This window comes from Dromiciops gliroides, chromosome X (genome assembly GCF_019393635.1).
Source record: "Dromiciops gliroides isolate mDroGli1 chromosome X, mDroGli1.pri, whole genome shotgun sequence".
Taxonomy (NCBI): Eukaryota; Metazoa; Chordata; class Mammalia; order Microbiotheria; family Microbiotheriidae; genus Dromiciops; species Dromiciops gliroides.
In genome coordinates this window covers 79247290-79308237 of record NC_057867.1, presented here as the reverse complement: position 1 = coordinate 79308237, position 60948 = coordinate 79247290, and the positions used below count along the sequence as shown (strand labels likewise).

The window sequence follows — 60948 nt, the reverse complement described above, 5'->3', positions numbered from 1 at the left end:
TAACTAACATGGGACATAGCATGTGACAGGCACTATGCTAAGTGGTTTACAAGTTATCCCATTTGAGCCTCACAACAACCCTGTGGGGTAAGCTGTTGTTTTACAGTTGAGGAAACTGAGGCAAATGGGTTAGAGTGCTCAGGGTCACACAGCTAGTAAAAAGGTCACACAGCTAGTAAATGTCTGAGGCTGGATATGAACTCAGGTCTTCCCGACTTGAGGCTTGGTTCTCTATCCAATCGGGCCACCTGGCTGCCCCTAGGCCAATACCTAGTGGTCATGGGATAACTCTGCCCCAGAGTAGGCTTGAAAGACCAATGGGTGGCATTTGGGGGAAGTGGTTTGTTCTGAAACAAAGGGGAGGTGAAAGTGTCTATCCAGGCTCCTACAAAAGAAGTAGGGCATTTATTTAGAGGCTTCCATTTAGGAAAATCTTTGGAATTTCCCTCCCTTAACCCCCCACCCCCACCCCAGACATGGGATTCCCAAGGAGGGAAACATCCTGGCTATTGAACCAGGGACCACTAAGCAGTGGTAGTATCACTTCTCCCTGAGCCATGATGAGGACTAGTGACTCTGCAGAAATGTCCTCATCTTTTGTTTTTCACTCATTTCAGTCATGTCTGACTTTCTGTGACCCCATTTGGGGTTTTCTTGGCAAAGATACTGGAGTGGTTTGCCATTTCCTTCTCCCACCCATTTTGCAGATGAGGAAATTGAGGCAAACAGGGTTCAGTGACTTGCCCAGGGTCACACAGCTAGTTAAGTGTCTGAGGCCAGATTTGAACTCATGAAGATGAGTTTTCCTGACTCCAGGCAGCAGACTATCCATTGCATTGCCACCTAGCTGCCCCAATATGTACATAGTCTGGCAAAACAAATGCCCACATTAGCTATACGTATGTCTTTCTCCATCAGGAAGTGAGTGACATGTTTCATCTTCACCCTTTTGACTTTATCACTGCTTTGATCAGAGTTCCAAAATCTTTCAAAGTTGTCTTTCCAGTATTATTGCTATTGTATAAATTGTTCTTGTTCTGCAAACCACTCTGCATAAGCTCATAGAAGACTTCTCAGGTTTGTCTGAAACCATTCTGCTCATTTCTTATAGTGCAATAGTATTCCATCACAACTTGTTCAGCTAGTCCTCAATTGATGGACAGGCATCCCCTCAATTTCTCATTCTAGGCCACCATGAAAACTGCTATAAATATTTTTACATATGAATCCTTTTATTTCTTTGGATTATAGGCTTTGTGTTGTATAGTGGGATCAAAGGGTATATACACAGTTTGATAACTTTCTGGGGACAATTCCAAATTGCTTTCCAGAATGTGTGGAGCAGTTCAAAGCTCCATCAATACAATAGTGCACACAGTGCACCTGTTTTCCCATAGCTCAGTCAGCATTTGTAACCATCTTCTTTTGGCTTCTTGGCCAGTCTGATAGATATGAAATGGAATCTTAAAGTTTATTTGATCTGCATTTCTCTATTAATGATTTAGAGCAAAGCTTCTTAAACCCCATTTGGGGTCATGTAACTGAATGTGGAGGTCACAAAAATTTTGGCACCAGTAAAAGGTTATGTATACTTATTTTATATACCTTAATACCCACGTAAAAATTTCTTGGGCAAAAGGGGGTCACGAGTGGAAAAAGTTTTAAAAAGCCCTGCCCTAGTGTAGTCCCTCATCACCTTGTATCTGCATTATTGTAGTAGCTGCTGGTGGGTCTGTCCGCCTCAGATCTCTCCTCACTCCAATCCACCCTCCATCCAGCCACCAAAATGATCTTCTTGAAACAAAAGTCTGATCATGTCACTCCCCTACTCAACTTCAGTGGCTCCCTATGGCCTCCAGGAACAAATATAAAATACGTTGGCATTCAAGGCCTTTCATCACCTACCCCCTTGCCACCTCATCTACCTTCCCAATTTACTCCTCTCCATGCATTATTTGGTGCAGCCCCACTGGTCTCTCGACTCCTCTGTCTTCAGACTCTGTCCCCTTTCACTGGATCTCTTTCATGCCTGGACTTCTCTCCCTCCTCACTTCTTCTCTTTTGCTCTCCTGGATTCCTTCGAGACTCAGCTCTAATTCCTCTATGTGTAGAAGGCCCTGTTTGGTTCCCCTGACTGCCAGTGATCTAGGTTTTTGTGAGATATTTTCTCCTCTTACCTGGTATGTCACGTCTGCAGTGGTTTGCATGTTCTCTCTTCCATTAAGGATGCATGCTCCTTGAGCTCAGGAACTGGATTTTTGCCTTTATGTTTATCCCTAGAACTTAGCGCAGTGCCCAGCACACAGTAAATACTTTAAAATGTGTGAACTGACATTTCCTCTGGTAACTCCTGAGGAGTGCCTAGCTAGACTTTACCTTGCCTCTAGTCATGAGGGGAATAGGAATGGTAACCACAAACCAGGTTGTGTTATTGTTTGTACTTTGGTCTTGAAGAGGACCATGACAGATGTCATGACTTGCAGTGAATTGGATTTAAGTGAGGGAGGACTGTGCAAGGTCACCAACCTCACTCCCTCCTCCAGAGCCATCTGGGTCCAGTGGCAAGATGTACATTAGGATGACTGGAGATGGCCCCAGATATTTGAGGCAATTGGGGTTAAGTGACTTGACCAGGGTCAGACAGCTAGTAAGTGTCTGAGGTGAGATTTGAACTCATGTCCTCCCAACTTCAGGGCCAGTGCTCCAACCACTGCGCTACCTAGATGCCCTCCAGATTGTGATTGAGACATGAAATACTTTTCTTAAATTCTCTGATTAGAACAGCTGCCCCTTTATTGGAGAAAGTTAGGAAATACATCTTTTGTGTAAAGGAAGGAGCTATAACCTGCTGCCTCAATTAATGTAATCCCAGGAAGCCCAGAACCAATCTTAAAGCGATATTAAGTTTGATGGTCGTCACACATGAGGTTTTATTCTGTAAACAAGATGCTCCTAGATCCTTGAATCCTTTTGTGGAGTGTAAAACCTCTTTGATTGTGTCAAGAATTCATGACTGACTATGCAGGGAGCCTGGCCAAGCCTCTAAAACCTTGAAAGAGCCCATTTGAGACCTGGAGTCGCAAGTGGAGGAAGAACTAGGCTCCTGAGAGGGAATGATTCTTTGGGGTTTGGAGGGGCTCAGGGAGGAGTCTTAAGAGTAGCTGGATCCATAGGAAATAATGCATCCAGCCTGAAGCAGAGAGATGCGCTGAGGTCAGGCATGGATGGGGAAAGCCAGTCATGTGAGAGGATACTGCTTTTGAAAGTGTGACCCCTCATTGTGGAGATAAGTGCAAGCTATGGACTCAATCATGATACAGACCCTAGGAGTGTTTCCCTTGGCCACTCACCCAGCTGAGTGGCCAAGGGAAGCTATGTGAAAACACAGAGAACTTTCAGTATTAGGAGCTGTGACTTATCTTTTGCTACATCCTACATGTACATGCCTCACTACAACTATATTCAATTCTGAGCCTGCCCTTCCCAGGGACACCAGGTATATTTGTGGGAGAGAATGTTCCAGGCTTCCAAGGGAAATAGTTGGTACCAGTTCTTCTAAACCAATCAATTCAGTGCCTAAAGTAATAGTGCTCACTAAAGTAAAGTGCTCACTGAATGCTTAATTGATCAATCCAACTTCCTGTTGCTTTATTCCTCAACAGTGGGAGAAAGTTTGCCATCTATCCGGAATAGGAACTTTAGGAAAATAGCAACTTATGATGCTTGATAGATGTCAGTTGCCTATGGGGAATCTAAGAGATTCTGTGCTCGAATAAATCTAGCAGCTAGTTTGCCATGCTATGGAGCTACAGGGGGAGGAGGCATTTTGATCCTGAAACTGAGAAAGGGGAAGGTGAAGGGTTCTGGAGAACTCACCAGAAAGTACATTAGGAGTTAAGAGAATTTTGCTTGCCTGGGAGTAGAGGCCAAAAGTCAGAGCTGGAATCTATAACTCTGTTGAGTGTAGATTACTTACACACGGTGGTAAATGAGTCTACACTCTTGAAATGACCATGCCAAAGTTAGGGTCAGTGTTAAACCTAATTCCAAGGAAATCTGGTTGCGGGGTTCTTAACCATTTTTGTCTCCTGGACCTCTTTGGCAATCTGGTAAAGCCTGAATAATGCTTTTAATACCTAGAATAAAAAACATAGAATGATAAAAGGAAACATTACATTGAAATAAGAGTTATAAAAATATTTTTAAAAAACCAAGGTCCTTACCTCAGGTTAAGAACCTCTAGCCTAGACACTAAAGTTCTCTTCAAACTCTAGCTGATCCTACCAAGCTGGAAAGGCCCAATGAGAGTCCCAGCCTAAGTCCAGAAGTCATTAGCAGAAATTGAGATAAGTGATGATTTGAGGATGGGGTGAAGGCATAGGAACTTAGGAAGAGACTCTATTAAGGCATGGAGAGATTGGGATCCACATTGATGGAGGCCTCTCACTGACCAAATGACAGCTCTTTTCAAGTAATGGGGTATGCATTGGCGTGGGGAGGAGAATGGTGGTAAATATTGGTCCTGAGGTCTGGAATGACCAGAGGCAATTGAAGGAAACCTTATCGAGGGTGTCCCTGCCATTTTCTCTGTTCTTCCAAAGTAGTCTCAGGATGACTGGGCAAGTCCCCAGGGACCTCAGCACAGCTATGGGCTAAGTAACCCTACCTTAACCACACAACCGCCTATCTCAATAGGTGCTAGAAACAAGCTTCTGAGAGTAAAAAATACAAAATCGGTTTTTAATTCATGATGTTATAAAACAGGAAAAAGTGCCCAATAATAATGTAAGAAGGAGAATACATGTTTTAGTACAAAAAAAAAATCTCAGGACTCCAGAACTTCTGTTCATTGATCTACCTGTGAGTGTCACGTGCTGGTGGTTGATTTAAAGCATAGACCAGGTGATTTCACTGGCTTAGGAAACTCCAAGGAGAGGAAAACCCATCAATTTGGTACCTTCTCTGCAATTTATTGAGTTGCCACCATTACAAATTGAAGTAACTTTCCTAGAGTCATACAACAGGTATGTGTCACAGACTGGACTTGAACCCAAGTCTCTTGGCTCCAAGGCTAGCTCTCTGTCCACTAGGCCAATGCTGCCTCTCAGTGATATTTTATTCTGTAAAAAATGTATATAGCATTTTAAGATTTGTATTATCTGTTGATGTATGTGTACAGCATAGACAATTTATTTGGATGATCATTTAAATCCTATTGTCTCTAACTTTGCAGCATCTCTCCAATATGCCTCCTTCTCTCCTCTGATAGCCCCCCTCCCTCATGTGGGCTTTCATCACCTTACAGCTGAGCTATTGCAATAGCTGTTGGGGGGGGGTCTGCCTGCCTCAAGTCTCTCCCCACTTCAATCCATCTTTTATTCAGCCACCAAAGGAATCTTCCTAAATGGCAGGTCGGACCATGTCACCTCCCTATTTAATCAACTCCAGTGGCTCCCTATCACCTCCAGGATCAAATACAAAATGCTCTGTTTGACATTCAGAGCCCTTCATAACCTAGCCTCTCTCTCTCCCTTTCCAGTCTCCTCACACCTTACTCCATCCCTGCCCAAACATGCTCTTTGATCCATTGTGATACTAAAGCCACCTTGCTATCTTCAAAAAAGACACTCCATCTTCCATCTCTGAATGTTTTCATTGGCTGTCTCTCATGCCTGGAATGTTTTCCCTCATCTCCACTGCAAGACGTCTTTCCTGCTCCCCCTTGATTCTGTGCTAAGTCCTGGGCATACAAAGGAAGGCACAAATCCAGTTCCTGCTTTCAAGGAGTCCACCGTCTATGGAGATCAGCAGCAGAGGGAAGGGGCTAGAATTAAGGGGGAGCAGAAAGTGGGACTTCAGCCCAGACTGGAAGGAATCCAGGGGAGCCTGGCAGTTTAGCCCTGTGTCTACTGGTGCATCTTTTAAATGTGAGACTTTTGTCCCTCTTTAAGGGAAAGTCAAAGTCACATGGGGTCTAGAGATCTCCCCCTATTTTTCCCTTCTCGAGTATAGGTAGTTCTATAGGCAAAGGTAAATTGTGGGGGAGGGGAGTATGATGCTATTCTAGTAAAAGCAAGAAAAATAATTAGTAACTATTGTATTGGGAAGAGAATTCTTCCAGTTAGTAACTTTGATCAAGGAGTACATTTTATAATGGAATGTGTCTGAATCTCAGGTTTCTATAACTTTGTTTGGGGTTTATCTGTCATTGAAAGATGGCTGATAAATTCGTATTGGTCTGTGATCAGTTTGATGGAATGGCAGGGGTCATCTAGGGTCATGAGGAATGTTCCCAGGCATGAAGGGATATCCACTCCAGAGCACATTGGCCTTCATTATTTTACTGGTCATCTTGGGAAAATTTGTTTTTGTTTCTCAAAAGTGCTCACTCCCTCATTTAATTAGGAAAATGTATTTTCAGAGAATAATCTCGATGTATGCATGTATGCATGTGTACATATGTGTGTGTATATATATGTTGTTACTGTAGCATCTTGACATATATGTCATATATATATACACGTATGTATGTCAAGAGGCAGTAACAACAAAAGTAACATAATTGACTCCTTAATTAGCACTTTTCTTCAATCTATAGCCAGAGATCATGTCTTTTGTTCTAAAGGATTCATAAAATGGTGGTAGTTACCTTACACCCTTTCCTATGCCCTGGAATTTGTAAGCTATATAACTCTGCCCCCCAAACACTCTTGCCTGACTATACAACACTGATTCTTATTCCTAGACCAGACTGGGGCGATGCTCTGAGGAACTGATGTCAAGTTGCTTTCAGGTGGTGATAATTTGGGGCAATGTCCTTAGGGAATACGCCAATAGTGTTACTAACTATTGAGGTAGCTGACTAGTGTTGTTGACTATCAAGACAGCTAGGTGGTGCCACAGAACATAGAGCCCTGGGCCTGGAATCAGGAAGACCTAAATTCAAATCCAGCCTCAGAATTTTAACAGCTGGGTGACTGTGGGCAAGTCACTTCACCTCTGTGTGCCTCAGTTTCCTCAAGTGTAAAATGGGGATCATAACAGCACCCACCTCCCAGAGATAATAATTGTCACAGTGCCTGGCACACAGTAGGTGCCGTATAATTGCTTATTCCCTCCTGCTGATTCAAGTGGGATGAACTGTTAGATGGGGCCAGGAATAAAGGGTTTTTTTTTTTAGTTTCAGAACCTGGGCCTGCCAATCCCTTGCTTGTAGAAACCTGAACTCTTGACAAAGTGCCACTGAAATGATTTCATCCAGTGTCCTGGTCTGAAGCTATTAAAGGCTGGGGTACTCAGTTCAGTAGATCCTTTAGATCCCAATTCTGCTGAGATTGACATAAGGCATTTTAGGGATTCAGAAGCTTGTGAAAGCCCAGCCCAAGGGCCAGAGAGAATTTGCATGCAGGTGCACTCTGGGCATGGCTGGCTAGGTAGAAAGCACAGAGTTCTCTTTCAAACTAAATGTTTCACCGACATTTCTAGCAGAAGTAGGGATGTGATGCAAAAGGTAGCTTGTGTGGGCCTTGTTCATTTGGGAACATGCGCCTTTAGCTTTTCCTAATTCATTTTTTAGCCACAGATGCATAAGTGCTTTCAATCTCCTTATCTGCGGGGCACGTGTGGCTGAACTCCTCTCGGGCGTAGGCATTTCCCAGATAGCGCCAGACTCCCGAGAATTCAGCAGGGATGTCGAAGTCCCGGTATTTCTTGGCAACCACCTAGAGGATCAAATAAAAGAGAGGGAAAAGCTGTGAAACCATATACAGCGGTAGAAATAGTAATAAAGGTGAGCACTGTGGGCATTCTTCCGCAGAAATGGCCTCCCATACCATGGCGCTGGCATTATTGTTACTTCCTCACCTTGATGATGTGCAGTTTAGGGAGCAGGTTACAGTCAGCCAGGGTCAGCTGATCTCCATCCAGGAACAGCCTTCTGGACTCCGTGATTTCTTCCGCACTGTCCTGATCAATTTCATCCGGAAGCGGGGTGTTCAGATAGATGTCCAGACGCTTAAATTCCCTCAGCAAAGCTTTCTCCAGATCTGAATCATTCAATGAAGTCACAGGTTTCTTTTTAGACGTTTGACTGTCATTGTCAAATGTCTCTCGTATGCTTATTTTCCCATGTTTTTACCTGTGTTTCCCACACGTAAGACCTTACTGATGGCTCCACAGTTCACTCAGTCATTGGTCTTTGGAATGGATTGGGAGCCATGGGAGACACTGGCACAGGACTGCCCAGCATGGTATGCCTGTACCAAAGAAGGTGCCGTGCTCTCTGAGCTCAAAGGAAATGTGAGGTGAGCAAATTTAGAGAATCTACCCCAAATATTCATGTGGCCTATGTGTGCCTGACCTATAGCAGAGCATGCCAAGCTTGTACTGGTCTGATCAGCCATAGCTGGACACACTGTACCTTGACCCCAACATTGTGATGTCATTTTGGTCCTCTTCGAGAATGAAGGACAACAACCAAACAACTGATTTCTTTATTCATTCAACCAACAGACTGGGTGCCTGTCTACTACAGGTCAGGCCTTGTACCTGATGCTTGGTTACCTAGAAGGGCAGGTAGGGTTAGGGTGAATAGAACTCCAGGCTTGGAGTCAGTCAAGAAGATCTGAGTTTCAGTCCATCCTTGGACTCTTACTCACTGTGTGTCCCTGAGCAAATCACTTCATCTGTGCCTGCCTTGGTTTCCTTAACTTTAAAGTGGGAATAATAACAGCACCTATCCAGAAGGATTGTTGTGAGGAACAAATGAGATTGTAATCTTAAAGCACTTAGCACAGTGTAAATGCTAGATAAATGTTAGCTTTTATTATTGTTAGAGAGTGGAATACCATAGGCTGCCACATAGTTTGCCATCTCCCACTGGACTGGACTGGATTGGATTAATTGATGGGTTCATATTTTCTCCTTTCCTTGTTGTATAGGTAAGATGAAAATTTGGGGAGAACAGGAAGGATTAAAGGAGAAATGAAGTAAGAAATACACAGGTCACCACAAACCAAGTATGTTTTTCATCGCAGGGGTGCTCTTTGCCTTCTGAGGATTTTCTTTCCACTCCTTGGATTGACACATGGAGCAAGAAAATGAGGGCACTGCTTATTGAGGGTGTCAATAAATATAGGGGATGGGTAGTGGGCAAGAAGCTGAATATGTTTCACTTCCCATTCTAGATGGATGACCTACCGAACATTGCTCAAAACTGCTTCTTCCCTCCCCTTGCTCTTTGTCTGTCTGTCTCTTTCCTTCCCTCTTGCCCCAGAATGCTGAGTAGTCATTCCTTGTCATTTCCTTTTTTTTTCGTTTGTTCTTTGTTTTCCTTGTCATTCCTAACGTTTATCCTTAGTAACCTATAACCTTGCTCAGTTCTTTCTCACTTCTTTTAGGACACCGTCCTTGGACCTCTTTTCCTCTCTTTCTGTTCTGTTCTTTGGAAATCTCATATGTACTCATGGCTTCTACTATCACTCCTATGCCAATGATTTCCAAGTCAATATCTGCAGACTCCCATTTTTAATTGCCTGTAGGATTTCTCCACTTGGATTTCTTGCCAGCAAGTATCTTAAACTCATGTTTAAAAGAGAGCTTGTTACCAGCCTTAGACCTGCTTCTTTTAACTTCATGGCTTGTGGCGCCGCCATTCACTATTCTCTAAACCTTGGGCTTATCCATGGCTTTTCCCTTCCTCTCATCTCTCAAATACAATTAGTTACTCAGTCCTGTTGATTCCACCTCTTTTTTTGGTTTTGTTTTTGGTGAGGCAATTGGGGTTAAGTGACTTGCCCAAGGTCACACCTCAACAGTATCTCTCCTCTGCTTCCTTTTCCTCTTCCTCCTCCTCCCCCTCCTCCCACTGCTCCTGCTCCTATTTTTTCTCCTCTTCCTCTTCCTTCTTTCCTTCCTCCCACTGTTCCTCCTCTTTTTCTTCCTCCTCCCCTCCATTCTAGTATTAGTACAGTACAGGCCTTCATCACCACCTTGTTTGGATTATCACAATCACAATTCCCTCCTTAAAATCTTCATGTCTCCCCTGCCTACTTCCTCCAATCCATTTTTCATATACAGAGTGGGCCAAAAGTCCTGATGTTTTAACAACTTTTTGAAAGTTACTTTTTCTTTATTTTTCACCATTTATGAGATTTGATTTTTTACACGTAGTGCAAATTCATTTCCTGGATATACTGTATATGATGCTATGGTGTTGTAAATTAAAAACAAAAAAATAAGGAACTTATTAAATATTGAAACCCCTTTGTGACTTTTGGCCCAGCCTGTACCTGCCAACTAATCTTTTTTCTTTGTAGGTCTGGTTACATACCTCCTCTGTGAAACACCTTCAGTGGCTCCCTCTCACCTAAAGTTCTGATTCCTCTGCCTCATCTTCAAGGTGTTGTCTAATCTGCCATGCTTCTCTGCCTTGCAATCTTTACTGTATAGTAAGTACTCTTGTCCATAGACCCTGAGCATTCTTGCTTTGAATTCACTCTCTGCTTTCTTGATTCTATGCTTTTGCTCATAACATTTTTTCTCTGATAATCATTTTATTGAAAGTTTTGAGCTCCACATTGTGTCCCTCCCTGAGGCAGTAAGCACTCAGATATAGGTTATACATGTACAATTATTCATAACATTTTCTATGCCTGGAGTGTCCTCTCTTCCCCTGCCTCTGTCCTTGTAAATCCCTACTGATTCTGTAAAGCTCAATTGAAATGCTCATTCTTTGAGGAAGCCTTCTCTCATCTGCTCAACCCTATTACCTCTCATAGCATTTTATTTTAGTCTCTCTAATGCTGTCTGATTGTGTAGTACGGTTGTCTCTGTTAGGAGCGTATCTCCCCACTGGCTCCATGGGAGGAACTTATGGATGCTTGCTGTCTCCCTCCCAGTAAGGACTTGAGTGATCTCTGTCTGCTGCTGTTGGCACTGCAGGCCTGGTGTTACCGACTCAAGTGGGAGGAGCTGGCAGATGAGAGCAAGAAGAACAGTTTCCCTTCAGGTTCAGAAGTTTAAATGAACAATACCCAAGAGCGGGGAGAGGGAAGGCCAAGCTCCATTGGAAACCATATCCAAAGAAACGCGTCCACTGGGATTAGGACTACAGTAGGTAAGTGATAACTTCTCTGGGCCTTGGTTCCATCTCCTGTGAAATGAAGCTGGATCAGGTAACCTCCAATGTTCATTTGAGCTTGAAATATATTATTCTATTTTTGTTATTTGAACTGAGACATAGGGGAATAATTATCCCAGAAGAACGATTCCATTCTACATATATGCTACAGTGATTAGTACTCTAGAATCTAATGGACAACTAGATGGCCTACTGGATAGAGTGCTGGGCCTGGATTAGGAAGACCTGAGTTCAAATCCAGCTTAATAGCTGTGTGACCCTGAGCAAGTCATTTGCCTTGTTTACCTCAGTTCCTCAGAAGGAAATGGCAAACTGCTCTGGTATCTGCCCCCAAAAATCCCCATATGGGATCATGAAGAGTGGACATGACTGAAAAAAATGACTAAGCAACCACAAAAACCCTGGAACCTAAGAGAGCAGATAGGAAAAAAATGTGTCTTACGTTTATTGGTATCCTTTTGTGTGTTCTTAATGTATGCAGAAAACTTGGCAAAGATGTCACAGCCCACATCAAAGGACTCCATATACTTGGGACTCAGACGCGGATACCTTAGGAGAACAAAACGATATGCACCCAAATAGACTTTAGTCCAATCAGCAAGTTTATCCACCTGAGTTTTAGAGCAACGATGAACCCAAACAACATGTCTATTGGCTGTTCATCACAACTCCTACAGTCCACTGGGACAGGCCCCCAAATCATTCCTTCTGTTTTGGGGACTTTGTAAACAGAGCCCATTTATCTGTGTGTTCACTTAGGGCCTGCTCCACCTTATTGCTGAGTTCAGTCTGTTTCTCCAGCCCTGAAGAAGGCATTTTCCCCATAGAATTGATATCATACATGGGAATTCAGTCCCCAAACCAGCCCACCTCATTCTCAGAAACTAGAAAGATGGAAGACAGGCTAGGTCAAGATAGAGAGGTCTCAAGGTAGAAAGGCAGAGGAATGAGAGAGCACATACGGGATGGCCACAATCTAAACAAAGTAAGGGGGAACATTATCGAAAAGAGTCACAGAGAATTGGGGCTGAGTCTTGAGGACAGAGGGACTTGCTGTTGTTTGTCCTTCATTCTTTTTCCCCCATAATAGTATTTAATTATTTTCCAGTTACATGTAGAGAGTTTGCAACATTTGTTTTTATAAGATTTCTAGTTTCAATTTTTTCTCCCTCCCTCCCCTCCCTCGCCCCTCCCCAAGACAGCAGGTAATCTGACATAGGTTATATATGTACAATCACATTAAACGTATTTCTGCATTAGTCATGTTATAAGAGAAGAATCAGAGCAAAAAGGAAAAACCTCAAAAAAGAAAAACAACAACAAAAACAATAGAAATAGCATGGTTCAACCTGCATCTAGATTCCGCAGTTCTTTTTTTTCTGTATTTGGAGAGCATTTTCCATCATGAGTCCCTTGGAACTATCTTGGGTTTGTCCTTCATTCTTTTTTTTGGGAGGCAATTGGGGTTAAGTGACTTGCCCAGGGTCACACAGCTAGTAAGTGTTAAGTGTCTGGGGCTGGATTTGAAATCAGGTCCTCCTGAATCCAGGGCCAGTGCTCTATCCACTGTACCACCTAGCTGCCCCTGTCCTTCATTCTTGAAGAAGACTGTGACAAAGGGGGTTGGGGGTTACATCATAACTTGCAGTGAGTTGGATTGAAGTGAGGGAAGGCTGTGTAAGGTAACCAGCTGAGCCACTCTTTCCTCCAGAACCATCTGGATCCAGTGGCAAGCTATTCATCAGGACGACTGGAGATGGCCCCAGATGTTTGAGGTAATCGGGGTTAAGTGACTTGTCCAGGGTCACACAGCCAGTAAGGGTCTGAGGGGAGATGGATTAAGTTGGGAATACCCAGATGGGAAACAATATGATAGGGAATAAATCCAAGATGAATAAAAGGATCAGTCAGCAATCATGAGGTCTTAGCTGAGGTTCGATGGCACATAGATTTAGTGAACAACTTCCTGATTTTCTCCTGTGTGCTCAAAAACTCTGAAGGAGCACAGAAAGTGTTCAGTAACAAAGGCCTGGGGCAGCCAGGTAGTGCAGTGGATAGAGCACCGGCCCTGGAGTCAGGAATACCTGAGTTCAAATCCAGCCTCAGACACTTAACACTTACTAGCTGTGTGACCCTAGGCAAGTCACTTAACCCCAATTGCCTCACTAAAAAAAAAAAAAAAAAGAAAGACCCAGAGTTGTGGCTTTCCAGCGTGGGAACCCAAAGAGATAGGACATGTGGGAGGAGATGGCAGATTTACAAGGGCCAAACTGTGCTGGGAAGGCAATGATGCTAAAGAAAGACAACATACTGGGATGGGGGCACTTGGGACACCACAAAGATGAGGAGGGGCAGGCTCGTAAGGAGGGAGGAGGTGGGACAAGTAGGAGGTCGGAAAGCTTAGGATCAGAGATGGCCATCTGAGAGTTCAGGATCTTCAAAGTGAAGTAGTTTCAGGTGGTGACTCAGGTCTTGAGTGTGTTTTGCCCTGGAGGTAGTTGAGGTAGATTGCATCTAGGGCAGGGCTTCTTAACTTGGGATCTGTGTGGGAACTTGGTTTAGATAAACTAGATAGAGAGAGAGAGAGAGAGACAGAGAGAGAGAGAGAGACAGAGACAGAGACAGAGACAGAGACAGAGACAGAGACATAGACAGACATAGACATAGATATAGATATAGATGGATGGATAGATAGATTTATATACATAGATAGATATATAGATGGACAGATAGAGATGAAGAGAGAGATTTAGATATAGATATAGATATGGGGGGCAGCTAAATGGTACAGTAGATAAAACACTGGCCCTGGATTCAGGAGGACCTGAGTTCAAATCCAGCCTCAGATACTTGACACTTGCTAGCTGCATGACCCTGGGCAAGTCACTTAACCCTCACTGCCCTACCCCCCAAAATAAAAATAAATAATAAATCAATAGATATAGATATATATGGATGGATGGCTAGAGAGAGATGGTGATAGAGATAGAGGATAGATATAAATATATGGATGCATGGATAAATACATATATATGTACATGTATATATTGATAACTATATTTTGCTATAATTGGTTTCCCTTATAATTGCAATTATTTTATTTTAGGCATTTAAAAACATGTTTCTGGAAGGTGTCCAAAGGGTTCTCAGACTGCCTGCCAAAGGGGCCCATGACACAGAAAAAGTTTATAAAGGCTTGAACTAGAGGAACTAAACACATTCAGGAAATGGGAGGTGAGGCTGTTAGAAGGCTGGGGAAGAGAGGCAGGCCATACATAAGCCAGGTGCTAAGGTCAACCAGAAGGAAAGGAGAATGTCCCTGTGGTGAGGGAAACTAGAACAGTTTGGGCATTCACCTCTGAGGGAACTTCCATTTGGAAGGTAATGGTAACAGGAAGGCCATCCTTCTGGGAGACAGCCCACAGCTTTCATGTAGCTGTGGAAAGACAAACCAGTGGTAGAAGTGTACACTGTGCAAAGGACAGTTGCCTATGTAGTGTCTTCAGGGCAAAGCCAAGTTGGATAGAAGGGTCTGGCTATTTACAAAGGCCTATCACAGGAAGAGCATCCCTGCCTCAAGTTGTAAAAACCTAAAACTCTCAGATTAAAGTAGGTCTGCCCCACCTTACTGTGACCACTGGGCTGATTAGAAATACCCCAAATGGATCAGTCCAGCCCCTACTCTTCCTCAAGCTCTCTGGATAAGACAAATCAGCAGAGTCTTTGGGGAAATGAATGGTGATTGACAAGATTCTCCTCGAGAGAATGAAAGAGAGGTCTGGCCCCCACACTCCACAGTCCTGGAAATGAGTCAGAGGTTTTGAGGGTGAACAAATGGAAGAGCAAATTCAATTGATCCACTTTTGCCAGTGAAGGAGGAAAAAAGTTCTGTACCTTGGAGGAGCCAGGACCTGCTCTAGAAACTCCTCGATTTTAATGAAGTCTGTCTTCAGTTCCTTGTTAAACAACAAGAAAGGAGGACTGGATCCTGGGGCTAATTCTTTCAGCTCTATAGGTTTCCTAGAGGGATTGGAAAGAAAGGGTTATTGACCAAAGGGGTCAGACTCACCCAGGTGCATGCAGCAACAAAATTCCTCCTGCAGTGGCAACCAGAAAATGTAATTGGGAAATGTTTAACAAAATAAATAAAAACGCAATAAAACACAGTTGCCATTCTGTCATGTCCAACTCTCCATGACCTCATTTGGGGTTTTCTTGGCAAAGATACTAGAGTGGTTTGTCATTTCCTTGTCCAGATCATTTTACATATGAGGAAACTGAGGCAAACAGGGTGAAGTGACTTTTCCGTCAGTGTCTGAGGCCAGATTTGAATTCAGGTCTTCCTGACTCCAGACCCAGCGCCAATACATCATGTTAATTTGTGATTTTCTAAGTCAAAATAAGACCTGCAGGAAGCCATTTCTTTCTTTCTTTCTTTCTTTCTTTCTTTCTTTCTTTCTTTCTTTCTTTCTTTCTTTCTTTCTTTCTTTCTTTCTTTCTTTCTTTTTTTTTTTGGTGAGGCAAGTGGGGTTAAGTGACTTGCCCAGGGTCACACAGCTAGTAAGTATCAAGTATCTGATGCTGGATTTGAACTCAGGTATTCCTGACTCCAGGGCCGGTGCTTTATCCACTACACCGCCTAGCTGCCCCAGGAAGCCATTTCTATTTGAGTTTGGTACCAGTGGTTTAGACACCTACGAGAGAAGCCACTTTCATGTTACCTAAGGAGATTACAGATTATGACATGAGAGCAACAAATGATGAGGCCTACCTACTCAGGGATAAGAGAAGATCGGGGCATCTAGGTGGCACAGTGGATAAAGCACTGGCCTTGGATTCAGGAGAACCTGAGTTCAAATCCAGCCTCAGACCCTTGACACTAGCTGTGTGACCCTGAGCAAGTCACTTAACCTTCATTGCCCCGTCAAAACAAAAAGAAAAGAAAAGCAAAAAAAAGGGGATAAGAGAAGGTCAAGGATTTCATTCAAATAAAGAAAACTGATGGCCACTTGTTGAGAGCTGGTTATCCTGTTCATAAATTATCCTGTCCCTTTACCTCCCCTTTTGGCCAATTCTACTCTTTGTGGACATCTGTCAGAAGGCAGATAATCACCCAATGGGTCAACAAGCACCCATTAAGCACTTACTATGTGCCAGTGCTAGAGATACAAAGAAAGCCAGAACCAGTCCCTGCCCTCGAGGAGCTCACAGTCTAATGGGGGAGACAACATGCAAACATATAAACAAGCTAGGCTGGCTTCCCTGGAAATAATTAAGATGGAAGGCAGTAGGGGCAGCTAGGTGGCACAGTGGATAAAGCACCGGCCCTGGATTCAGGAGTATCTGAGTTCAAATCTGGATTTAGATACTTGATACTTACTAGCTGTGTGACCCTGGGCAAGTCACTTAACCCCCCATTGCCCCACAAAAAAAAAAAAAGATGGAAGGCAGTAGAATGAAGAGGAATTGGGAAAGGTTTCCATTGAAGGTGGGACCTGAAGGGAGCCGGGAGAACCAAGAGGCAGAGGTGAGGAGGGAGAATGTTCTCATTTGGGGGACAGTGACAGAAAATGCCCAGAGTCACGAGAGGGAGCGTTTATTTGAGGAACGAGGACAGTGTTGCTGGATCACAGAGTGCCTGCGAGGGAATTTAAGAAGACTGGCAAAGTAGGAAAAGGCCAAGGTGTCAAGGTTTTCAAAACTAAAGGGAAGATTTTATACTTGATCTTAAAAGTAAAGGCAGGAGGGCAGCTAGGTGGCCCTGGGCAAGTCACTTAACCCCAATTGCCTCAAAAAAAGTAATAGCAGGGGCAGCTAGGTGGCGCAGTGAATAGAGCACTGGCCCTAGATTCAGGAGGACCTGAGTTCAAATCCGACCTCAGACACTTGACACTTACTAGTTGTGTGACTCTGGGCAAGTCACTTAACCCCTATTGCCCTGCAAAAAAAAAAAAAAGTAATAGCAGGGAGGGGCAGCTAGGTGGCACAGTGGATAGAGCACTGGCCCTAGATTCAGGAGGACCTGAGTTCAAATCCGACCTCAGACATTTCACACTTACTAGCTGTGTGACCTTGGACAAGTCACTTAACCCTCATTGCCCCACAAAAAACCAACAACAAACAAACAAACAAATGAATATTGAAAACTATCTTTACATGTAATTGGAAATAAAATAAAAAACTATTTTGAAAAAAGGGTCAGAGACCAGAGACCAGAATAAAGGAGATAATGGAGGAAGACAAAAGAGTTATGGGAGATGATGAAGAAGAGAAAATGGGGAGCCCATTGACTGGTCTCCATTTGGTAGAGTATGATTCTAGGTCTTCAGGTAGGAGAATGGGGTGCAATGGGAAGCTTCAGGAGAGGCAAGGTTTGCAATAGCTCCTCTGGGTGTCCTTGTAACCACAGGCTCCCCAAACCTCCCTGTGAGGGCTGAAGTGCAGTCTTCCTGTTATTTGTGCCAGGATCATCATTGAACTAGTGAATTGATTTGAGAGAATTGCCTTGAAATCCCAGTTAAGAGTGCCTAGTTAAAATTAGATAACATAAAGTTGTAGTGGACCTTAGACAGTAATCAGAATTTGGTAGGTGATCCATCTTCTTTCCTGTGGGGTTTGATTGAATTCAAAAATTATTTCTTGAGTGCCTGTTATATACTAGGCATGGGAGATAGTAAGATGAAAAAGAATTATTTTAAAAGTCCTCAAGGAATGTATAATCTATTAGGGGAACATGATATGCACGTGAAAAACCAGAATACAAATGAGAACACACATGGGAGAAGTCAAACTAAGAGGGATTTTAAAAAAAGAAGGATGCAAGTAGTGGAAGCAGTCAGAGAGGTATAACTTAATATGCAGCCAAACAGCTCAATGTGGTGGCTATCAGGAAAAGCTGACTCCTATTCCTGAGTCATACACCTGGACCAGTTGTGTCACCCTCAGTTGTCTCATCTGCAAAATGAGGGTAATGAGAGTGCCTATACCTCAGGATGGCTGTGATGACCAGACAAGATAATAATACATATTTAATCTGTGCTATCTTTTAATTTTTTATTTTTTATTTTTTTATTTTTTTTATTTTTTAGTGAGGCATTTGGGGGTTAAGTGACTTGCCCAGGGTCACACAGCTAGTAAGTGTTAAGTGTCTGAGGCCGGATTTGAACTCAGGTACTCCTGACTCCAGGGCTGGTGCTCTATCCACTGCTCCACCTAGCTGCCCCCTTAATTTTTTATTTAATATTTTCTTTCCCCCTAATTACTGGGCCATCTTTTTTTTAGTGAGGCAGTGAGGGTTAAATGACTTGCCCAGGGTCACACAGCTAGTAAGTGTCAAGTGTCTGAGGTCAGATTTGAACTCAGGTCCTCCTGACTCCATGGCTCGTGCTTTATCCACTGCACCACCTAGCTGCCCCTGGGCTATCTTTTTAAATGACTTTTTTCTTCTTGGCTTGGGCCAAAGTAGATTTGAAGACATAATCTGCCAAAGTAGTATGCAATGATCCTGGCACAATTTGCTCCTCAAAGGGGGTCTTGGAGAGCCTTGGGGAAGCAGTGCATAAAAATGGATGAAATGGTAGGCCAGAAGACTATGAGGCCAGTACCCTGGTATAGGAGCTGAAAACCCCTAAGCCCCTATACTGGGTGCATGAGGTGAATTTGTCCTTTTTTTTTTTTTTTCAGGGCAATGAGGGTTAAGTGACACAGCTAGTAAGTGTCAAGTGTCTGAGGCCAGATTTGAACTCAGGTCCTCTTGAATCCATGGCTGGTGCTTTATCCACTGCACCACCTAGCTGCCCCTGAATTTGTCCTTAAAAGGTATTCCAACTGAACTTGGAGAGTGAAGATAGATATGGATAACTTACTGAACAGAGACCTTGGAGCAGGGGCGGAGCTGCTAGCCATTTGCTGTAGAGGGGATTCACGGGCAGAGATGGCCATTGGGTTTTTCCCAATTTATGCAAGATTTCATTTCAGCCTCATAACAACCTTGTAAAAGGCACACTAATAGGCATGTGCCATTGATCTCTATTCCCAGATCAATTAAGCAATATGTCAGCACCTACTATGAGCCAGGCACTGGGCTAAGTGCGTGCTAGGGATGGATAGAAGCACAATTCCTACTTGCAAGGAGCTTATGGTCCAAAGAGGTAACAAGGACATGTACAAATGGACATGGCATAAATAGAAAGGAAATCAATATGTTACATACAGACATTAAGTACAATGTAGTTTGGGAGGGAGGGCACTGACAGTTGGGGGAATCAAGAAAGGCTTGACATTGGCATGGGGTGGGATGGAAACTTCAATAACTGAACATGTTGGGGGCAGCTAGGTGTCAAAGTGGATAGAGCACCGGCCCTGGAGTCAGAAGGACCTGAGTTCAAATCCAGCCTCAGACACTTGACACTGTGTGACCCTGGGCAAGTCACTTAACCCCAATTGACTCATCAAAAAAAAATAATTGAACATGTTTCTTCATATGCTTCATGTTGCACACTGTCTAATTTTCTAGTGGCTACTATAGCGGGTGAGGGCAGACCTCTGATTTCAGTGCAAATTCACTTAACACATTCCTGGGCACAGCCTGAACACTTAATAGAGGAAGCTTGTTTTAGAGACTTCCCAGGACACTGAGGGCTTAAGTGATTAGCCCAGGGTCTTTGTGTCAGAGAAAGGATTTGAACCCAGATATTCCTGGCTCTATGTTGATGTGTGGTCAAGTGGCTAGAGTACTAGGCGTGGAGTCAAGAAGGCTCAGAAACTTCCTAGAGGTGTGACCTTGGACAAGTCACTTAACCTCTGTTTGCCACTGGAGAAGGAAACGGCAAACTGCTCCAGTATCTTTCCCAAGAAAACCCTAAGCACATAGGTCCACAGGGTTATGAAGAGTCAGAAATAACTGAAAAACTGTCTCTAAGTCAAGTCCCTTATCCTAGACTCCAGATCCCTTTTAACATCTATATATTATAGTAAAAGAGGCCTTTGCCTGTTTTAATGAGTGAATGTCAAGTGTCGCTCTAAGTCCCACCCAAAGCGAAGGTCGAGTCACGTGCTAGATCATCGCTGGCTGAGCCTGAGAGGTCGGGGTAGGACGACGTGATGGCGTTCTCCCAAGCCAGTTGTAACTGGGACAAGCACAGGTTGAGGTGCACCTTCCCAGCCGTCTCGTTCAAGCTTGGGCCCTGCTTTGTCTCACCTGGTCATGTCAACAGTTGTCACATTGAACTTGACTCCTTTCAACCAGAGGACCATGAAGAGGCGTTGGCAAAAGGGACAATTCCCAATGCTCTCCCCATCAAAACCAGCCTGTCAAGGGATGGAAAAGGAAACAGAAGATATCTTTAGCTGGAAGTGGAGAAAAAAGAAACTCCACAATCTTGTTTTCATGTTTAAAATAGAGAAGGTAGCCAAGGTAATCCCAAATGATGAGTTAAACCCATAAGCACCTGTTAAGTGGCTTACTACATGCCTGGCCTGTGCTAATCACAGGGGATACAAAGCAAGGCCAAGATGGCATCCAACTTGGAGGAGCTCAGGTTCCAACTGGGGAGACAACACACAAACAACTATGTGCAAATACGATGGAGACAGGGTAAATGAAAGGTATTCTGGGAGGCAAGGTCGTGGTACTAGGGTGGAGGGGAGAGGAAAGGATCTGAGCTGGGTGGGAGCCAGGGAAGTCGGGAGGTGGAGGTGAGGAGGAGAGCAAGGCAGGAATGGGGGCCAGTCAGCGAAGAGCTAGAGGGTCACATGTGAATGGAAGGTGAGGGAGGAGAGGGCCAGGTTATGAAAAGATTCCACAGCCAAGCAGAGGATTGTATATTTAGTGCTGGGGGTAAGAGGGAACCACTGGAGTTTATTGAGTAGGAGAGGGGCCTGCTCAGATCAACACTTTGGGCTGAAGCAGAACAAGACTCAAGGTAGGGAAACCCAGCAGCAGCAGCAGCAGCAGCAGTTCAGGCAGAGGGCAACAAGAGCATGAGCCATAGTGGTGGCAGTATTGGAGGAGAGCTAGCACAAAGGTATAAGACAAGTGGCTGGAAATGTGAGGAATGGAGAATGTTAGCAAGGTTGCCAGCCTGGGTGCCCGGGGGCTTGCTGGGAGTCTTGGTGCTAATAGAAGGCTTGTTCAGAAGAGAGGAGGGTCTGAGGGATGTTCTGTTGGAGAGGTGAGCCTGGAAGTAGGGAGAGATGGCAGAGCTTAAAAAGGAAGGAAGTCATTTTCATAGAGAGGATGGGAACTAAGGTCATCTAAAGGAAGAGGGCCAGGCCAGATTGGGGAGATACTCACCATTACTGGGCACGACCTAGCTGAAGATCCAGCAAAGGAGACAGAGGAGGAGCAGTCCGACAGGTAGGAGGAGAACCAGGAGAGAGAGAGAGCAGTGTCAGAGAGAAGCGGGAGAGTATCTAGGGGAAGAGGGTGATCGATAGTGTCAAAGGCTGTGGAGAAGCTGAGAAAAGGTCATTAGCTTTAGCCATTGACATGGTTGGGACCTCTGAAAAGAGCAGTTTCGCTTGCATGAGTTCGGATGCCAGATGCAGAGGGTTTAGGCCACTCTTCATCCTGCCTGGCTTCCAGGGCAGCCTTATTACCTAGTCATCTGTCAGCTTGACTTGATTGGGGGGTTGACAATACAAGTATTGGGTAGGCCCTACTGGGACGGTCCTTTGGGAAAAGAATTCATGCTTGCGTATATATCCTGCTGTGTTTCTACATGTTGTAGAGGAGCTGATTGATGGATGACATGGCCTCTGGTTCCACAAACCTATGTGCAGGCTCTCCCAGCCAGCCATTTGTATGTATATCTAGGGTATGCGTGTGTTACTCACGTAGGTTCTGTGTGTCCACAAGGGTCTGTCTAGGCTCAAAGGGAGTCATTGATATTTCTGGAGTCTCCCCTCTCCTCAGAGAGTGCGGGCCAGGCTAAAACGATATCTATTGCCTACTCCCATTAGTCTAGGGGAAATAATTGTTTAGGTTTGAAGTGTACTCCTGGTCATCATCCCCTAATGACCCAGAGGTGTCAAACACAAGGCTCAGTACAGGCTGAACCAGATTAAAATGAAATTGGGAAATATTTTTTAAAACTACAATAAAACATGGATAACATTACATTTTAAAACTAAGTCAATATGTGGCCCACAGGGGCCTTTTTTAACCAACTAGCGGCTTCCTTTTTTTGAGTTTGACACCACCACCCTAAGGTATATCTGAAGGCTTGACCCCCTTCCCACCCATGCTAGTCACACAAAAGACCATTACATAGAGCAAATAGCAAATAAACACAGTTCTCCGACCCAATAGCAAAAAGTCAGAGAAGTTATACTAATTAGAATATACCAGACAACACACCGAAAGAAAGAGTTCTCCCCCTGGGAACGAGATAGCTCATCCAGGGGAAAATTCCCTGGTCACCAATGTGCCCCATTAGTGCTCGGAACAGGGATGTGATGGAGGGCCAGCTCCACTATGTTCCTCCTCAGTCTTTCTCTCCCTCCAGGTACCTCTATCTGAAGAGATTTTGGAAGTGCATGTAACCTATCTTGAAGCTGGAAGCCAGAAAGACAAGGATTTCTCCTTTCCCAAGCTCACTTTTGACAACCCTGAAATAGGCTTGAGCCCTGGGTTCCACTCATGTTGGCTTCCTGGACAGAATGTAAGCTGTTTGAGAAAAGGCACTTTTCCAGTCCCTGGAAAAGTGCTTGCTATATGATAGGTCTTTAATAAATGCTTATTGATTGACTGCTTGATACCTGACAGGTGGTCGTCCACCTTTTCCTTGCATAGCGTAGCATGATAGATCTAGGGCTAAAGAGACCTAAGAAGTCATCTAGTCCTAGCCCCATATTCTGTAGGTGAGGAAACTGAGGCCAAGAGAGAGGCCAGGTGACTTGCCAGACAGCATGCAGGTAGGTAGGAAGTAGCAGAGCTAGGATTGGAATCCAGGTCCTCTGTCTACAAAGGCTGGGGTTTGGTTTTTTTTTTTTCTATTGGGATGGTTCTCTTTTCATTTCCCTCATGTACCATTCACTTAGAGATCTTTTGCTCTGAGATAGTGGGGAGCAAATAGGCTAGACCAATTACCCCCTCCCACCTCTGAAAATGAGCACACTGAATCCAGTCCATTCTTCTCCTAAGATGATTCTCTACACTTCCATGCATGTATCCCTGGCCCACCCCTCCATATACCCAAACGTCTGCGTTCCTCCTCCCTCCAAATGCATAGCACAGAGACGGCTTCCTCCTTAAAGCCTTCCCAGTCTGCTGGCCAACTTTGCCATTGTTGGCTGGTCCTTTGGAAATCTCTCATTGACTGCCTGGCACAGCATCCAATCGAGGCTACTGGTCCTGGTCCGTCGCCAAACTTCTCTGTTGAATCACCTAATGGCTCCCCCATCTCCATCGATGTCAGCTGGACTCGAGTTTGACTGACAGATTCTCAGGAACCTTGAGCTCTCACACTCCCCAGGCCTATTGTGTCTTTGTTCTCTCCCTCTTTTGTCACACCTTATTCCCTTCTACCTACACTCAGAGGAACCTTTTCTTAAAAACAACAACAACGACCACGACGACGACAACAACAGCGACACAGCCACAACAGCGACAACAACAGCAGCAGCAGCAACAAAACACCAAACCCTGCACTTAATGCTGCTTTCCCCTCTTGCTTATGAAAAATGACACCCCCCCTTTCTTGGTCTGTAAGGAGAGAAAATGGACTCAAACCTCATTTCCCAGAGCTTAGAGAATGGCAGATGTGGGGCTATGTAAGGAAGGACTAAGTAGACAGGAAGTGATCAGATAGAAAGGAAATGAAAGCAGTTGGTGCCACCAAAGGCGTACATATAGATAGCCATGCATACACTACAGGCAGATTCTGGGTACTTGGGCCAAGGTAGGCCTCCCCAGCTGCTATGGAAGTGATTCTACTCTAGCCTAAGATGGCAGCAAATAAATAAATGAAAGATGTGTGCGATGTATTTGGTGCATTCAAAGGAAAACACCTGCCCCATATTGCTTTTCTGGAGAGTAGAGGTATCGGTAAGCCTCTGGAGCTTGGAGGTATGAGACAGAAAGAACTCAAGCCACATATTTGTGGTGTCTGACCATCTTACCAGGTATTCAGAGGCAGACCTAAACAGCAACCAGAACATTTCTATGGTGCCCAAAGAGTGGGAGAAAAATTTTGCCATTTGTCACTTCCCAACCAGGATGCATTCTAACGAAGGTCAAGATTTTGGAGGCTGCCCAGGGAAGTAGAGTCTCCACAGATACCTCACCATCCACAAGGAGCGCCCCCCCCCCACCATTGAGTTTGAATAAGCTGGCACCCTCCTAACCATGTTGGGTGCCCTGAGGCCTAAGCAGAAAGCTCAGCCTGGGGCACTGCTAATGCAGGCATTAATGTCTATGCTCTAGAACTGCGATCAAAAGAAATTTACTCCATGTTATTAAAAGGAAACAATTTAATAAAAACACACGCTGTTATTTGCCAGGGCAGCAATGCTTGGTCAGAAGGAAATCCTGCAGAGCAGTGGGAACAATGCCAAATCTCAGGAACAACAACCCCATACACGCTGCTGCACTTTTTCGGCCTCAGGAGACGAAGAAGCCTCAGGACCAACCTCATCTGGGAGATGACCCGGTCCTTTTACTGAGAAAGCGGCCCAGGCCCCAGAAGCATCAGGTATATCTCCCATACCTGTCAATGTCCAGGCTAAACCCACATTTGTCTATTGCCTGGTGTTGTGGAATCTCATAGTAGAGATCCTTGCTATTCTGTTCCGTGAAATATCTTTGTCTTGAGTTTATGTCTCCCCAGAGCAGCATCCCCCTCTCCCCCCACCCCCAGTTTGTTACAGTGGAAAAGAAGCATTGGTTGGGGCCTCCCAAACCACACTTTTCAACAGACACAGAGTTGAGATACACCTCAAACCTCAGGCTCACTCTCAGGGGCCTATACTTGCTTTAGGCCTGTTTCATTAGCCACTTTCTCCAGGACTCCTTTCCAAACCCTGGTCCCTTGTCACTACTTCCCAATTCTTCTTTTAATCTCTCATTGATTGCCTGGCACACTAGCCTATAGTGGTTACTGGACGACTGCCAACCTTCTCTTCTCCAAGTCCCTAATCTCTCCACCCTCTCATCCCTGCTCTGCCATCTAGACTGGGGCTTTACTGAGAGGTTCTCAGGAACCTTGACCTCACACAGTCTACTCCTCCTGTCCTATCTTCAGCTTGCCTCTTTCTTCTCTACCTTATTCCCTTCCACCTACAAACACTCAGATCTCTCCTTGCCTGGAAAAACAGGACAAAACAAAACAAAAAAAACAAACAAACCAAAAAAAGCACCAACCCACAACAAACCCTGCACTTGATGCTCTATCCCCCTTCTTGCTATGGAATTATAATTGGGGTGGGGTGAGTGGGGGCACTAATTGGCACTTGTTCTTTCACTGTTTAAGGAATTTTTATTACAGCAAGAAGTTTATAGTTCAAGTTACGGTTCCTTGCTCAGCTACCAATTCTGTTATCTAAAACAGTGGTGATATTCTGAGCTTTTCTACAATAAAGAATTACAAAGTTAAAGACAGGAATGCTTCGGTTTGCTCATCTGTCAAATGAGCTGGAGAAGGAAATGACAAACCCCTCCAGTACCTTTGCCCAGAAAACCCCCAATGGGGTCACAAAGAGTCGGACACGACTGAAACGACGGAACAACAACAACAACTGTGCTGAAAATCCCCATTCCCCACCCCCACCCTCACCCCCACCCCCACCCCGTCTATTCAACATTAATTTGTTTTTATATTTTACTATTTTTTTGGGTTTTTCCCTCCCTCCCATTTTCCTTTTTTTTTTTTAAATCAATAAGTAAGCTAGGACTAGCATTAAGTTTGCTAGACCTGGCATTTGCTTGGTACATCAAGTTTAAAGTTTTCTTTACATTTTTTCTTTAGTTTGCAATGTTCTTTTTTTTCCCCCACAATAGACATTTTTCTTCGGTGATGCTGAGGTGCCACGGCTGGTCCCTCATCTTTTAAACAGCAGGCACGTTGGGGGCACTATTCACAGCTTTCTGGGCGGCCTCTTTCGCCTGGTGAGCTTGCAGCACTGCCACAGCCTCATCCACCTTAGAACGCAGAGACTCGGGAGACTCCAGCATGTGGAGGAGCTCCGAGTTGTCGATTTCTAGCAACATGCCGGTGATTTTACCAGCCAGGGTAGGGTGCATGGCCTGAATGAGCGGGAACAGCCGTTCGCCCAGCATCTGCTTCTGCTCCTGCGGAGGGGCGGACGCCAACATGGAAGCCGTCAGAGGCTCCTGACCTTGCACGTGAACCGCAGGCTGCTGCAGGGTAACCTGTGGCTGGGCGTTGAGATGCTGCTGGGGATTGCGAACCCCGGCAGCGTACTTGTACTGTGGCACAGAACGGACAGCAGGGCCACCCCCGCCACCGGCGGCCGGACGGGCACCCATGTTCTGAGCGGATGCGTTTGCCGCTCGACCGGACAGCACTCGGGGCACCTGGGAAGAAGGCGGCCTCATGGTACCGAATGGTGGCCTAGGAGCCGCCGGGCGGATAGCACCGGGCATGTTCTGGAACGGGTGAGGTCTGGCGCCCTGCGCAGTCCAGCGAGGACTGGGTCTGAGAGGGGCGATCTGGCCAGCAGGGTAGTAGGCAGCCCGGTTCTGAGTCTGAGGAAGAGCTGTCATGAAGTAGCCCGAAGGAGGAGGCTGGTAAGGGTTGATCACTGGGTTGGGCACGGCTCTGACACTGGCCATCCTCTGCATGTACTGGTTGGTGAGGTGAGCCTGCCGCTCCTCTTTGCGCTGGGCTAGAGCGATGTACAAAGGCTTGGTGGCCACGATCCTGCCATTCATCTCGGTGACGGCTTTGGTGGCTTCCTCCGGGGAGGAGAAACACACGAAGCCAAAGCCTTTGCTGCGGCCCCCTTCCATCATCACCTTGGCGCTGGTGATGGTCCCGAATGGGGAGAACTCTTTGCGCAGGCGCTCGTCGTCGATGCCATCATCGAGGTTTTTGACATACAGGTTCACCCCCTGGTACCTGGTGATCCTGTCCTGCTTCATCTGCTCAAATTTGCGCTTGAGTTCCGTCTGGCGCTCCCCCTTTTTCTGAGCCCGGCCCACATAGATCTTTCTGCCATTCAGTTCTTTGCCATTCATCTCTTCCACAGCCTTTTGGGCATCCTCGTGCCTCTCAAAGTTCACAAAGCCAAACCCTCTGGACGTGCCGCTTTCATCAGTCATCACCCTGACACTTAAAGCCGGCCCAAACTTACCGAAGAGCCTCTTGAGCCTCAGATCGTCCATGTCCTCGCCAAAGTTCTTGATGTACACGTTGGTGTACTCCTTGGCCCTGGCCCCCATCTCTGCCTCTCTCTCCTTGCGGGATTTAAAGCGCCCCACGAAGACCTTGCGGTCATTCAGAAGCATCCCGTTCATCTTGTCAATGGCCCTCTCGGCGGCCTCTCGGGTCTCAAAGTGGACAAATCCATAGCCCTTGGACCCATTCTCATCACATACCACCTTACAGGAGAGGATGTTCCCAAAGGCAGAGAAGGTATCAAACAGAGCCTTATTATCAATGGATTTGTCCAGGTTTTTGATGAAGATGTTGCCCACGCCGCTTCTGCGGAGGGAGGGGTCCCTCTGGGACCACATGATGCGCACCGGCTTGCCCTTGATGACATCGAAATTCATGGTCTCCAGGGCTCGCTCGGCGTCAGCCGGCTGCTGGAAGTTGACATAGGCGTAGCCCAGGGAGCGCCGGGTGATCATGTCCCTGCAGACGCGGATGGAGAGGATGGGCCCGGCCGGGCTGAATTTCTCGTACAGCATCGCCTCGCTCACCTCGGGGTGCAGGTCCCCCACGTACAGCGAGGCCGTGGGGTAGCTGGGGGCGCTGGGGTGCATCTTGCCGCCGCCGCCGCCGCCGCCGCCGCCTCCAGATGAGGATGGAGAAGGGGGGGGTGGAGGAGGAGGAGGAGGAGGAGGAGAAGGAGGAGGTGGAGGAAGAGCAGAAGGAGGGGGTGGAGGTGGCAGAGGAGGAGGATGAGGATGAGAAGGAGGAAGAGGAGGAGGAGGAAGAGGAGGAGGAAGAAGAAGGGCCACAGGCTGCTGCCACCACCGCCGCCGCTGCCGCCGCCGCCGCCGCTGCTGCAGCCGCCTCCGCGAGCTTTCCGGCAAGAGGAAAGGAACGGGTGGGGGGCCCGCAGTCTGGAGCCGGGGTGGGGGCTGGGCGGGGGGAGGGGAGAGAGGGCGAGCGCGGAGGGACAAAAATCTACCGCAATCGGAATAGAAAACGGCTCCACGGCGGCGCAGCAGAGGGGGCGGCGGCAGAGGGGGCGGCGGCAGGGGCGGCGACAGGGCCAGGGGCGGCTTGCGCGCGCGCTCGCTCCCTCCCTCGCTGGGGGCTGCGGCAGCGGAGGCCGCCTCCTCGGAGCTGGGAGGTGGCCATGGTGCTGGCCTGCCCGGGAGCCGGCCGCTGGGCTGGCCCTACCCCCCCCCCCCCGTGGCCCATTCCTAAAATGGGGAGGAGGAGGGGGAGGGGGGGTCCGTACCAAGTGTGGCTGTCAGTTGGGGTCTCTAATAAATGTGGGCTCGGACCCGAGCACACACCCTGCACTCCCAGCACGCACCGCCAGGCTTATCTAACGGCCTGATGGGCGCCTAGTAAATGGCTGCTGATGGATCAGAAGCTCCCCGATCAATTCCCAGACAGAATGGTTTATTCTCTGTGTGTGTGTGTGTGTGTGTGTGTGTGCATATATGTGTGTGTATATATATACACACATACACACACATATATATACATATACACATATATACAGATATACCCATCCATCCATCCATCCATCCATCCATCCATCCATCCATCCATCCATCCATCCATCCATCCATATTTATCACAGTGATGCAGTATACCAAGCCTTGGGCCTGGAGTCAGGAAGACTAATCAAATCCAGACTCAAACTAACAGTGTGACTGAGCAAATCACTTCCCCTCTCTCTGCCTCATTTTCCTCAGTTGTGAAATGGGGATAATAATAGTGCCCAGCTCCCAGGCTGAAATGAGAAAATATTTGTAAAGTGCTCACTGCTTGGCACATGGTAAATGCTATATAAATGCTTGTTTCTTTCTTTCTTTCTTTCTTTCTTTCTTTCTTTCTTTCTTTCTTTCTTTCTTTCTTTCTTTCTTTCTTTCTTTCTTTCTTTCTTTCTTTCCTTCCTTCCTTCCTACTTACCTACTGGCTATGTGACCCTGGGCTATGTGACCTGTTTGCTCATCTGTTAAACGGGGAATGTAATAGCATCTGTCTCAGGATTGTTGTGAAGACCTATGTACATATAGCACTTTGCAAACCTTAAAGCGCCACATAAAGAGTCAGTCACATCTGACTCTGTGACCCCATTTGGGGTTTTCTTGGCAGAGATCCTGGAGTGGTTTGCCATTTCCTTCTCTAGCTCATTTTACAGATGAGAAAACTGAAGCATACAGGGTGAAGTGACTTGCCCAGGGTCACACAGCTAGTAAACATCTGAAGCCAGATTTGAATTGAAGATGAGTGAGTCTTCCTGACTCTAGGCCCAAGGCTCTGTTAGCACCACCTAGCAGCCCACATAAACACTAGTTGTCATCATCATCATTGTTTCCCTGAAGCAGAATCAGATTTGCAAACATATGTGAACATAGAAAAACTGCTTTAGGCTGCAAGTTTACAGAGCAAACTTAATTATTCAGAATACCACAGTGTTCCAAGGTTACCATGGGAGAGACTGGCCACAACTCCAGGGTCTGTAGTCAGGAGAACATCCTCCAGGCATAGCTGTGAAGCTTCTGGGGTGGGGGAGGAAAAAAGGATAGGTGTGCTGCCCTGTCCATCATAGGCCCTCTGATATGGCATCTGCCCAGCCCCCAATGAGAAGAGAAGGACTAGGTGGTTCACCACCACCACCTGGTGCCCATCCTAGGACACCTCAGGTCCAAGCAGATGCTGTCCATGGAGCTCGAGGGAGTGGAGGGGGTGGAGGGGACAGAGTGATGCCTCCCCCAATTGTTGATGCAAGGGAGCATCCAGCCCCCCCAAATCTCTTTCTTGAAGTTCTGGATGGTGGAGGGGATGACATGGCTGAGGCCATGCCACCCCCAATGGTCTATCCCAGGTGGCCTCAGGAATTCCCAGAGTATCTTCATGATGCCTTGGTTGGTGCAGGAGATGGAAGAGGCAGAGTAGCTCCACATTTAGGGAGATCTTGGATTCTCCTTGATAATCATGGACCCTTGCTTGGTGCAGGAGATGGAAGACCTGAAGTATTTGCCCATCCAAGACAGCCTCAAGACTTCTCTAATGGTGTACAGGCTGATCGCCCAATAAGCCATCCAAGAAGGCCTCAAATCATTCTTGAGAATCTGCTGGAAGCTTTGGTTGGGATAACAGAAGGAAGATCTTGTGCAGTGGCCCATCCCAGGAGGTCTCACACCCTCCCCGAGAGCCTCCTGGTGGTTTGGGGTAGGGAAGGAGAAGAGAGAGCTGCCTTGCTATCTCAACCAAGCCCATCTCAGGGTCATCCCTGATGACCTTGGCCCAGAAGATGGAGGTGCTTGAGGATCTGCCCTTCTATGTGCCCTCAGGGTTACTGCAATTGGGGGCATGGAGACCCCTTGCCCTCACTCCCTCACTCATTCGTAGGTGGCCTCAAGCCTCACTCCAACAGCCTCAAGTGGAGAGTCCAGCGGGGGAAGGGCTGGAGGATCTGACGGTCACCCTTTCAAAGGGGGCATAGTTCCTTTAACTTAAATGTTACTTTAATGACCAAGAATAAAAATGTTCTGCCCCATCAAAAAAGGGGGGAAAGGTTTGTCAGATTTTTATTAGTCTTTTTATACCCCAAAGTCTCCCTGCTGCTGCCTCTATCTCCCTGCACCCTGCTTCTCCCACTGCTGCCTCCTCTTCCCTTCCCAACCCCTGTTCCTCCAAGAACCACCCCTGGGATGGAGCCTCCTGGGACACAGAGCCTCCCTTGGGTTGCAGAACTTGACGATCTGGCTGCTCCCAGGGCTTCCCCCTGTTCCAGACTCACTGCCTTTCCAGCTTCCTCCTTCCCCACCCCCTCCTTGCTCTCTGGCTTCCACCACACTGGAGGGGGGAACAGACGGGGGGGGGGGTGAGGGGGGTAGTGCCTGTCTGCCCAGGACCAAAGGAAGCCCTGAGGCAGCAAGGTTGGGATGTGGCCAGTCTCTGGGGCTTCCCCTGGCTGGGCCAGGTTTGAGTACTCAGAGTCAGGCCCAGAGTCTGGGTCATCTTGTCTGAGTTTGTGTGTTGAGGAGGGATACTCCCCTGAGGGGAGGTCAAGATCTGGGCACCCCAGCAGCAACTAACTGAATTTCCTAGAGGGGAAATTTCTGAGGCCAAAACAAACCAGCTGGTTGCCCTGACAGTGGATCAGGAATGGGGGAGGTGGGAGCAAGGTGGTCTGGGAAAGCTGGCAGGCCATCCAAAGGCTCCCCGTCCCCCCAACCAGCTGGGAGGACATCTACTTGTCTGGATTTACAGACTCTAAAAGGAGAGGAGCAAGGGTACGAAAGAGAGAGGCCGGCATGGCTGCTTTTCCCAAAGCCAGGCCGAAAAAAGACAGCAGAATCACCGCAATGCAGCTTGCAACAGCAAAACATCAAACAGCAGATAAAATGGGCACCGTGGCTAGCCACTAGGTGCCGCTTTCATCCCGCAGTAGCGGCAGCTCACACTGCCTAAGTCACGTGGTTAAGGCCAGTCCCTTTCAACCCCCATCTCAGAAAAGAGCAGAGAGTGGCAGTTCCCCATCCAATTTTAACTCAGTAAAGAATTGTATAACCTAAAAGAACTAAGGGATTTCCAATCCCAATCAAAGCATCGGTAGATGGGCTCTCTAATTGAGTAATAAATATATTGAAGGAGTTCGAGAAGGACACATTCCTGCTTTCTTAGGATTGGAGCTCGATTCTTAGTCGTATTTTTAGTGGGATTTTCCACTATCAACTCAGATTGCACATTGCTAAATGAAACTTCTAATCTCACTTCCCCTGTGGTGACCTGATGAGGTTTGGGAAGAGATGAATGCCCCCTTAATCTGCTGAGAGTCACTCCTGCCAGACTGTAGCCCTCTCGGATACAGAACTTGGGTACTTACTTGACTGATCCCAGGTCTAGTTGGGAGTGGGAAAGCCTGGCACCCCAGTTTCTATAATCCAACTCTGGAGATGCCTCTGTCCATCTCTTCTCCTATACTTCCACATATCAGGTTAGTAGTTTTTGCTAAGGCACCAATCAGACCCAGAGTCAGTGACATTCTCCCCCACCCCAGTTCAGTCCAGGGCAGCCCAGCTCAGGGACTAGAGTTCAGTTGAGATGAGGGATAGAGGGGAAGTTGGGGTGGATAGAGAGTTGGGGAAAAGGCTGCAGAATAAAGACAAATTCCAGACCCTAAATCAAGAGAAGAATTCACTTTGGCCCAGGCCTGGGAGAGAGAAGCTGGTGGCCCCCTGGCAAGCAATGCCACCATCTCCTCCCACTTTCTCAGTTGTGGCCAGCTTCCCCTCCTTATAGAAGCAGCCCTGGAAAATGTGCAGCAGGAGCCAAAGAGGCCCAAGCAGCTATGTTGCCTCTTCTCTGGTCCAAACCTGTGTGAGTACCTGGTCCTTAGGCCTGCCAACTCTCCAATTCCTGCCAGAATCTCCTAAGAATTTGCCAACCTCTGTCCTCTTTCCCTTTCAGTCATCCTGCCCAGTTCTTTCTGTCCTTTCTCTGCTCCAGAGCTTCCGAGGCTGCCTCAAACTCTCCCCCAAACTACTCCCACGCTGCTCACCCTCTTTGGGGAGACTTCCTTCCTGATGCTCCCCTTGCTGGGAAATGCCTCCTTCATCTTTTCAGGACTCCCACCTCTTTCCAACTAGGTTGGTCACAAGTATTAGGCCATAGCAGCTCTTGAAGAAGGCTTGTTAAGGCCTGGAAGGGTTTGCTCTACATTTTGTCCTTAGGTTGTGGAATAAAAAAGGAGCCCTGATCCTTCATGTGAGAGCCCAGAAGCTCCCTGAAGACAAAGAGAACTTGGACCTCAGTCAAGTGACCTCTTTGGGTGTCAGCACCCTTGAAGGTGGATAAGCCTTACTAACATACAGAAACGTTGAACCTGGCCAACCTCTTCATCTAACAGATGGAAAACTGGGATAATTGAACACCTGGAACTGGCCAGATCTGAGAACTTCATTGTGCCTCTCCAAGAGACTGCCCTTTACCATCTCCACTCTTGCCTCCCTTTCTCCTGACCCCTCCCCTGCTGCCTACAACTCCACCCAAGCCTTAAAAATTCCTCCCTTGATCCCCACTCCCCACTCCCCACTGTATCTCCTCCTTTTCATCTCTTTTAGAAAGCCTTCTACACTTGCTGCCTTCACTTCCTCTCCTCACTCATCATTCAACTGGAGCTGCTCTCTCCAAAGGTGCTTTGGATTTCCACATTCTTCTTGGCTTCTCCACAACCTCTGATATTGTCCATCCCCTTTTCTCCTGGATTCTCTCTCTTCTCTAATTTTTCTTATACTGCTTTCTCCACTTCTCCTCCTACCTGTCTAACCGATCAATGCTGTCTCTTTTATTGGATTTTTCTCCAGGTAACACCCATACTAGGTTGTCTCCTAAGGGCCTGTCCTGAGAGTCTTTCCTCTCTCTCTCTCTCTCTCTCTCACACACACACACACACACACACACACACACACACACACACACACACACACACACATTTCGCTTGCTGACCTTACCACCAAGGGGCAGATAATAGGTGGCCAAGTGGATAGAGTGCTGGGCCTGGAGTCAGAAAGACTTATCTTCATGTGTTCAAAGCTGGTCTCAGACACTTACTAGCTGTGTGACCCTGGGCCAGTCACTTAACCCTATTTGCCTCAGTTTGATAATGCTCAGAGGCAAGACATGGAGTTCATGGGATAGCCAGGAGGTCAATGTTACTGGATCAGAAAGTTCATGTCTGAGAATAAGGTGTAAGAAGACAGGAAAGGGAGGAGGGGACTGCTTTATGAATAACTTTGAATGCCATGCAGAAGATTTTCTATTTGATCATGAAGGCAATAGGGCCCCACTGGAGGCCTTTCAACAGAAAGCCTTTCTGAGTGCCCTCTCCTCCCTAAGCCAATGCCTTGCCTAGAGTTCATCGTAAATATTTGCTTGTTGTGTCCCCCATTACACTGTTAGCCCTTACAGGATCAAGACCGTTTTTTTGCCTTTCTTTGTACCTCTAGCATTTAGTACAGTGCCTGACACATGCCTAATAAATACATGTTGACTGGCTTGTTCAAAGCCTCCATTTGACAGAGGAGGACACAGATTAGAGAGGCTTTAGGGGTGGAAGGGACCTTAGAGGCCCACTAAACTAATCCAACCCTTCCATTTGATAGCTAAGGCCCAGAGAGGGGAAGTGACTTACCGAACTGACAGAGGAGGGCTTCCAATCGAGCTCCTCTGCCTCCCCCAGATCCAGGGCCACTTGGATCCTTCCAGCGTTCACCTGTTTTAGGATTCTAAACTGCCCCAGGCTTGAGCTTCTAAATGGACTCTCAGCTCCACTTCTCTGCCCCTCAGCTCTCTCTGAACCAGAATACAATACACAGAATTACAAATGCTCTGGAAACTCCGGGATTTCTTGGGAGATGGGACAGAGCAGTGTCCTCTCAGCTTTGCTTGCCTTTGTGTGTGTGTGTGTGTGTGTGTGTGTGTGTGTGTGTGTGTGGTGGGGGAGGAAGGGAGGGAACCCCAGCCGGTTTTGGCAGCAGGCTTTCTTTCGTGATGCCCATACAGGGAAGTCAGACAAAGGAGACACTGGGTCCATCTTGAACTGGAGAGAGTGAACAGAACCCTAACATGGGAAGTGGGGGAGGGAATGGAATTTGACAGGACATAACAGGAAGGGAGGGCACCCTTTGGGCACAAGAGAATACTCAAGGTGGGGTGAGGAGGGGGGAGAACATAGTCAAGTTTTCTGGGAAAACCCAATTTTTTCCCAGTGATGTGCTGATTTAAAGGGCCAGGACACAAATTCCCAACCTGATTAGTAAAACACCTCCCAAGTGTCCCTTGGAAAATTGGGGGGAGGAGGAGAGAAAAAGAACTTAAACTACAGTATGCTGGAGGCAGTTTTTATTCCATGTGCCTGAACCCTGAAAACCAGGAAACTGTGACTGGTCTTCTTGTGACATGATGTTGCTAGGTGGTGCAGTGGATACAGAACTGGCTCTGAAGTTGGGAGGACCCAAGTTCAAATCTCACCTCAGACACTTATTTACTGTGTGACCCTGGGCAAGTCACTTAACCCCAATTGCCTCAAACATTCGGGGCCATCTCCAGTTGCCCTGATATATGTCTTGCCACTGGACCCAGACGACTCTGGGGGAGAGAGTGAGGCTGGTGACTTTGCACAGCCGTCCCTCCCCTAAACCCTATTCAGCACAAGTCATGACATCACCTCCCCATGTCATGGTCCTCTTTGAGAACAAGTGCCAGACAACAACAACAAGAAAAGCTATGAAAACCCTCAGATAACTCCAAATGGAAGAAAAAAGCATAGAGACAAGAGAGGCTCCCAGCCCTGCACCCACTGGATGGGCAGCTAAAATGGATTTATTCTGAAAAGCCTTTATGAAACACCTACTGTGTGAGCTAGTTGCTGAGGATGTATGGCCAGTCAAGGTGACTGTCCTGAGCTATTTCCCCAATCACAGCCCCGAGAAGACAGATCATGGCATCACACATGGCATGGGCATAGAGGAGGCTGTCCATCTGTTCACAAAATCATCAATGGAAGCGTATAAACAGCCGAATCTGGGTCTTTGGGTGCCTGGAAGTTACAGAGACCTGATAAAGTCCAAACAAGAAGATGGGCCCAAAAAGCTGACTAGAGAACAAAGAAAGGTCCTAGGGACTCAGAGCTGGGCAGTCTCAGGCAAATCACTCTACTGGCCAACTGAGAAACTGAAGATGACCCTATGAGCACCAGGTTCTGCAGGTTATTGCAAGGGACAAATTAGATAATGTGCTCCAGAAATGGCCCCTCTTTTAGCCACCCAGTTTACAGAGGAAGTTATGTGACTTGTAATTGGACGTTCAAGAAAAAGGGATGATGGTAAATATTGAACAAAATGGGACCCACACAGAAGTCTTGCCTGCATTAAGAACATTTTCCCCATCGCTTTCTAAAGCCTAGACAATCATACCACCAAGAACTCAAACCCTGAAAACCAATCACTTTTTTTTTTGCAGGGCAATGGGGGTTAAATGACTTGCCCAGGGTCACACAGCTAGTAAGTGTCAAGTGTCTGAGGCCGGATTTGAACTCAAGTCCGCCTGAATCCAAGGCTGGTGCTTTATCCACTGTGCCACCTAGCTGCCCCCAAAACCAATCACTTTTGAGAGCCTGTGTACCTGGGTTCTAGCACACCTACAACAGGAGAACTGAATGTTTGCAGGTAAAAGGGAAGGAGTCAGTGGAAAGGGAGGGGTTAAAGATGAGAGACAGAAGGAGAATAAATGTCCAGTTGAAGGCAGAAGACATGAATAATGATGGAGCAAAAAGAGCCCTAGCCAGGTCATCTGCTGAGAGGGAGAACTAGGAAGGAACAAGTGAAGAAATAGAAACTGTTGAGCCTGAAGAAGTGTCAAGGGGTGATAGGAGAGTTGCCTTGTTTTGGTTGGCCCCAGAGGGAAGAACTACCTAGTATCAGTAGATGTACCTTGGGGCAACTAGGTAGTACTGCAGTGGATAGAGTGTAGGGCCTGGAGTCAGAAAGACCTGAGTTCAAATATGGCCTCAGACATGGACTAATTGAATGACCCTGGGCAAGTCACTTCACCCTGTCTGCCTCAGTTTCCTCATCTGTAAGATGGGCTGGAAAAGGAAATGGCCAACCACTCCAGGATCTTTGCCAAGAAAATCCCAAATGGGGTCATGAAAAGTCAGACGTGACTGAAAAATGACTAAACACCACCACCAAGACATAGTTAAAGGAAGGCTAATTTCAGTTCACCTTAAGAGAGAGCCACTTGGCAACTCGAGCTTTTTAAAAATAGAATGGAACGGTCTGCCTTTGTGAGGTAGTGAACTCCTCGTGGCTGAAAGTGTCCCAGCAGTTTCCCTGGGCCGGCAACAGCTGTTTTCAACAAACAAATCACTCACTATTCCTTCCAAAGGCAAATCTGTTTGCCTCTTGGGCCAGGAGGCAATCTGTTCGCCGGCCTCTCCTTAGAATACAGCACAGGACATGAAAAGTTCTCAGGGTGGTTAAAGCCATCAGTAAGCAAGCTTTGATTAAGCACTCGGTGCTGGGCCCTGAGCTTTGTGGTGGACCCCAGCAACTCTGGGACTACCTCAGCTATTACCCAAAGCAGGAGGAAGCTGCCAGGCAGAGAGGCAGCCCATCTGTTTCACTGTTTTGACCGTTTTAGAAGCTGTGTTGCCATGGGAATCCCCTCCACCTTCTAGGTGGAGAATCACTTGGGTGCTCGCTTCAAGTGTTCTTCACATAGCTAACTGGACAACACCTTGAGGCTGCCCTGTATCTGGCCCCTCTCATCCACCTCATGACATACGTGGCAAACAGAACACCAGAGCACTCACTATGTGCCTTTATTATTAAAGACCCTGAGGACCCCGGATTTGTTGCTGTTACTGTTGTTAATGGAGGACCTTCCCTCAAGACAGTGAAGTATGGAGCATGGTATTATTAGGCCCAGGCAATGTGCTGCTGAATTGAGAGCCATCCTTGCTGTGTGACCTTGGGTAAGTTCACCTTTGATGATAACAAGGTTGTCAGTAGGTCAGATAAACTAATATATGTAATCCTTAAGGCCTTAGTTCAACCTCAGCTCAGTTAGTGACTCCATCCATATTCCAGAGGAAGAAACCAAGGGCTGGAGAATGGAAGGGACTTGCCCAAGATCCCCCAGCTAGCGAATGGCAAAGGTGGGACTTTTGCTCATTCTCCACACCCACCAATGGCAGATTCTTTTCTGACACAGACAGAAAGTGTCAGAGTCATTTGGAACTTCAGTTGAGCCAAGTAGAATGTTGGAAATAAGCAAGGGAAGAAAGGGAGGGCTTGACTTGATTGCTTCCTTGTTCAGTGCCTGGCATGTCCCAGAGGCCGGAGGGGCTTTCCAAAGAAGCTATACAAAGGAAACTCCAAGATCAAACCCAAAGTGGAAGTAGCCTCTCCCGGAGCTGCCCCAGGCTCTTCTTAGTCATCTCCTCTACCCTCAGCCCAGCCAGCTCCGGCCCCTCTGCCTATCTTTCTGATCTGCCTGGCTGCTTGGCTCTAGAATCAACACTCTTCCCTTGCCTATGGTGGACAACTCGGGTTCATCTCACCTGATAATAAGAACAAGGAAGAAATCTACAACAATAGAAAGTTTGCCGGTTGTGATTATTTCATTCCACCACCATCCCCAAGGAAGGCATTTTAATCCTTATTTATCCCTAGTATTCTCGTGAGATGGCTAGGGGGCACCACAGCACACAGGGCCTGGAGTCAGAAGACCTGAGTTCAAATGTGGCCTCAGACACTGACTAGCTCTGTGACCCTGGGCAAGTCACTTCACCGTTGTCTGCCTTGGTTTCCCCACCCGTCAAATGAAAATCATCATAGCCCCTACCTCCCAGGGTTGTTGTAAGATATATTTAAAGTGCTTGACACAGGGCCTGGCACATAGTGGATTTCTTTTCTTCCTTCTTATTTTACAGAAGGGGAAACAGAAAATCAGAGGGGAAGAAACTTGCCTAGAGTCATACAGATAATGATCACGAGAGACAGAATTTTGAAACTAGGTCTTCCCAACTGTAAGTAAACCCAACTTGCTCATTCTTGTGTCTCAGAGTGAAGACAAATTCCCCAGATTGCTTTCTGGAACTCCAAGGAGTAATGCTTTTGAGAACTGTCCATCTTCCCAGCAAAAGAGATGGCCTCCTGATATCCCCCTGCTAATACCTCTTCCTCCTGCTGTCTACCTTCCACTACCACCCCCACACCCCACCCTCCCTCCAAAAACTGGCCACCAGGCAAACTCACCTTGACAAAGAGCTCAATCTCAGGCTCCTGTTTGGCGTTGGGCCCCCAGTCTGCCATCTTATCTTGCCAGCTGTGTGCAGACCCCCCCACCAAAGCACAGAACCCAGGTCTGATGCCCAGGAAGCAGTCAGCCTGCTGTCAGTAGGCTCTGGCTGGGAAGGGCTGGAACTAGGGGCAGACCCTTTTATCAAGAGATGGGCTGACTAAACCTGAAACACTTAGGGGAAGTTCTTGAATTCATTTTCCTTCTTCCTGTTGACTTTAAACTTTTGAATCAAGGAGGGGCAAAAGGGGGCGTGTATGGTGGAAGGGAGTGGTTGTTCCTAACCAGAGAGGTCTCAGAGGCATGAGTCAGCATCAGAGAGAAAACACACACACACACACACACACACACACACACACACACACACACACACAAACCCCTCATGAAGAACAGACTCAGCCTTGCTTTTATCTGTCAAGTGGGCCAAATGCTATCCTGAAACCTCCCTCTGAGGCCTGGGCTCCAAGCCCAGAAAAGGACCTCTCCTTTCTGTTCCTATAACCTGACATCACCCAAAAGCCCTTACAGGAAACAGGCCACCAGAGTCCTGGATTTTCTCAGTCAGGAAGGAAGGGCATTTACTGAGTTGTCCTGTCCTGAAGAGGAAAAAAAAATAGGTCCTTTCTCCAATCTCCCTGTCCCCTTCACCACTCCAACCATTTCAACACACAGCACACACAGAACAGTGTTCTGGCTGAGAAGTGGGCCCCCCATCATTGGCCGGGATGGAGCAGAAATGGGAAGGGTCACTTCCCAGCTTGCTTGCAGATTTCACTTCTCCCCTAATGCTTGCCAAACAACTGAGCCAATCAGATTTGAACTAACTGGGGTGGGGAGTGGAGGGGGGAGGGAGATGTGATGGTCAACGCTGACCCAGAAGAAGCTCCCGGGCTTAATTGAGCTAAAAAACAAAACAAAACAACTAGAGATGGGAAAGCAGAGATTCTAATGAGGGCAAGAGAGATCAAGATTCAGTTCTCTAGCTTGTAGTCACAAAACCTGGGTTCAAATCCTACATTTGGCACTTGGCTCTTTGACTTTGGGCAAGTCACTGAGCCACATCTGTAGAACGGAGGCAGCAGGGCACACAGTAGCTAACGTGTGTTTTGGGGAAAATATGTGGGAGGTTTGGGGTAGGGGTTCTTAAGAATTCCTCGTTAAAGAATTAGACCCCGGGGGCAGCTAGGTGGCGCAGTGGATAGAGCACCGGCCCTGGAGTCAGGAGTACCTGAGTTCAAATCCAACCTCAGACACTTAACACGTACTAGCTGTGTGACCCTGGGCAAGTCACTTAACCCTAATTGCCTCACTAAAAAAAAAAAAGAATTAGACCCTCTTGCACACAAATCCAATTACAATAAAATAATAGTTTATTTAGGTGCTAGGGAAAGGAAACCAAGAGAGAAGTCCTTGAACTTCTCACAGGGAGAAGGCATGGCACAGAGGCGTGGCTCTCTGAGATACCTTTCTCCTTTAGCAGGAGACAGGCAAATCCTTTTATAGAGGACCATGGTGGTCCATCGGGTGATCATCTGACTCTGGAAAGTTCCCTTATTAGGGGAAGACCGTCCCCCACTGGTGGTGACTGGGGGAAGTTCGGTGAGAGGCAGCTCCAATCTCTCAAGCCATCTCTGTCACAAAGGCAGCAGCCACTTTTTGTGGTGGCAAGGAATTGGAAATTGAGGGACCGCCCCTCAATTTGGGAATGGCTGAACAAGTTATGGTATATGAATGGAATGGAATACTATTGTGCTGTAAGAAATGATGAGCAGGGGGCAGCTAGGTGGCGCAGTGGATAGAGCACTGGCCCTGGAGTTTGGAGTACCTGAGTTCAAATCCGGCCTCAGACACTTAACACGTACTAGCTGTGCGACCCTGGGCAAGTCACTTAACCCCAAATGCTTCACTAAAAAACAAACAAACAAAAAAAGAAATGATGAGCAGGAGGAGTTCAGAGAAACCTGGAAGGACTTGCATGAACTGATGATGAGTGAGATGAGCAGAACCAGGAGAACATTGTACACAGTATCATCAACATTGTGTGTTGATCAACTGTGATAGACTTGATTCTTCTCAGCAACACAACGGTACAAGATAGTTCCAAAGGACTCATGATGGAAAAGGCTCTCCAAATCCAGGGAAAAAAAAGAACTGTGGAATATGGATGCGGACTGAACCATACTATTTCTTTTGTTTTTGGTACAAAAGCAGCAGCCACACCTACTCTTATCTCCCCCAGTGATGGGGGAGACTGGTAGATCTTGTGCTGCTCATCTCTTTAGGTATGTCTGTCCTTTGGTTTAGTTTCTCAAGGAGAAGGTTCCTGGATTTCCCTCAGAAAACGTCTGAGGTACCCCAGGCCCTTAACAGAGTGCTTGACTTGAAATCCTGTCTTTGACAATTACTAGTTCTGTACCCCTAAGCAAGTCACTGTGCCTCTGCCTGCCTTCCTCATCTGTAAAATGGGGGTGATAATAGTAACTACTTCCCAGAGCTATTGTGAGGATTAGACCAGGATAAAATATGTCAAACACTTGGCAAACCTTAAAAAGCACCAGGAAAATGCTACTTGATAGCTAACATTTCTATAGGTACTATTGCATGCCAAGCACTATACGAAGCACTTTACAAATATGATCTCATTTGGTCCCTACAACAACCCCGGGAGGTGGGTGCTCTTATGTTTTCCATTTGACGGATGAGAAACTGAGACAGAGGTGAAGTGATTTGCCCAGTGTCACACAGCTAGGAAGTATCTGAGGCTGAATTTGAACTCATGTCTTCCTGACTGCAGGCCAAGCACTCTTATTTTTATTCAATTCAGCTAGTATTTGCTATGTGCTTGGCAAAGAAATTTTTCCTACTCTCAGGAAGCTTGGGTGGGGTCGTGGTGGGTAGTAAAAATATGTAAAATAGTGGATCTATCTCTATATATGTATATGTATGTGTATATACATATACATATATATGTATTTAAGGCTTACCAAATGCTTAGTCTAGAGAATCCTTTTTTGACTCCAAGGCTATGAAAGATACCATGACCATCTCCTCTAGGAGGCCCAAATGCCTTCCATTTACTCTTTTCTCTGCAGTATGAAGCCAAATTCCCAATGTCAGAAACCCTTGCATGTTAAAAACAATCAGTAGCTGGTCTGGGATGTACCCATTGTCTTCCTTTTTTTTCCTTCAACATGTATGTATGTATGTGTAGGTATGTATATGTATATAGCTATATATGTATATGATGTATACCTATGTGCATATAGACACATACACATACATATACACATCTGTGTATACACAATATATGTACATATATTTTAAAAATCAACAAAAATCCTCCTCTCCCTCCCCAACCTCCCCATCCCAACTAAAAATGAAAGATGGGGGGGCGGTGTGCAGCTAGGTGGCGAAGTGGATAAAGCACCAGCCCTGAATTCAGGAGTACCTGAGTTCAAATCCGGCCTCAGACACTTGCCACTTACTAGCTGTGTGACCCTGGGCAAGTCACCTCATTGCCCTGCAAAAAGAAAATGAAAGATAAACAAAACCTCTGTTATAAAAATGTATAGTTAAACAAAACACATTTCAGTATTGTCCATGTCCAAAAAACCAAAAAGGTCCTATTCTACATTCTCAGTTCTTCATCTCTCTATCAGGAGGTGGGTAGCATGGTTCATCATCAGTCTTCTGGAATTGTGGCTGGTGATTATGCTTATTAGAATTTCCAATTCTTTCAAAGTTATTGTCTTGTTACCATTATATGATTTTTTTTCTCCTGGTTCTGCTCACTTTACTTTGTATCAGTTCATGCAAGTGTTCCCAGGTTTTTCTAAAACTATGCCCTTCATCATTTCTTATGGTACAATAGTATTCCATCACATTCACATACCATAACTTGTTCAGCCATTCTCCATTTGATAGGTACCCCCTCCAATTCCCATTCTTTGCCACTACAAAAAGAGCTGCTATATTTTTGTATATGCTTGGAGTTTGTTTTGATTAGAAATAAGCCTTTCCTTGATGTGCCTCAAAATATCGAGGTATATGGGTGTTCAGAGAAGACTAATATCTTTGGGATGAGGGCTGCCAAGCCACCTAATTCTCGCCTGTAGCTCCAAGGAGCGGCACTCCAATAAACCATTTTGGCAAGTGGGCTGGTTCAGGTTGAGAGTACCCTAGTGGCCTCAAATTCTTCAGTGAGTTAGGGGGGTATCTACTCCCAGCATGGGAAGGCTTCCCCAGAGGAATGGGCGGATGAGAACAATGGCCATGAAAGCAGCTGAAGCAGGTGTTGTGGAGCGCTTAGAGCTTGGTCAGACATTAAAGATGCCACGATCACCCACTGCATGCTGGGCCATCACCAGTAGTCTTGGCCTTTGTCTTGCCACTGGACCTTGATGACTGGAAGAGTGAGGCTAACTACTCTGGGCAACTCTGTCTCACTTCAACCAATTTATGCTCAAGTGAAAAGACATCACCCAGGCCATTTGACCATTTTTTCCATACTTCAAAGTCCTGTGGTAACTGGCAAATAGGAAGTGAGCAGCAGGGGGATTCAGTAGCCCCTTTTTGAGGTGCACACTGCTTACCTCCTGGTGTGAGGAAGGGGCTAGAAAGGTGCCTTAGAAATGTCTACTTCAGGAGGCAGCTACGTGGTGCAGTGGATAAAGCACTGGCCCTGGATTCAGGAGGACCTGAGTTCAAATCCAACCTTGACACTTGACACTTACTAACTGTGTGACCCTGGGCAAGTCACTTAACCCTCATTGCCTCACCAAAAAAAAGAAAAGAAAAGAAATGTCTGCTTCCCCTCACTGTGGCCTACTTACCATGGCAGGCCAGGATCCTACTCTGAAGTCTAAACGCCCACAAAAATGTACCCAACCTTCTGCACAGATGATTCCACTCACCATCAGCACACACAATGTGTGTGTACTTTGAGATAACACCTGAAAGACAAATGACTCCTGTGACAGAACTCAGCAGGTGTTGCATCCAAAGAGCAGCCCCGGGGGGGGGGGGGGGGGGCAGCTAGGTGGCACAGAGGACAAAGCACCAGCCCTCAGGAGGACCTGAGTTCAAACCTGGGCTCAGACACTTGACACTAGCTGCGTGACCCTGGGCAGGTCGCTTAACCCTCATTGCCCCACAAAAAACAAAAAACAAAGAGCAGCCCCGGGTGAAACAAGGTCAAATTCTGAACTGGATACACGTTTTTGTGGAGTGGCCGAAGTGAAGGGGATCACTGGGAAGCTGGTGTAGGTTTCACAATAAGTGCAGTGACCCTGGGCAAGTCACTTAACCCTCATTGCCCCGCAAAAAAGAAAAAAAAGTAAAGTGGAAGCAAAGCTTAGAGAAATGCAAGAGCCTTGGCTAAGTAAGAAGGCAGATGAAATTCAGTTTCACACTGATGGTAACATTCCAAAGCGCTTTTTATGATGCCCTGAAGGCTGTTTATGGGCCAAAGACCTTTGGAGCATCTCAACTACTTAGTGCTGATGGAGCCATGCTGGCCAATAATAAGGACATGATCCTGGAGAGATGGGCTAAATACTTCCATATATTCCCAACAGACCATTATCAATCAATTCTGAAGCCATTGACCATATACCTCAAGTTGAAGTCGATCCCTCTCTAGTCAAACTTCCAACCAAAGAAATTTTGAATGCCATTCTCCTACTCTCGGGTAGCAAATGACCTGATGCTGATTCTATTCCAGTTGAGATTTATAAGGCACTGTCCATGCAAAAGCTGTCTGAAATCATTTGGGTTATATGGCAAGAGGAGGTTCAAGGATGCCTCCACTGAACAGCTCTATAAAGGAAAAAGAAATAGCCAGTGTGGCTTCAGAAAGGGCTGAGGAACAGTCAATATGGTGTTTGCTGCCCAACAGCTCCAGAAGTGGCAGGAGCAGAACAGAGGTCTGTCCACAACATTCATCAATCTGACCAAGGCCTTTGATCTTATCAGTCATGAGGGCTTGTGGAAGATCAGGACTCAATTTGCTTGCCCAGAGAAGTTCATCTATATTGTGCATCAGTTCCATGATGACGTGTTTGCACAGCTTCTGGATAATGGACAATGCTCCCAGTCACCAATGGAATGAAGCAGGGCTGTGTTCTTGCTCCCAGACTTTTTGCGTGATGTTTTCAGCAATGTTGTCAGATGCCTTTGACAAGGATGAACACAGCATCAAGGTAAGCTACTGTATGGATGGGACATTATTTAATTTGAAAAGGCTATGAGCTGAGACTGAAGTGGAGGGAGAGTTAGTGCATAGTTTTTTGTTTGGAGATGATTGTGCATTTAATGCAGCCTCTGAGGCTGAGATACAACAAAGTGTGGATCAATTCTTGGCTGCTTGTGCTAATTTTGGCCTAACAAAATTTACACTAAGAAAACGAAGTTTCTCTAGCAGCCAGAACCACATCAGCCATATGTGGAACCATTAGTTATAGCAAATAGAAAAATGGTGAATGCTGTGGATACATTCACTTCCCTTGGCAGTATACTTTTCTGGGATGTCCACATAGATGATGGGGTTGATGTGCCAAAGCTAGCTCAGCATTTGGGAGGCTCCAAAGGAAAGTGTTTGACAGAAGAGGGATTAGACTGACTACCCAACTGAAGGCGCTGACCTCGTCTGTGAAACCTGGACAGTCGGGGCAGCTAGATGCTGCAGTGGATAAAGCATCAGCCCTGGATTCAGGAGGACCTGAGTTCAAATCCAGCCTCAGACACTTGACACTTACTAGCTGTGTGACCCTGAGAAAGTCACAACCCCAACTGCCTTAAACAGTCGGGGCCATCTCCAATCGTCCTGATCTAGATCTCGCCACGGGACCCAGATGGCTCTGGAGGAGAGAGTGAGGTTGATAACCTTGCACAGCCCTCTCTTACTTAAATCCAATTCAGTGCAAGTCATGACATCACCCTGATGTCATGGTCCTCTTCAAGAATTAAGAACAAAACAACAGCAGTACAATAGTATTCCATCACTTTCATATACCATAACTTGTTTAGCCATTCCCCAGTTGATAGGTACCCCCTCAAATTCCTGTTCGTTGCCACTACAAAAAGAACTGCTATAAATATTTTTATATCCTTGGAGTTTGTTTTGATCAGAAATAAGCCCTCCCTCTAATCCCCTCACATTTCTCTGTGGAGTGAAATGTATTTCTGTATTCAACTCTGTATGTATGTGTACATCCTTTGACTGATTCAGATGAGAGTGAGGTTTAAGCCACTCCCCCCATGTCCCTTCCACCTTATTTGTACAAATGTCAGTTTGTGCAGCCCAGTTATGTGGAATAATTTTTGCTAACCTTCCTCTCCCTCCCTTGCCCCAGTGTATTCCACTTCCCCTCTCTTTCCATTCTTCTCAAGTTCATCAAAACATAACAGAATCACTCTCAGCCCTTGTGTAATTTGACTCCCTTTGTAACCCCTGACAAGAACAGGTTCAGAGGGGACACATGTAACATTTCTCCATATATGAATGTAAGAAGTTTATCCTTGTTTGGTCTTTTATCCTTATTCATTCTTGTTTATCTTTTTATGTTTCTCTTCACTCCTGTGTTTGCACTTAAAAGTTTCTCCACAGCTCTGAGCTTTTCATCAGGAATGCTTGGAAGTCCTCTGTTACATTAAAGATCTATTTTCCCCCTCTTAGGATTATCCTTAGCTTTGCTGGGTAAGTTATTCTTGGCTGTAAGCTCATGTCCTTTGCTTTCTGGAATATCATATTCCAAATTCTCCACTCCATTAAAGAAGCAGCTGCCAAATCCTGGGTGATCCTCACTGTGGATCCTCTGTACCTGAATTCTTTGTTTATGGTTGTTTGAAGTATTTTTTTCCTGGAATTTGATTGTGGTATTCTTGGGAGTTTTCATTTGGGTTTTTCTTTTTTTTTCCAATATTTTTAAAATTTTTATTTATTTTTTTTGCAGGGCAATGAGGGTTAAGTGACCTGCCCAGGGTCACACAGCTAGTAAGTATTAAGTGTCTGAGGCTGGACTTGAACTCAGGTCCTCCTGAATCCAGGGCCAGTGCTTTATCCACTGAGCCACCTAGCTGCCTCAATATTTTTTTAAATGAGGCAACTGGGGTTAAGTGACTTGCCCAGGGTCACACAGCTAGTAAGTATTAAGTGTCTGAGGCTGGACTTGAACTCAGGTACTCCTGACTCCAGGGCCGGTGCTCTATCCACTGTGCCATCTAGCTGCCCCCATTTGGGTGTTTCTTTCAGGAGGTGACCAGTAGATTCAGTTACTACTTTGCCTTCTGGTTCTAAGAGATCTGAGCACTTTTCTTTTAAAATTTCTTGAAATGTGATATTTAGACTCCTTTTCTAGTCATGGCTTTCATGAATTTTTAAATTTAAAAATTATTTTTAAAAAACTTTGAAAAAAACAACTTTGAGGGGCAGCTAGGTGGCACAGTGGATTCAGTGGATCCACTGGCCCTGGATTCAGGAAAACCTGAGTTCAAATCTGACCTCAGACACTTGACACTTACTAGCTGTATGATGCTGGGCAAGCCACTTAACCCTCACTGCCCCAAAAAACAAACAAACAAAAAACTTTGAGGGGCAGCTGATAGATAGCTGTGTGACCCTAGACAAGTCACTTAACCCCAATTGCCTCACCAAAAAGAAAACACCTTTGACAAGTAATTCCCCTATTGATAAATAATCAAATACGAACAGGCAGTTTTCAGACAAAGAAATCAAAGCTATCTGTAATCATATGAAAAAATGTTCTAGATCACTATTGATCAGAGAAATGTAAATTAAAACAACTCTGGGGGGCAGCTAGGTGGCGCAGTGGATAAAGCACCAGCCCTGGATTCCGGAGTACCTGAGTTCAAATCCGGCCTCAGACACTTGATACTTACTAGCTGTGTGACCCTGGGCAAGTCACTTAATCCCCATTGCCCCTCAAAACAAAACAAAACAAACAAAAAAAACCAACTCTGAGGTATCACCTCACACCTATCAGAGTGGCAAATATAACAAAAAAGGAAAATAAGGGGCAGCTAGGTGGTGCAGTGGATAGAGCACCGGCCCTGGAGTCAGGATGACCTGAGTTCAAATCCAACCTCAGACACTTAACACTTACTAGCTGTGTGACCCTGGGTAAGTCACTTAACCCCAATTGCCTCACTAAAAATAAAAAAATAAAAAGGAAAATATTGGATGTTGGAGGGGATATGGGAAAACTGGGGTGCTAATCCAATGTTGGTAGAGTCATGAAAAGATCCCACCATTCTGGAGAGCAGTTTGGAACCATGCCCAAAGGGCTATAGAACTGTGCATACTTTTTGATTCAACAATACCACTGCTAGGTTTATATCCCAAAGACATCTCAAAAAAGAAAAAAAAAAGACCTATTTGTACAAAAATATTTATATCAGCCCTTTTTGTGGTGGCTAAGAATTGGAAATCAAAGGAATGCCCATCGATTGGGGAATGGCTAAATGAGCTGTCGTATATGATGGTGATGGAATATTATTGTGCTATAAGAAATGGCAAGCAGGATGATTCCAGAAAGGCCTGGAAAGACTTGGATGAAATGATGTATTGTGAAGTGAGCAGTACCAAGAGAATGTTGCACACAGAGATAGCAACATGGTTTGATGAAGAACTGTGAATGAACTGACTATTCTCAGCAACACAATGAGCTAAGACAATCCCAAAGGACTAATGATGAAGCATACTATCCATCTCCAAAGAAAGAACTGATATTGATTGAACACAGACTGAAGCATGCTATTTTTCAGTTTCATTTTTTCTTTTATTCAAGTTTTCTTATACAAAATTACTAATATGGTAATGTTTTCCATAACTGCACATGTATAACCTATATCTGATTGCTTACTGCCTCAGGGAGGGAGGAAGGGAGGGATAAAATTTGGAACTCAAAACTTTAAATAAAAATGTTTATTTAATGCTCTAAATCTCTAATGATTAGAGAGATGCAAATTAAAACAACTCTGAGGTACCACCTGACACCTATCAGATTGGCCAAAATGACAAAAAAGGAAGATAATAAATGTTGGAGAGGCTGTGGGAAAATTGGAACACTAATGCGTTGTTGGTGGAGCTGTGAGCTAATCCAACCATTCTGGAGAGCAATTTGGAATTATGCCCAAAGGGCGATAAAGCTGTGCATACCCTTTGACCCAGCAATCCCACTTTTAGGTCTTTTGCCCAAAGAAATAATGGAAGGGGGAAAGGGACCCACATGTACAAAAATATTTATAGCTGCTCTTTACGTGGTAGCAAGGAATTGGAAGTTGAGGGGGTGCCCATCAATTGGGGAATGGCTGGACAAGTTGTGGTATATGAATACAATGGAATACTATTGTGCTGTAAGAAATGATGAGCAGGAAGAGTTCAAAGAAACCTGGAGGGTCTTGCGTGGGCTGATGATGAGTGAGATGAGCAGAACCAGAGGAACATTGTACACAGTATCATCAACATTGAGTGTTGACCTACTGTGACGGACTATATTCTTCTCACCAATGCAATGGTACAGAAGAGTTCCAGGGAACTCATGATGGAAGAGGATCTCCAAATCCAAGGAAAAAAAAGAAAGAAAGAACTGTGGAGTATAGATGCTTATTGAACCATATTATTTCTTTTGCTTTGGGTGCTGTTTTTTTTTTCTATTTTGAGGTTTTGCATCACTGCTCTGATTCTTTCTCTTGTAACAGGATTAATGCAGAAATAGGATTAATGTTATTATGTGTATATATATATGTGTGTGTATATATATATATGTATATGTATAGAGATATATAGATATAACCTATATCAGATTACCTGCTGTCTAGGGGAGGGGGGAGGGAGGGGAGGGAGGGAGAAAAATCTGAAATTGTAAAGCATGTATAAACAAAAGTTGAGAACTATCTTTACATGTAACAGAAAAAATAAAATACCTCATACATTAAAAAAAATGTTTATTTAAAAAAACAAAAAAACTTTTAAACTTTAAAAAATTCTTAAATGTTTTCTCCAATCTGTTTTCAAGGTCAATTGTTTTTACTATGTTACCTTCAATTTTCTTCTATTTTTTTAGTCATCTTTTGCCTTTGCTTTAATATTTCTTGTTACTTCATGGAGTCATTGGCTCCTATTTGGTCCATTCTAATTTTCAGGGAGTTTGTTGCCTGGAAGGATTTTTATACTTCTTGTGCCAAGCTATTAATTCCCTTTCCAATTCTTTCTTCCATATGGATTTGATGTTAAAGCTGAGCTCTGTGCCATTTCTGGAGGGAAGGTCTAGGCTGGTCCTGTTGCTGCTTTCTTGAGGGTTTTGAGTATTATGTCATTCCAGGATCTAAGAACCAGCACAGGCTGGGGAGCTGCAAGCTTTCGGTGCTCCCAAAAGGGTCTGATCCAGTGCATAGTCTGCCCCCCTCGTCTGAGTTCTGTGAGCTCATGACCTGGGTGTGAACAATAGTAAAGTGATGCTGGATTTCACCCCTGTCGGGAATCTGGGAAGTTCTGCTGGTTCAGTGTCAGAACCATAGGCTCCCTTTTGGTCTGAGATTCCTGCCTGGTTATTCTCACTTTTATTTCAGCTGGTTTGGGTTTGGATATGGAAGGCACTGTAGAGGTCATTTGATCCAAAAAGCTCTAACTTACAGATGAGGAAACTGCAAGACCCACCTAGCTGAGGCTACAGGTCATGTTTGATCCCATGGGACCATGGAAGGTTTTCAGATAGGGGAATGATGGTCACTACAGTCGGAACGCTGATTTACTAGAGAAGTATGAAGGATGGATTGGGGAAGCAGGGAGACTAGGGAGGCCAAGCTTGAAGCAAGGATGACATGGGGTCAATACAAACTCTGATGCTTAACCTGCTATGTGACCAGGAGCACATCATTTAACCTCATCTATAAAGTCATAATACCCAAGAACCAAACTGTATGTATGAGAATTTATAGAGCGTTTTGCAAACTTTCACATGATATGTCAGTGCCAGTTGTTGTAGATGAGAGGCAATAGCAGTGGCTATATGAGTAACAAAGGGGGATATTTTAGAGGACTTGGCAAGTGACTGGACAGAAGCAGCATGGGGAGAGGTCCAGAATGAGGCTGTGAGCTTGAGTGATTGGGGGAATGTGAAGGTGTGAGGAAGAAGGCAAGTCTTTTTTTTTTTGTGAGGCAATTGGGGTTAAGTGACTTGCCCAGGGTCACACAGCTAGTAAGTGTCAAGTGTCTGAGGCTGGATTTGAACTCAGGTCTTCCTGAATCCAGGGCCGGTGCTCTATCCACTGCGCCACCTGGCTGGCCCAAGAAGACAAGTCTTGAAAGAGGTCTTCATGATATTTGTGTTTTTATATCACTTCCATTTCTGAACATATCCATCCACCTCCCCTGCTCTCCCCAGAGGGTTTTGTAGCAATGAAGAAAAAGGGGGGAAAGCACACCAAGCAACTGTCCATGGCCAGATTCAGACCTGAATCTGACAGCACATGCCAGAACTTCCCATTCTGCAGAGACACAGCAGCAGCGTTATCTCCCTTCTTCTCCAAAGCCACACCTTGTCGTTAGAAGATGTTTCTTGGCATTACCATTGCAGTTTGCTCTTATTTGTCGGTATTTCATTTTCCTGGTTCTACTTATTCCTTCTTCCATTCCAGTTGGCCCATGCTAAAGAAATAGTATTTGGTGTTGTTGTTGTTTAATTATTTCATTGCAGGGATTTGGGATCTGGATCCAATTGTGGACTGGATCAGGGGGCTAGCTCACCTGAAGAATTGGAGGCTCATCATGAATCTTGTGAAATAAAAAGAGATTTATTAGGAGAGAGGAATCCATGACTAGGGGACAGAATCACTATGGAGACTGTCCCACTAAGAAGACCTGGTCTTTTATATGTTTACAAACAAAAGCTGTATGCAAAATAGCTGGGAGGGGCAAAATAACTGGAAGAGAAACAACTGGAAAAGGGTACCTGGGTATGAATAGCACCCATCCATATCAATATATCATCTCTGTTCCTTGCAGACCAAGGTCTATTCCTGAGGTGGGAGACAGAGCTGTTTTTCCCTTGGGAAAGTTTAAGGATTCCTTGGGGGTTGGGGTCCCACCTCCCACAACAATTTCAGTCATATCTGACTCTTCATGACCCCATTTGGAGTTTTCTTGTCAAAGATACTGGAGTGGTTTGCCATTTCCTTCTTCAGTTCATTTTACAGATGAAGAAACTGAGGTATACTCATTCCCAGTCTTGGCTTGTAGGCTTACATCATGTTTCACAGCTGATGTGGACCCCACATCTACAGCTCCTCCCTTGGCCCTTGTCTCCTCTCCCCCTCTTCTCTCCCCCTGTGTCTATTGGGGGAGCTCAGCAAGGTTTCCCTAGTCTTGGTGTGGAGCACAGAGGGGAAGGAGCAGTGTAGCTTCAGCTCCAGCTCCAAGCCTGGAGCTAGAAGGAAGATTCAGTTCCTGTTTGTTGCCTGTCTGCCTCAGCAAATGGTCCAGTGCTTAGCATAGTGCCTAGTACATAGTAAGTGCTTAATAAATGCTTGTTGACCATTGACTGACTACCTGTCTGTCTGCCTTTCACAAATGGAGGCTGTCTCTCAAATACTGAGTCATTCTGGGGCACAAAGAAATAGCCAAGCTTTTGTTACCAGACAGAAGGGGTCTCAGGGAAATGCTAGAACTGACTCTATGGGAAAGGATCCACCAGGCTCCTGGGGGACTTGAGAAGCCAGTGGTGGACCAGAACTTGATCCATGAACCAAGCATGTGATGGCTACCATGGGATAATTTCTCGCTGGCTGCCGGATTCTGGACCTGAGGACAGTGGTGGACATTTGGTGCTTGGCAGCTGTACGGAGGAGTTCAAGTGGACAACAAAAGGCAGTGGGAGCTCCTGAGAATCCAATTCTTCTCACATGGGGAGACGTCCACATCTCTGGGCAACAACTCCTTGCTGAGGAAGAGATTATGGTTAAGGGTTGGGAAGCCCTGATCTGTCTGCTCACATCTTAAAATGAGCCTCACTCAGGAGGGTACTGGGCTCAAGAGAAAAGCTTCTCAGCCTCTCGTCCCCTCTACTTGGCCACCAGGGGCAAGGAGAAAAAGTTAGAAGACCTGACTTCCAATCCCAGCCCTGTCACTCGCTGGGTGACTTTGGGGAAGACACTTCTCCTTTTCGGATCCCCATTTCCTTTTCTTGGGGTTAGACTCTGGGTCACTAGGTGATTCCAAAAGTCCCTTCTAACTCTCAGTTTCTAATTTTGCAGCTTCACTCTGGGAGTTACTGCGTGTGATTCCATTGGCCTGAGTGACACCAACTTCAAGGATCTCGGGTTTCATGGATATGAGGGCTTCCTCCACCTTGAAACTGGGGGAAGGGGAGAAGGGGTGGGGCTTTGTTTGGCTCAGTTATTCCTCTTTTTTTTTTTTTAGTGAGGCAATTGGGGTTAAGTGACTTGCCCAGGGTCACACAGCTAGAAAGTGTTAAGTGTCTGAGGCTGGATTTGAACCCAGGTACTCCTGACTCCAGGGCTGGTGCTCTATCCACTGCGCCACCTAGCTGCCCCACAGTTATTCCTCTTTATGCTGCACTTCTCCATTTTCAATTTTTACAAGTTTTTTGCCTCTGTAGCCATGGACTGAGTTTGGGCACAGTGCTGGGTCCTGGTTTTGGCCTTGCCACTCGTGATTTGTGTAAGAAATCAACCCACTTTTCCTTTTCTCCATCTGTCAAATCAGGGAGTTGCCTGAATCATTTCTAAGATGCCATCAGGCTCTGACAATCAGTATTCTAGACTTCACAGGGGTGGACTTCACTTGACTCCCTTCTGGACCATGTTCCCTGTCTTCTACAGGTCACATGTGGAACACACATTACTTGCTGAAGCTTTGAAATAATATTTTAAAATTTCTAAATAATAAGTTTTATGGAAATCTCTTGCTTTTCGCATTGTTATGGGGTTGGGACATATCAAGGAATTTGAGATTATTAAAGTTGAAACTGGCCAGCTAAACTAAAGGACATGGGTCTGGGGTAACTCTCCTTGAGAAGCTAAGCTATCAGGGCAGCTAAGTGGCACAATGGATAGAGCTCCAGCCCTGGATTCAGGAGGACCTGAGTTCAAATCTGGCCTCAGACATGTGACAACTTACTAGCTGTGTGACCCTGGGCAAGTCACTTAACCTCAATTGCCTCAAAAAAAAAGAGAAGCTAGCTAAGCTATCACAAAGGACTCACCTAACAAGTAAGGGAGATAAGCCCAATTAGGTGCCAGGGGTCAGAGATAACTCCAGAAGGCAAGACCACCATCCTCCTTTTCTCCATCTGTAAAATCAGGGAGTTAGGGGCAACTAGGTGTCGCAGTGGATAAAGCACTAGCCCTGGATTCAGGAGGTTCTGAATTCAAATCCAGGCTCAGACACTTGACACTTACTAGCTGTGTGACCCTGGGCAAGTCACTTAACCCTCATTGCCTCACACACAAAAAAGAACTCATTATAAAATCAGGGAGTTACCTGAATCATCATTTGACCTTCCAGTAAATAGCCTGAATTAATTTCTTTAAGTATTGTCTAACTTTACCTCCTTGCTGTCCAAGGGACTCTCCAAAGTCTTCTTCAGCACTACAATTTGAAATCATCAACTCTGTGGCACTCAGCTTTCCTTATAGTCCAACTCTCACAGCCATACCTTTCCACTGGAAAAAACCTAGCTTCATTCCACGGACCTTTGTCGGCAAGGTGATGTCTTTGCCCAGATTTGCCATCATTTTCCTTCCAAGGAGCAAGCATCTTAATTTCATGGCTGCAGTCACCATCTGCAGTGATCTCTGAGCCAAAGAATATAAAATCTGAGACTGATTCTATTTCTTCTCCCTCTATTTGCCAGGAAGTGATGGGACCAGTTGTCAAGATCTTCAGTTTTTGATGTTAAACCTCAAGCCAATTTTGACACTCTCCTCTTTCACCCTCATTGAGAGGCTTCTTAATTCCTCTTTACTTTCTGCCATCAAAGTGGTATCATCTGCCTATCTGAGATTGTTTTATTTTGCAGGGCAATGAGGGTTAGGTGACTTACCCAGGGTCACACAGCCAGCAAGTTTCAAGTGTCTGAGGTCAGATTTGAACTCAGGTCCTCCTGACTCCAGGGCTGGTGCTCTGTCCACTGCGCCACCTAGCTGCCCCATCTTTATGCCTATAAAGGGTTTTTAGGATAAATGCATGTTGCACTTTGTCAAAGGCTTTTTCTACATCTATGGAGCTAATCATATGGTTTGGGATATTTTAATTTTTAATATAATCAATTATGTTTATCATTTCTCTAATGCTCATCCATCCCTGCATCCATGGTATACCCCCTCATATGGTCTTTTTTTTTTTTTTTTTTTTGTGAGGCAGTTGGGGTTAAGTGACTTGCCCAGGGTCACATAGCTAGTAAGTGTTAAATGTCGGAGGCTAGATTTGAATTCAGGTACTCCTGAATCCAGGGCCGGTGCCTTATCCACTGCGCCATCTAGCTGTCCCCATATGGTCTTAATGTATGATTTCTTGAATGAATTCTGTAGTCTGACAGGATTTTATTTCAAATTGTTTTTGAATCAATATTCATTAATAATATTGGTCTATAGTTTTCATTCTGTATTTTATCCTTCTCTGGCTTAGGCACTAAATCTAAATATGTGTCTCATAAAAGGAACCTGATAGGTTACTTTCTTTCTGAATTTTTGATAATAATTGATGTGGTATGGGTAATAATTGTTCACTAAAATTTTGATAGAATTCTTCTGTGAATCCATCTGGAATGGAATATTTCTCTTTAGCAGATCCCTTACAGGTATTTCTATTCCCTTTTCTAAGACAGGGTATTTATTTGGTCTTTTGTTAGTTTGGGTATTTTGTATTTTGAAGGTAATACTCTATTTAGTATTGTCAGTTTTGTTAGCAGATAACTATGGATAGTAGGTTCTGAAAATTCTTTTTTATTTCTTCTGGTATTGTGATTTCACCTTAATTTGCTATTTTGTTGGTTCAATTTTCTGCCCTCTTCTTTCAAGTTGAATTGGCTAAAGTTTTTAAAAATTTTGTTAGTCTTGGAGTAGCTAGGTAGTGTAGTGTAGTGGTTAGAAAGCTGGCCCAGGAGTCAGGAAGACCTGAGTTCAAATCTAGTCTCAGATACTTACTAGGTGTATGACCCTGGGCAAATCATTAAACTCCAATTGCCTCCCAAAATTTTTTAAAAATAAATTTTGTTAGTCTTTTCAAAGATTTGGCTTTTAATTTTATAAATCATTTCTGTAGGTGTTTTTTTTGGGGGGGTCTAGTTTCTTTATTTCTCCTCTAATTTTGTGTTTATTTTAAGTTTATTTGCTGATTTTCTAATTTTTACAAATGAATATTCAGTTCATTAATCCTCTCCTTTTCTATTTTGTTAATATTCATTTTTCTAAATATAATTTTTCTCCAGAGGTTGCTTTCATTGCATCTCAGAAAATTTAGAATGTTGTATCATTATTATAAATTTTTGTCTGATTATTAAGTTTCTATTATTTGGTTTTTGACACATGGATTAATGAGGATTTCAATGTTATGGGTCCATTTGGGTGTCTGTCTTTTGTTTGTCCTCCCTATTGTTATTTTATTATGATCTGTAAAGGATATGTTTACTATTTCTGCCTTTTTACATTTGTTTGCAAATTGCCATGCAATTTTTACAATTTCTAGTCCATTTCTACAAAAGTTTCATGTGGAGCTGAGAATTATGTGTATTAGTTAAAAGTACCATATGGAATATACCATCTGTCTTTTAGCTTTGGTTTCCCCAGCAATGTGTTCAAATCTATATTTTTAATTTTTTCATATCTTTGTTAGATTTGTCCAAAATGAGAAAGGGATATTAACATCTCCTTTGCATCTGTTGTATTACTGTCTATATCTTCTTGTGATTCAGTTAATTTTTCTTTTATGAACTAGATGCTAAAGCATTTAGCGAATATATTTTCATATTGATCTTGGTTTGTAGTCTATAGTTCTGTTACAGTCTGTCCTATGAAGGCTCAAGGTTCTCAACCTCATAGCAGCTACAGCCCATGCCTATACATCTCCTCACCTCTGGACCAGGCCCCTCCTTCCCCTGTGATTTCTTTGACCCTGTTCAGCTTGAAGCAATTACAGAAAAAGAATCTTCGTCACCTTTTCCCTTACATGTAGAAAAGTGGGGAATGACATGGGGGTTGAGATATTTTGAGTAATTAAGGGACTACTAAAGTTTAAACTGGCCAACCAGCTATCAGGATGGACCCACCTAAGAAGTAGGGGAGATTGAATTCTGCAGCAGGAAAGTCAGTTGGATGTGGCTACTACCTGAGCTAGGAGACAGAAGCCTGGACTATCATTCCAAAAGAAACATCCCACCCCTAATTCAAGCTTGCCCCATCCCCAAAGGGAACCTCCCATTGTCAGGTGGTCACTCCATTTGGCCCCCTCTCCCCATCAGTCTTCTATAAGAGCTTTGGCCTCCCTGTCAATGAGAAAGATGTCTTTAAGCCATCTCCTCCCTCTTGGTCACTTTCTCCAGTGCCCAAAATAAAAGACCATTTTATTCTAATTGGACTGTGTTCGAGAGTTGTGATTCTTTACAGAGGAATACCTAAGCCCCCCCCCCCAATTTCCCCATGACAGTTACTTTCAGCATAATGCCTTTTTCTCATTCATCTCCTTTTATGTTGGGAATTTTTCTTTTTTCTTTGTTAGCATGATTGTATTTTCAGTCTTTTTTGGATTCTCCTGATGCACAGTAAAGCTTATTTCAGGCCCTCATTTTATTCACTCTATGTCTTTGTTTTTTAGGTATGTTTCTTGTAAGTTACGGATTGTGGGTTTTTTCCTTATCCATTTTTTCACTTGTTTTTGCTTTACTGGATTGTTTAATCCATTCACATTTTTTTAATTCAGTTTGCGGGGCAATGGGGATTAAGTGACTTGCCCAGGGTCACACAGCTAGTAAGTGTCAAGTGTCTGAGGCTGGATTTGAACTCAGGTCCTCCTGAATCCAGGGCCAGTGCTTTATCCACTGCGCCACCTAGCTGCCCCAATCCATTCACATTTAAAGTTATGTTTTATATTTTTATCAGCTTGCCTCCAATACTGTGTTGTTTTTTCTGAATTAAAATATTACTTTGTTTCTCTTCTATAAAGCCAGCACTTTGTCTCTTAAATTATTTGAGCTTAACTTACTTTAAGGCAACCTTATTCTGAAAAAACTCTAAATCTAATCCCTACCCTCAGCCTCAAGTAAAGTCTCTCTCCCTCTCTTCCCCTTCAACTTGTTTCATTAGCTTTAAATTTTATTTTCTGTGCCTTTAAAAAAGGGGGGGTTCCTTTCTCTCATTCTCTTAATTATTTATCCACTGTTTCTATCTATTCTAGATTTTTATTCTTTGATTATAGTCCTCATGCTTATTGATTCCTTCTTTAGTCTCTATATTCTTTATGGAATTAAGGCTTCTAAAGTCCTATTTTGTGTTCCCACTTCTAAACAGTTTCTATGCCTTGTAGATCTTGCCCCTTCTCCCTTCTTATATTGTGTCTCATATTATACATTCCTGGAGGAGATGGAGGTCTTAGAAGTATTTCCCCATTGTAGAAATTTTCCTCTGTTCTTGATTCTGCAGTTCATTATTACCCCCATCCTCCCTAAGATTGTTTCCCCATCCATTCTTCTGAGTATCCATTGCCCCTAAAAGCTCTGATTGTCTCTCTCCTGAGGCAAGATACTGTCCATGGAGGCCCGATTTTCTCTCAGAGGTAGAAGTCTAAGCACGAAATCCTTGCAGATTATCCCCATTATAAGGTACACTTTTCTCATCATAGACTCTCTCTCTCTCTCCTTATGGGAGTCTATTTCAGCGGGATCCCCTCCCACCATTGAGTTGAGATTTCCCCCTCTCTGTCCCTCCCATAAAAGTCCCTCCCTTTGCCACTTCTCCTAATTTCCTGTAGTCCCTTTTCTTCCTGAGCGACTATAGGAGTGATTTTTGTGAAAATGCATACCTTGAAAAAAAAAAGAAAAGAAAATGGATACCTTAATTTGTTTGAGTTCCCCAATTATCCAGGTAATCAGAACAACTGTATGAGGACTGGCCGCATTGTCTAACATACCAACAATCCTTTGCAGTGACCAAAATAAACCTAGCTGGAAAATTACTAAGTCTGAAGCCAATTAAACTCATACCAGCTTTGATGGAGATCCTGAACTATTTGGTGGTGGTGGTTTATGGATCTTCAAGAGACACCCCTGAGAGGAAAACGACCCCTACTCAATAATTTTCTGGAACTCAGCATCAAAGCGTCAAAGACTCTTTGATCTCTTTCTCGTGAGAAAGGGCGCCCACCTTGAGCAGTGATTCAGTGTTGCAGCAATTAAGTGCAAAGAGTAGGTGCTTGCAGGCGCCTTTTGTCCTATTCCACTAATGCATGTTAAATCCCTCCCTCATTTGCCATTGGCCAGTTACTAGAGAGTTACAATCTGGTCCAGAAATCTAGCTAATGAAAAGGCACATTTAGAAAACCTACTTACATAATTAGTCAATGTCTAAATATCCAATCACTTTAGAGTATTTCTCAGTCCATTGGTTTTGCATATCCTCCTTCCATGTAAATCCTCCTGTACTGGGATTGTCACCATGTCCTTATGTTATCTCAGGGAAGTTCCACTTTACCCAAGCTGGAGTTTCTAAGCCTAAACTTCTTCCTTTTGGAGAGGAGTCCAGAGCCTCTTCTCACACCCCTATCTTCAGACTTACCTGATTGCAAGTTATGAGACTATGGTCTTATTGTCTTCAGTTCTCCCCTACTGTTGGCTATGGGACTCTCAGAATTATCCTGGTTTTTTGGAGAAATTTCCTTATCAAACATTTCCTAACCAAGCCTTGAATTGTAAACTGCTTATAAGCAAGGATGTCTTCTGATTTGTGTATCAAAGGCCACATCTTTGACCCCTAGAATTCCTTATTCCTCCTCCCCTTGAGAATGGAACCCACTGACTAAGCCCACCTTTCCCTCCAAAATTCCTTAGCAGTCTTTGTTTAAAACGTATTGTTATGGGGCAGCTAGGTGGTGAAGTGGATAGAGCACCTCTGGCTTCACACACTTGACACTTACTAGCTGTGTGACCCTGGGCAAGTCACTTAACCCCCATTGCCTTGCAAATAAAATGCAAATTTTAAAAAAGAGTAATAAAATGTATTGTTATATCAGCAAGCATTATATGCAATGGAGATAAGTTAGAGGCCTTCCCAATAAGATCAGGGGTGAAACAGGCATGTCCATTATTACCTCTATTATTTAATATTGTACTAGAAATGTTAGCTTTAGCAATCAGAGAAGAAAAAGGAATTAAAGGAATTAGAATAGGCAAGGAGGAAACAAAACTTTGCAGATGATATGATGGTATACTTAAAGAATCCTAGAGAATCAACTCAAAAATTACTTGAAACAATTAACAACTTTAGCAAAGTAGCCGGATATAAAATAAATCCACATAAATCATCAGCGTTTCTATACATGACCAACAAAGTCCAGCAGCAAGAGATAGAAAGAGAAATTCCATTTAAAGTAACAGT

General features: G+C 45.1%; 2 protein-coding genes across 5 annotated transcripts; both read right to left on the bottom strand.

The window, feature by feature from the left end:
* Nucleotides 1-4180: 4180 nt before the first annotated feature.
* CLIC2 (chloride intracellular channel 2) lies at nucleotides 4181-39579 on the bottom strand. Of its 4 annotated transcripts, none has more exons than XM_043974076.1 (7): nucleotides 39282-39573; nucleotides 21435-21450; nucleotides 20340-20449; nucleotides 15035-15160; nucleotides 11583-11689; nucleotides 7864-8045; nucleotides 4182-7721 (listed from the first exon to the last, which is right to left on the bottom strand). In XM_043974076.1, exons 2-7 carry the CDS (start codon nucleotides 21435-21437, stop codon nucleotides 7566-7568), a joined length of 684 nt encoding a protein of 227 aa, XP_043830011.1. In that variant the 5' UTR covers nucleotides 21438-21450; nucleotides 39282-39573; the 3' UTR covers nucleotides 4182-7565. The 4 variants fall into 4 exon arrangements, with proteins under 4 accessions (XP_043830009.1, XP_043830012.1, XP_043830011.1 ...); XM_043974075.1 differs by having other exon boundaries at nucleotides 21435-21454; nucleotides 39282-39572; XM_043974074.1 differs by lacking the exon at nucleotides 21435-21450 and having other exon boundaries at nucleotides 4181-7721; nucleotides 39282-39572.
* LOC122733564 (polyadenylate-binding protein 1-like) lies at nucleotides 25964-28416 on the bottom strand. Its single transcript, XM_043974073.1, has one exon. The coding sequence runs from the start codon at nucleotides 28086-28088 to the stop codon at nucleotides 26187-26189; it is 1902 nt and encodes a 633-aa protein (XP_043830008.1). The 5' UTR covers nucleotides 28089-28416; the 3' UTR covers nucleotides 25964-26186.
* Nucleotides 39580-60948: the final 21369 nt, after the last annotated feature.

Bases quoted from the DNA above. Each gene is read 5' to 3' on its own strand.
- CLIC2 (XM_043974074.1), bottom strand. From the start codon at position 39,338: ATGGCAGACTGGGGGCCCAACGCCAAACAGGAGCCTGAGATTGAGCTC. The intron at 20,450-39,281 runs GTGAGTTTGCCT...ATCCCTTGACAG, and splicing joins AGATTGAGCTCTTTGTCAAG to GCTGGTTTTGATGGGGAGAG. The intron at 7,722-7,863 runs GTGAGGAAGTAA...TTGATCCTCTAG, and splicing joins CTAAACTGCACATCATCAAG to GTGGTTGCCAAGAAATACCG.
- LOC122733564 (XM_043974073.1), bottom strand. From the start codon at position 28,088: ATGCACCCCAGCGCCCCCAGCTACCCCACGGCCTCGCTGTACGTGGGG.